At 45.0% G+C, this 70,160-nt stretch overlaps 6 protein-coding genes and 1 pseudogene across 6 annotated transcripts; 6 read left to right on the forward strand and 1 right to left on the reverse strand.

Moving 5' to 3' along the window:
- The first annotated feature begins 3,328 nt into the window (after window positions 1-3,328).
- Window positions 3,329-5,594, forward strand: LOC124697584. The gene is made up of 5 exons (XM_047230152.1): window positions 3,329-3,755; window positions 3,856-4,024; window positions 4,156-4,290; window positions 4,397-4,474; window positions 4,585-5,594. The coding sequence occupies exons 1-5, from the start codon at window positions 3,475-3,477 to the stop codon at window positions 5,578-5,580; spliced, it is 1,659 nt and encodes a 552-aa protein (XP_047086108.1). The 5' UTR covers window positions 3,329-3,474; the 3' UTR covers window positions 5,581-5,594.
- A 6,170-nt stretch (window positions 5,595-11,764) lies between these two features.
- On the forward strand, window positions 11,765-12,626 carry LOC124697585. The gene is made up of 4 exons (XM_047230153.1): window positions 11,765-11,941; window positions 12,025-12,128; window positions 12,263-12,428; window positions 12,525-12,626. The coding sequence occupies exons 1-4, from the start codon at window positions 11,765-11,767 to the stop codon at window positions 12,624-12,626; spliced, it is 549 nt and encodes a 182-aa protein (XP_047086109.1).
- A 1,343-nt stretch (window positions 12,627-13,969) lies between these two features.
- On the forward strand, window positions 13,970-15,277 carry LOC124697586. Its single transcript, XM_047230154.1, has 4 exons — window positions 13,970-14,143; window positions 14,253-14,356; window positions 14,461-14,626; window positions 14,723-15,277. Exons 1-4 carry the CDS (start codon window positions 13,970-13,972, stop codon window positions 15,104-15,106), a joined length of 828 nt encoding a protein of 275 aa, XP_047086110.1. The 3' UTR covers window positions 15,107-15,277.
- Window positions 15,278-16,711: 1,434 nt separating this feature from the next.
- LOC124697588 (LYR motif-containing protein 4-like) lies at window positions 16,712-17,257 on the reverse strand. Its single transcript, XM_047230156.1, has one exon. It carries the CDS (start codon window positions 17,255-17,257, stop codon window positions 16,982-16,984), a length of 276 nt encoding a protein of 91 aa, XP_047086112.1. The 3' UTR covers window positions 16,712-16,981.
- Window positions 17,258-17,458: 201 nt separating this feature from the next.
- On the forward strand, window positions 17,459-20,341 carry LOC124697589. The gene is made up of 5 exons (XM_047230157.1): window positions 17,459-17,675; window positions 18,141-18,214; window positions 18,330-18,409; window positions 19,837-19,988; window positions 20,265-20,341. The coding sequence occupies exons 1-5, from the start codon at window positions 17,459-17,461 to the stop codon at window positions 20,333-20,335; spliced, it is 594 nt and encodes a 197-aa protein (XP_047086113.1). The 3' UTR covers window positions 20,336-20,341.
- A 3,227-nt stretch (window positions 20,342-23,568) lies between these two features.
- On the forward strand, window positions 23,569-38,252 carry LOC124697592 (annotated as a pseudogene).
- A 4,768-nt stretch (window positions 38,253-43,020) lies between these two features.
- Window positions 43,021-48,865, forward strand: LOC124701950 (imidazole glycerol phosphate synthase hisHF, chloroplastic-like). Its single transcript, XM_047234053.1, has 17 exons — window positions 43,021-43,204; window positions 43,300-43,581; window positions 43,659-43,828; window positions 43,910-44,024; window positions 44,175-44,230; window positions 44,310-44,348; window positions 44,446-44,544; window positions 44,716-44,778; window positions 44,854-44,916; window positions 45,013-45,095; window positions 45,558-45,666; window positions 45,735-45,788; window positions 46,591-46,678; window positions 46,748-46,785; window positions 47,215-47,320; window positions 48,173-48,339; window positions 48,651-48,865. The coding sequence occupies exons 1-17, from the start codon at window positions 43,054-43,056 to the stop codon at window positions 48,711-48,713; spliced, it is 1,746 nt and encodes a 581-aa protein (XP_047090009.1). The 5' UTR covers window positions 43,021-43,053; the 3' UTR covers window positions 48,714-48,865.
- Window positions 48,866-70,160: the final 21,295 nt, after the last annotated feature.

The raw sequence follows: 70,160 nt of genomic DNA on the forward strand, positions 1-70,160 counted from the left end.
CGGCCGCCGCCGATGCCGATGCCGCTGCCGGGGCCGCCGCGTCCGCCGCCGCCATTTTGGCTTCGATGTCGTCGAGGATCCGGCCTTTGAAGAAGTTGTGCGCCGCTCGCGTCCGGGGAGACATTCCCTCCGTCGACGTTCTCGGCGAGGACATGTCGTCCCTGCGTTTCTTGAGCTCCGGCTTCTCCTCTTGCCTCTTGAGCAGCTCGGCCCACCTTTGGTCGGCCTTCTTGTCGCGGGAGATAAAGGTCGAGGAGACGTCGGCGAGGCAATTCGTGATCGACGCCTGCGTCTTCTCGAGACGACGCAGCGTCGGCCAAGGCGGCCTTGGCAGCCTTGTTGCCGATAGGACGCCCTGCCGACGTTGCCGGCGGCGCGTCCGGATCAATGGCGTCCTTCCCCTTGGACAGCGACAAGCGCGTCGGCCGCCATTTCTCATTCATTTTGAGCTTGCCATAGCAATGCATCAGCGCGAAAGACTTGTGACCTTCCGAGTACTTGGCGTACAATTCCATGGCCCGATCAAACTAACCAAAGGAAGCGGAGTCATTTCATCGAACACAATGTGGGCGCTACGGATTATGGAAGAAACGGTCGTACCGGTTGGCCGACGTCGGCGCCGCTGTCGCCTGCGGTCTCTAAGTCGTGATGGTACCCATGGAAGGAGTTCATCGACGCCCGGATGATGGCCCATCGCGTCGACATTGCCTTCTCGGCTCCTCTTCATTGTCACTTTCCGGTAGTCGCCGTTGATGAGCTTGCGCTCATCGAACTCGGCCTTGATCCTCGCCCAATACTTCCCGCCTTTTTGGTTGGCGCCGATGATGGAGTCATGGCTCACCGTCGCCCACGACTCGCACGGACATTGATCTTCCGGAGGCGTCCACTTCGGGCCTCGTGTGCCCGACGCCTTCTTCTTCTTCTTCTTCTTCGTCCTCACGCCGTCCGCGTCTACCTCCACGAGATCATCGTCACCGGCACCCTCGTCGTCCTCTTCCTCGCCGCCCTCTTCGTCCTCATCGTCGTCCTCCTCGTCGTCCTCCACCCCGTTCTCTTCCTCGTCGTCCTCCTCCTCAACCCCGTCGTCCTCCTCGGCACCGGCGCCGTCGTATTCGAGCGGACCCCCGCGGCCGGTGAAAGGGCCGCCGTCCGGACCGGGTCCCGGCTCGCGTTGCTCGTACGCCGGGGAGTAGAGGTTGTTGGGGTTGAAGCCGCCGTGCGGCGGCGCATCCGGTAGTGCGGCGACAAGTTAGGCGTCACGCACCCGGGAGTGCCGGAGGGGCCGTCGTTGTAGAAGGCGGATGACGACGGAGAGAAGACTCCCGGAACGTACGCCGGCACGTTCGTACTATATGGGCTCGCGTTGGTGGCGGCGATACACCCGGCGATTATGTGCTCGGTGCTGGCGCGCCGCCGGAGCCTTCTTCTCCGGCTCCGCCGCCCTCCGTCCTTTCCGCTCCGCCGTCGATAGCTTCCGGCGCGAGCAATCTTGCTGCCATTGATCTTCGGTCATTCCTTCGGGCTTCTTCTTCGCAGCCGGCGCCTTCCGCGGCTTCGCGAACGGCGCTTTCGCCCCTATCGTCGCATTGCCCGGCGGCTTCTTGGCCGCTTTCTTCGCCATCTTTTTGGGGGCTGTCGGCGGCGCCATGGAATGGGGAGAGGGTAGCGGCGGCGGGTGCACGGCGGGAGGGAGAAAGAAATCGGCGGGATAGGAGAAATGAATCGGCGGCGAGGATATGTTTTGGGAGGCCTGTGCGCGGCGGTATAGGCGCGATTTGGCGGGAGCGGCGGGATTTGGCGGGAGTGTGAGAGCGAATTTTCCCCGTGCCGCTGACGGGTCGGCCCCGCGTCGGTTGGCCTCGCTTTTCGTTGTGTCCGGCGTCCCCGGAGCGTCCCCTGTGGGACGGGGACGGGCTCGGGGCGCCGGACACCGTATAGGGGCGCGCCGGACAAAAAAGGGCTTTGGGGGACGCGGCTGGAACGCTTTTTTTGTCCGGCGCGCCCCAAATCCCTTTGGGGGACGGTTTGGGGGACGCGACTGGAGATGCTCTAAGCGTCTCAACTTTTTACCACTATAGGTGTATCTACAACTAAGTTGTGTCTAAACCAAATTAAGATATTTATTTTTGAACGGAGGTAGTATGTACAACCATGGTATTAACTGGCCAAGTTTATGCGATTCAGCTGCCCCTTTGTCTCTCTCCACATGAGGCGGAGGCGACACCTCTCCCGCCCCCACTCCACCCGTGTGAGGTCTGGTCCCCTCTCCATCCACTTGCTGCTCGGGCGACATGATGGAGGGGGGCCTCGCTTCTCCGTTTTTTATACTTTTTAGGGTTAGGGTTTATCTGTTGTGGTACGCTGTTAGGGTGGTGGGAGCGGTGGTTAGGCTAATAAATCTGTCTCAACTCTACTTCCACACCGGCGCCGACATTCACGGTGCGCCTCGTGGTTGATAGCTTCATGTGCTTGTAAATCCTTCAAGTCGGTGGCTTGGTCTTCTCGCCTTTCTTTAGATCCGGTGAGATGTATTTCTTGGCGTGTCGTCGGCGTTCATCGATATCTACGACGGCGCTGGGGCCGAGGCGAGGTGGTGGTTTTGTCATTATTCCTCAACTTCGTTGATGAGATGCGGCGGATCTTGGTGTAACGTAGCACGAGGACGTCCCCCTGTCGATGTGCCACAATGACATGTGCCTCGCTGCTTGCAGCAAGCCTATTCATCGACTCACAATGCCTCATTGGCGACGGTTGTCTTTTGGATATAGCAATGTTGGAGGCTCGGTGTCTCTTCCAAGGCATGTCTAGGCGGCATTGTGATGTCGGTGTGGCCGCTAGCTTCAGCCAATGCAGGAAACACTAGGTATAATTTTTTTGCAAAGCTTTTAGGAGACCTGTTTTCTCCTGATTTATATGTTGGTTTCCACATTAGTTTACTCACATAACTTTATTTTCTACTAATAAAATACATGATTTTCTTGAAAAAACGGCCAAGTTTTTTTTTTTTTTTTTTGTATAGATCTGACCGGCCAAGTTAGGCGTGTGTGTGTGGATTGACACGAATAATCGGTTGCAGTAACTTGTGAGCACGATCTTACTCGATTTTTGGGGTTCCCGGGTAACTCTTTTCATCTTTCCCGCAGTGCCTTTTGCCTCCCACATTTTCAGTTTTGCGTTTGACCAGCCACGTTCACGAGAGGTGCAGTTATTCTTCCGAGCTCGTGCTGTGCCGGCCTGGAAGTTGCACTCTTGGAGACTACCCAATTCCCAAAACAGAGTCATCGGCAGAACAGAAGCACCACAATGTTTTCCCGTCCGGTTCAGACTCCGTAGTCCACAAGCAACGATCGGCCCCTCGGATTCTTCTTCGTCTTCCTCCGACTCCGAGAGCGATATAAACAGCGGAGGGGAGCGAAAGAGACGAGCCATCAACCTCCGCCAGCCAACGAGCTACCTAGTCGGCAGCAGCCAGCCATGGGGTTCTTCACCAGGAGCACCTCCAAGCAGACCGCCAAGCTCAAGTCCCTCGTCAAGCTCGCCCTCGCGCGCCTCGCCGTCGTGCGTCGCCCGCGCGTCGGCCGCCGCTCCATCGCCCGCGGCGACGTCGCGCAGCTGCTCTCCATCGGCCACCTCGACCGCGCGCTCGTCCGGGCCGGCCAGGTCCTCGAGGAGGACGACGCGCTCGCGGCGCTCGACGTCCTCGAGCTCTACTGCAGGCTCCTCGTCGACCACGCCGCCCAGCTCGACAAGCCAAAGTACGTACTTTGCTAACGAACTCCCCTCAAAATTCCTCCTCTGGTAACTCCTTCCGCCCGTACGGCACGGCGAGAGATTCTAATCTGGTTGTCCGTCCAGGGAGTGCAGCGAGGAGATCAAGGCGGCGGCGGCGGGCCTCATCTACGCGTCGGCGCGGTGCGGCGAGCTGCCCGAGCTGCTGGACGCGCGCGCCATCCTGGCGGACAAGTTCGGCCGCGACTTCGCCGCCGCCGCCAGGGACGGCGCGCCCGGCGTCGTCGACCCCACGGTACGTTCGCTTTCCTGCTCCAGCTGTGCGCGCACGCGCCTACCGCTGCACCTGCCGCCTCGCCAACCGCTGTGCTGGACGGGAGCTGGAATTTTCATTGACGAGGGTTGGTTGGTGCCTTGGTTTTGCAGCTGGTGCAGAAGCTGTCAGGCCAGGGTGCAACCGTGGAGCAGATGCGGAGGCTGGCCAAGGAGATCGCCGCCGAGAACGGCATCCTGCTGGACTTCCCGGAGGACACCAGAGAGGTTCCTCACGCTCACGCTCAGGTTGGTTGCGACGTGCTGCACGACTTCACAACCGCTGATCATCTTCTTCATGCGATTTCTGTGATTCAGTACACGCATGTTATGACCGTACAAATGTGCAATGCAGGGGAAACAGAGTGAGCAAACCAAGAGCGTGCCGGCTGCGAAATCCGTCCAACAGACCGATGTCATGGTAGAACCTTGCGTGGTAAGTCTGGCACAGCTGTACCAGTGTTTGTGTTTGATCATCAGAAAATTCAGAATGTAGTTTGGAGTCTGATGCTGAGAAATTCCATGTGTGAATAACAGGCGCAGGACAGACAGAGGCCTGCCGATCAGAGCGTGAACCGGCCGAGCCTCACGCAGCTGAGCGCGGAGGGGAAGGTGCCGAGGGAATCCAAGCAGTACCGCGACGTCAGGATGGCGGCGGAGGCGGCCTTCGAGTCGGCATCGTTCGCGGCGATGGCAGCCCGGGCGGCCGTGGAGCTGTCCCGGACGGAGTCACAAGGGAAGGGGTGGAGAGGCGGGGGCGGCGGCCACGACAAGGTTCATCCTCTGCAGAACTCGCGCGCAACCCAGCAAGAGACGCAGGCGCCGGGGAAGCCCCAGAAGGCTCCGTCTCCATTGCCGTCCCCGTCCTGGAGCGACCACAGCACTGTTTCCTCGGTGTGGTCGGACCCGCCGCAGAAGGGCAAGACCGTCGTGTTCGACGAGAGCGACGAGGAAGACGACGACGAGGTGGCGGAGGACCTCGTCCGGATTCCGCAGCTGCGCCGGCCTCCCTACGGCAGGGCTGCCTCGACGGCGGGCGTCGCCGCGGGCCAGACAAACGGTTCACAGCGCCCGGCGTCCGGCGAGGCGGGCGCGTTCCAGGACGGCGTGTCCAACGGCTCGCAGCACCCGATGCATAGGAGGCACGCCTCGGAGCTGGCCGGCAGCAACGCGCACCACCGCGAGGAGGCCCCGGATCAGCCCGGCGTGTACAAGGGTCCTCCGCCTCCTTACAGGAGGAACCCCTCTGCGGCCAACGGCAACGGCGAGAGCGGCGCAACGCGGCGCGCGGGGGACCTCGACGGCGGCCGCGGTGGCGCATACGAGAGCTCGGCGTACGTCGCGCGCGCGCCGTACGCGAGGATCGCGTCGGCGCTGGAGGGCGGCAACGAGCACATCGCGCGGCACGAGCTGGTGCGCAGGATCGGCACCGACGCGCGTGTGCTGCAGGAGAAGCTCTACGGCCCCGCCGCGCCGGGGCCGGGACGCGCGCCGATGACGCCGGAGCGGAGGGCCATCTCGGTTCGCACGAGGAGGTGAAGACGGTTTCGGTTTGGCACGGTAGCTCGCCGTCGCCGGCGCGGTGGCGGGTTCGAGTTGATTGATTAGGAAGTGAGGGTAAGCATTGTGACACTGTCGATTGATGAAGAGCATGATATTGCCTGAGTTTATCGCATTTCAACTGGTTCATCACATTTGGCCGGAGCTCAGAGCCAAGGTGATCGGCGACGTACGGCTTGTGTTGCCGCCGATCCATCGTCCATGCACGCCGTCGTGCTGGTCACCTGGCGCCGACTCTGGACCACAGTTTACGGCTTACCAAATCTGGCTCGACAAACTGTCCTGATCTTTTTTTAGGGGAACAAACTGTTCTGACCGATCTGACAAGTGACACCCCTGGCTGCCTTGAGTTGTCCAACTGTTGCCGGTCCTTTTTTTTTTCCTGGCTAGCTGGGCCGCCCATTATTAGACCAGGACGACACATCTGGAGCCAAATCAAAGAAAAGCTTTGACGCAGTAGAATGCATGGTGATTTCAAGCACTAGCCTTGATTTTGCGTAGTAGGAGAAACGCATGAATGTGATAGGATTGCATGTGAAACTGGGTGTTTCATTAGCAAGAATAGGAAAAACACAAAACAAAAGGAGAGGTTTAAGTGGATGGTAGAATTTTTGAACCCGACAGGGGCCGGTGACTTCATTGCACTTGCACAGGGCTTGGCAGGCCCCGTTCGTAGATTAGTTTGGTTCACCTTTGCGGCCCTTAGTTGTCTCTCTGGAACATTAGGAATAAACTAACTATCAAAGGAAAACTGATTGGTAACTTGGCTGACGCTTTCTACCATATGTTGATTCACATGCAGCCATGGAGGGTTCTAGTCAGACAGAGGGGTGATCTCGACCCGCTTGCTTATTCGACCCGCTTGAGGGTTTTTTATCCTATTTGTGTGTTGCTACTACTAGGGAGCAGATTTGAGACTTCGTGTGGGTTCTTGTGTATGTTCGAGTTGTATCTTGTATGGTACTGGCCATGTATGGTGGGTGCTGCTTTACCAGGCCATGTGGCCTTCTCTTTTAAAAACCTTTTGTTCCAAACTTAAACGTTCCAAAATCGTTCATCCAAACATTGGTCCAACTTTAGGATGGTGGTGTTGCATCTCGAGGTTTTAAAAAACTTGGGAAAAAAAATCCAAGATAGCGTGAAATACAATAACCTGCAAAATTTCATCAAAATAAGTATTTCACAAAAATTTATATCTTGCACTCCATCTATTCAGTAAATATAATGTGTTATTACAACTAATATATGTATATTGGCTGTAGTAACATCTTATGTTATGCAACAGATTTAAGGGTATTTTGCCCTTGACCATTGTTTTGGTTAATGATGATACCGAAGCTAGAGATAGATTAATGTTACCTACAAGTGTTATGCCCTAGGTTTTAGTTTGTAGTTGCTGATGGAAGATGGTTGGAGACCCCCATTCATTAAAGCAGGAAAGTGTGAGAGCTTTCCATTTATGCCGCTTATATTTATGTTTGAGATAAACAGGAAACACCGTGATATTAAGAGGGGTGATCTCGATGAGCTTCATGGGGATGTTAACCAGAGCCAAAAAAACACATATCCTACCAACATATATCACCATCACACAAATATATGAGAGTTTAGCACATTGGGGAAGTAGTGGTTTGGGAAGTTCATTTGCGTGACATGTGCCGGTCTGTGTGTGTAGGTCTAACAAACCTCCACACCGATAGGATCGGTGGCTCCATTTTGCAGCAAAGGTATGGAACAACCATGCATGTCGGCCAGTCTAGGTTGCAGCACCAATACACTAACCTGACCGGTCCGTTGCCCGGTCGACTGGCCCAGGCACCGACACTGTCGGTCCTAGAGTCGATTCCACCGAGAGGGGTGCATGGAATTCTTCAAAAGGCTAGTTTTCTCCCTTGGTCTATAAAAGCTCCTTCTTCCTCCGTGAGGAGGTCAAGTCAACCATTCATATCAAAACCTTGAAGGTCTCTCGGCCCCCACTATTACTGAAACACAAAAGCTCGCACATTTCACCCAACCAAATACAAATATCTTTGGTAAAAAGCAAGAGGAAGTCCTGGACTATAATCTCACCAAGCCATATTTCGTACCCTTTATTGCATCGAGCTAACTTGTTACTCTTAGATTTATGTGAAACCCTAGGTGGCTAGGGTCTACGGCGGCTTATGGCCTGTGATTTACCCCGTGGAAAGTTCGTGAGCGTTTTGAGGCTACCTCAAAGGCCTAGCACTAGTGATTGATCTCCTACTTCGTGGAGGAGACCCACGGAGAAAAGTTGAGCCTTTGTGGTGCTTGAGAATTGTTCGTCGCACATCGGGCTTACATCTTCATCTCTAGCATGCCTCGGATATTTCTATCATAGCTCTTTACTAGTGTCGTTTAATGTATGATAGCACTCCTACTTGAAGTACGTGTATCATCATATAGGTTGGCTCACCTATTTTGCATTAGGCCACTTCATCTATTCGCATAGCCTATTTTTTTAAGATACTAAAATAAATTTTGTAGAATCAATTCACCCCCTCCTCTAGCTTACCATATCTACCCTTTCAACTAGAAACCTCTATCAAGATATTTTTTAGATCATGCATTTTAAGATAGTCAAGGAAATTGAAATAGAAGTGAAAAAACATATAGACAATTCATATAAGTGGCATAGTTTAATATTTAAATACATGCAATTTATGTTTTATATTAGAAATATTTAGATCTAGTTAAGATGATTCTGTCAAATAAATATTATTTTGCTGGAAAACAGATGTTGGATTGGTTTGATCTTATATTTAATTCTTAAGAAACAACTCACATATCCCGGATCATAGCTTAAAAATAGTACAATGAACTAATACAAATTTATATGAACATATATTTAGAAATAGAAACCAACTACTTCATCCGATCCAAAATTACTTGCAATGTATTATACAAATAACAAAAAGTGCAATATAGTGTCTTGAAAAGATAACAACTAATCCAAGATTCATTTCAAAACATAGCTTAAATTTGTTTATGTCTACTTTGAGTTACATGCCTTGGGAATGTAAATAAATAATGAAAAACAAAATATTTGTACTAAATAGTGCAAAATGTACTAGTTGAAATCATATGTAGCTAAAATGAATTATAAATAAAAATGTTTGGTATAAACAAGCTACGGCCAACATATAATTCTTTAATAGTGCATAATTCTTCAACATGATTTCAGAAAAAATCTGATATTCCCTCTTTTTTACCCTGGGGAAAATAATGTTGTGTTTTTCTACGTACCATCAAGAAATATACTTACTCCAATGTCTGTCGCATTTTCACCTAGGAAGACCTTCTTCTACGATACATTTAGAAAGATATACTTACTCCGTCACCCGCTGCACTCTTTTAACCATAGAAAATACTACAATTTCCTTGTGTAGCAACACAAGAAACAAAACTACTCCACCATCCGCTGCCTCTTTCACCTGCACTTATGAGGCACTTCAGCAAATGATATATAGTATTATTTACACAATATTTTAACCAATGATCTAGATACTAAAAACGAGGCGAACCAACGATCTAGATACCAAGGGAGTGGCCAAGGTACCTCGCCCTTCCGTGTGGAGGTAGTCATTTCCAACAGACATGTTCTGACATGTAAAATGCATGTCACAATAGGGTTTAACCTCACGTGAGGAACAACTTTTTATGTACTCGTGACTACATCCATCTATATATATGCAAGGCCACACATTAGAGTCTTCAACTCTTATTTGTTTTTTGGATAAAGAAGGGACCGAAGAGTCAAGAGCTGCATTTATTCGGTGGGTTTGCATTTTACATAGAGGACCTCAGACAGAAAAAGCAATTAAATCAAGCCCTCAACTTTTTACAAAGAGGTACTTTAAGAAAAGTTTTAAAATGTATTCAGGCCCCTTTCCACCGTGGAAGAAGATGCACTCGACATCGCGGATGCTGGTGCCGTCATATGGGACGTAACTACTTGACACTAGGCTGGCGTTGAGCACCGTGGCAGAGTGGCTAAAGGGTCTCCTTGGTGGCACGCTGGCCAAGAGGTTGAGGAACCACCCCCGTACAATCCATTTTTTTATTTGTCTTAGGGCCTATTTGGTTTGAAGAATTCCATCGGAATTTTTCCCTATAAGGAAGCCCGCCCTTTGTATCGTAAGAATGAGGTGACCATATTTCTATGCAAGTCGTTCATATTCTATGTATTCCATAGGAATCTCAATAGGAGCTTAAACATCACTTTATTTTTACCTTCGGAAGTCCAATGCACTTGCATTATATATCTCACTACTATCTCTCTCCAAATCATCTAAAGAATTTTGTATTTGTTTCTTGTGTACCATCCAAAGACACCTACAAAATACCTTCCTTTATGCCATTCTAGAAAAATAATACTATGTTTGAAATCTTGTAGGGTCCTGCGGTTTTCTTTTTCATATGCCTCTTTGATTCACAGGATTTCAAAATCGTAGGACTAGGAAAAACACAAGAATGTGATAGGATTGCATGTGCAATTTTTTTTCCGTGTCTGTCAAAATGGATGTTTTGTTAGCAAGAATAGGAAAAACACGACGATCCTAAAAGGCATATAATTAACTAAAGTATAAGCAAATGTAATGTGAGATTAGGTAATTATTATGTAGCCCTTTGTGGTGTTCTAAAAGGTCTAAGTGGATTGTGCTTTTTTTTTGTTTTCAATCTGAAAACAAAACCAAAGGAGAAGTTCATCCATATTGTATATACTCTACTGCTTGAAGTAAATGGACGAAGAAATCTTTCCTATGCTGTTCTATGGATCACTATATCTCTATTATGATTCATGAATCTAGAACTACTTGGTTCGCCTTAAACCCTCAAATCAACAGTAATAACATTTTCTTCCAAACATTGAACATTCCAAAATTATTCGTCCATACATTCGCTCAACTTAAGCACGGTGTGTTGCAGCTCGAGGTTTTAAAAACGCAGAAGAAAATCGAAGATAGCATGAAATACAATAACATACAAAAGTTCATAAAAGTAAGGAAAAGAATTATATCATGTACTCCCTCCATACAATAATATAAGATGTTATTACAACCAATATGTGTACATTGATTGCAACAACATCTTATATTATGAGACAGGCGGAGTAGAAAAAGGAAACACTCCAGTGAAGTTTTTGCAAGTTCTCATTGTAGCATTCCATGGGCACTCACATGATCGTTTTCCATACTTTTGTTTTGAAAAATTCAAATGCAAAACCACATGAAAAAATTAAAAAAACACGGACATACATATCACATAAAAACACGATGCCACAAATAGGTCGGTCAACGATACGAAAAAATTCCATGAACTAGAAAATACAAGAGAAATATGTTTAGCTTGTATTCCCTCCATTCATATGCGACGGAGGGAGTATTCAACAGTACACGTGTGGCTGTATATTTACAATTTGCAGGTTTTCATTTTTTTGGTGCCATGCTTTGTTATCTTATGTTTTGTAAACCTCTGGATGCAAAATTACCCTCCTCCGCTCACTTATGTAAACATCCCGCTTCAAGGGTCTCTTCGCAACACATAATAACTATAACATAAGTCAGAATTGATAGGATGAAACATAAATACAGACGATGTTGTAACTTGTTGAATTCCAAAAATAACTAAAATTCAAAATTTGCAAAACTCCGTTTCTGACACTTGACAACTATGTCCTCGTTCCTTTGCTCAAAAGAGCAGATGTGTTTGATGGATCAAAGTTTGCAAAGTGTTGATTTAAAAATCCTCCACTCCAAAAGTATACTTAATGTAACCATGGAACACCCTCCTGTGTAGCCGGCGGTTTACTTTTCCACGTTTTGATTACAAGAACTATTTTACACGTTTTGCTCCATATTATGTGCACGTCCATCCCTCATGTTCCAAATATAAAAGAAGTTCGTTTTTAACTGAACTGACAGCCTGTGCACTAAAATTAGACTACCAAAAACAGAAACGCACGGCCCTACAAAGCCTTTTTTTCACCCACAAAACTCACCTCCTCCTCCCCCTGCCTCCCGTCCACGCAGAAGGACCAACGATACAGCCGCCGACGGTCGTCGGCGTATCGTTGGTCCGATCAAAGGCGACGACGACGACGACAACACCTCAAGGGACACCGGCAAGAACAGACTCGCCGACCATGGGTCTGTTCTTCCGCAAGTCCTCCAAGCAGACCGGCAAGCTCAAGTCCCTTCTCAAGCTCGCCATCTCACGTGTTGCCATTGCACGCCGGCCACGCCTCGCTCGCAAGTCCATTGCCTCCGGCGACGTCTGCCAGCTCCTTGCCCTCGGCCACATCGACCGTGCTATCCACCGGGTGCGTACATATGAAACGAACTTCCAGAAACGAGCTAGACATGGCTAGCAGTGTTGCTAACGCTAGCGTGTTTCTCTGCGCAGGCAGAGCAGGTGATAAAGGAGGACAACATGTTGGAGGCGTTGGGCACCGTAGAGGCCTACTGCAAGTGCCTCACCCAGAAATCTGCGCAGCTTGACAAGCCCCAGTACGTAACTGATCACCTGACCTGACATTTGCTCCCATTTTTGGCTACAGATTTCTAGCCTAGCTCCGATAGGATGGCTTGTATGTGTTAATGTAAATGTCCAGGTCAAGAAAACTAATGTGTTTAGTGCGCAGGGAGTGTAGCGAGGAGATCAGGGAAGCGGCCGCCGGCGTCATTTTTGCTGCCAAGTGGTGCAGCGACCTGCCGGAGCTGCAGCTTACCCGCGACATCCTCGCAGACAAGTTCGGCAACGATTTCGCCGCGCAGGCCAAAGAGGGCACCGCCTTTGTCGATCCTACGGTAATGATTCCTATTCTTCATCTCTGGAGGTCCGTTGATTTAGATGTTGTAAAGAGGAAAGGCGACACTGACATGCTTGTTTTGTGTCGATTGCAGCTGGTGTTGAAGCTGTCCGGAGACACGATGAACATGGAGCTGAAGAAGAAGGTGACCAAAGCAATCGCCGTGGAGAACAACATCTCGGTGGACTTCTCCTAGACATGTAAACAATGGAGGATGTCAACAGCGACGTTGTACATAGTCAGGTGCTTGTCAATCTAGGACTTCATCCGTGGAAGTTCAGAGCAAGACATGACTACCATCCTCGCTCAGACAGGGCGAACGGCTTCGGCTGAAGGATGTGAATGCGTGTGGCATTTCCAACTTTGATCGATCAGCGGATAAGCTGAAGATGACGACATCTTCGGTGTGCACAAGAAGATGAAGTACTTCCTTGTACATTTTTTGCTCAAAATGTAGCAATTTGGATGCCATTTGTACGTTCAAAATTAGCATCGGGAGAGGGTCGTGCAGAACGAAGGCTCCTCGTACAAGAGACTGAAAGACAGCTGTTTTTTTTTTTGAAGTGTAAGACAGTTGCATTTCACTCTTACACTTAACAATGGAATGTGAAAGTTTTTTCTAGCATATAATTGAGTTTCCTAAGGTGCATATAGTTGGAGGTAAATCTACATGGGTCAAGGAGACGAGGATGTCAATGTTTTAGAGCCTATCCATCCGTTTGATTGAGTAAATAGGGTGAACAAGTGCAGGAAGAAGGGACTAAAACAATACTGTACTCCCATTTCACAAAGATCCTGGATAGAAAGTGGCAGTTCGACTGCCCGTTCCTCAAAAAAAAAAAAAAAAACTGGATGAAGAAACCAAGCCAAACTGATCGGAGGAGGGTTGCTGCATGAAGAGATATAAGGGCATGTACAGTCGGGCGCTTAGGTTGGGGCGCCAGGGATTAAATCCTGGCAGTTTTGGCCAATTCCCGGTTGTTTTCCTTGCGTCAACGCAAAGCTAAGAGGCTGACGCTAGCGAAACTAGTACAAAATTTAGCAACCAAGCGCCGACGCTTACCTACATGTACTAACTGACTAATTAAGCACCCGTTAAGAAGGCCATACCAAATTAATCAGACGAGGTTGCTCACGTCGGCTGCCTCTTCAGCCTTCAGGTGACCACCATCGACAACTACGCATTTCTGTCCCAATTTCATACTCGCTCCTCCGTATCAGAAAAATTACTATGGGCATCTCCTAAAATGAGTTAGTGTTTAACTAACTGCAAGTATACTTAACAAGGTTTTAAAACGGAACCATACCAGTTTTAATTAACAGGCACTAAAACTATACTGCCTAGAACAGAACCATGGGCCTATATATTCTTGCCCCTCCAAGCCAGACTTCCGCATTGAGTCCACAAGCAACTCAGCTGATCGTCTCCCACCTTCTGCAACCTCCTGTCCACGCAAAGGACCAGCAATACAACCAAGATAGGCCTTCATATAACCGAGCATCAAAGCCAACACCACCGAAACACCATAAGGTCCAGCCATGGGATTGCTCCGCAAGACTTCAAAGCAGACAGCGAAACTCAAGTCCCTTCTCGAGCTCGCTGTCACCCGGATCGCTGTTGCCCGCCGGCCTCGCGCTGCTCGCAAGTCCATCGCCTCCAGCGATGTCAGCCAGCTCCTTGCTCTCGGCCACCTCGACCGTGCTCTCAGCCGCGTGCGTACCGGTCACCTTCACCGCTTCACGCATGCCAACATGAAACAAGATGTGGTATACTCTGATTAATTCGATGTAGTCTTACAAATGCCAGTGTTTCTCTTCCCAGACAGAGCAGGTTATCCAGGAAGACAACATGTTGGAGGCGTTCGGCATCATAGAGCTCTACTGCAATCAGCTCATCGAGCAGGCTGCGCAGTTGGACAAGCCACAGTATGTTAGGCTTCATCACACCTGACGTGATCTTTGTTCTCATATTTGGCCCTCTATGGTCCCATGAACGGTTGCATGGCATGGCTATTCTGTTTGGGCTGTAGGGAGTGCAATGAGGAGTTAAGGGAAGCGGCAGCCAGCATCATGTTTGCTGCCGGCTGGTGTGGCGACCTGCCGGAGCTGCTGTTTGCCCGTACCATCCTTGCTGACAAGTTCGGCAATGACTTTGCTGTGGCAGCCAAGGAGGGCACCGACATCGTCGATCCCATCGTAAGAATACTTATTCATTTGATCATTTCTAGTATGTCCCACTGATTCGCAGAGGAAAGAGGGACTGCAGAGTTAACCTTTTTGTGGCCATTGCAGCTGGTGTGGAAGTTGTCAGGAAACACAACGAACATGGAACTGAAGAAGAAAGTGACCAAAGAGATTGCCGCAGAGAACAATATCTTGGTGGACTTCTCTGGGATCCCAGAAGAAACAGAGGATATCTTGGTGGACTTCTCTGAGCTTCAGGAAGTAACTGATGATGGCAATAGCAACGTTCAGGAGCTCATCGATGAAATGTCCTGCCAGGACGACATTGATGGAAGTTCAGAGTTAGAAGACGACCATCAACACTCACACAGAACAAATACCTCCGGTCTGGAGAGCGACGAGAATGTACAAGTCATTGCCAACTCTGATGGATCAGATGATGAGATCAAAGGCCAGCGGAGCCGAAAATGGTGGCACCTTGGGTGCACATAAAAGGATAATATTTCTCTGCATCCGGCCAAACATGTAGTGATCTGGGTGGGGCAATGCCATATGCGCATCCCAAAACCACCAAACTGTGAATAGTGTGCTAAGGGTATACTTTCAAACTATGTAACAGTATGTCAATATTAAACTAGTTCAACTGTATCATCAAAAAAATAAACCCCATGGGCAAAACCGGGTTGCTAATGCTACAACAAAACCACGTTGCTTACAGCCTTGGACCAGATGGTAACCTGTCCACTGCTTGATCACCGCCCTTCAGTACCTTGATGATATTGCTCTACACTAATACTTCCTCCGTTCCAAATTAATTGACCCAATTGTCTAGATACGCATGTATCTAGACATGTTTTACTGTTGAGATACATGCGTATGTAGACAAAGCTGAGTCAATTAATTTAGAACAGACGGAGTAACAATCATATCACTACGTTATCGAACCTACTACATTTGACTTTATGCTGTTGCAAGTATTTTGTAAACATTATTATGTGGACATCTGTTTGTAAAAAAAAGGAGACCAGGGACTAGACCTTGGTGGCATAATTATTATAGAAGAAACCACTTGAGCAACCTGGCGGAGTCCAAGACTCGAACCCGGGTGCACCAGGGTGGGCTGCACACATCTGTTTGTAAACCCCAACCTCCTTAGTTTTGTATAATGGGCAGACTAGTGAACGCCATCAATCAGAAAAATTGAAAGATATCTTGTGTGCTGACAACATACCAAGTATAACTACTAGAGAACCAAGAAATATTAAGCAAACCATATCAGCAAGAAAATTAGAGATGGAGAAAATTGGCCCGAGCGGCAAACAAGATATGGAAGGGGAAATAAGACATGGTGAAGGTGCCCTGCAAAGATCATCACAATAAAAGGGCACCACCCAACACGCAGGCCAGGGGATATCCGTCAGGCACGCTGTGATGATCCCTATGTCTATCTAGAACCCTGAGCTTCAGCTACCGAACATCTAGTTACCATACCAACATGGATGGCAGCACAATAAGAAGCATCTCATGCATGGTTGTTTAGTTAGTAATAAGGAAATTAAAGATGGTAAAACGTGGTCAAACAAAAACTCATAGGGGCAAACAAGATATGGAGGGGCAAGTAAGACACAGTGAAGGTTCCCTGCAAAGATCATCTCAAGAAGTCCCTGCAAACATGTGGGTTAGGGGATAGCAATTCACGCTGTGATGCTCTTCTATGTCAAAGCATAACCCTGATCTTCAGCTACCAAACAGCATCCACTTACCATACCGACACGGCAACATGAAAAGAAACATCTCAGGAATTATTGTTTCAGTCTATCTCCATGTTACACAGGGACAGGGCTACAAGGGGTTTGGTGTGATTTCTCTAAATCTGGTAGGCACTACTAGGCGCAGAGCCAATCTATTGCTTTTCTCACGACAACTTATTCCATGCGCACACTAATCTGGTTTTGGATTTGTAACCGAGGATACACCATTTCAGCAATTCAACAAACAGCTTATGGGTCACCTAATTGACTTCAACACGAACTTAACAATTCAACACTCTAGTCAGCACCGCAAGTATGCAGTACCGAGAAAATGCAAGTGGGATGGACCAATAGTACCAGTGCAATGATATTAGAAAACCTTAAGCCGCAACCAGATAGTTTTACATGTAAAATTCGTATGTGAAACATACAATATCATGATCGTCAATCTGCAAATTTATTAAACAAAAGAAACAATATCATGGCAATTATCCAGCAGCGAACATGATAATATCAGCAGACCTATAATAGCGTCAAATCACCATAGCCCTACTACATAACAGAGCACAGACCCGAAAGGGGAAAGGAGGAGCCTGAAACCTCTCTCCCGTGTCGATCACTGAATCTTCATCTCGACGACGCTCTTGGCCTTGGGTGCGTAGAGAGAGTACACCAGCACCTGCCGCTTCGCCACCTCCAGCTGCTGCTTCCCGTCCGCGAAGGCCGCCGCCGCGGCCGGCGCGTCGGCGAGGGCGCGGTTGTCGCGGAAGGCGTCCGCCGCGCGGCGGACCGTGTACTCGCGGATGTTGTAGTCGGAGAACTTCCGGCCCGTGCGGAGGAAGGCCCGGAAGAGGGACAGCACCTGCGCCTTCGATGGAGCCGCCGCCGCCATGGTTGCCTTTCCTGTGAGAGAAGAAAATCGACCGATTTCTGAGGGCTTCTTCAGGGATTTGGGGGAGAGCTACCCAAGTCGATATTTGCCTTGATAAAACAGCAAATACGCACTATGTCCAGGGTCATATGCGCAAAACTGCACAACATTCCGCTTTCGCTTATAGGCGGCGTAGTCGGCTATTCGGCGCGGTGTTGGACGATGGGCTCTCTGTCGGACTCGCAGTCGAATGGCGACCTTCCGCCGCCGCCGTCAGAGGCGGAGCCGGAGCCGGAGGACCCTGGGGCCCAGGCCGATGAGGGAGATGCCGGAGAGAAGATGGAGGGCGTCGCGTCCATCGCGCTGCTGCCCTCTGGCGCCATCTCCGGGCACTTCATCCGCCTCCCGGACTCCGTCTGCTACGGCCTCCAGGGCACCCGTAAATTTCTCTCCCCATTCACCCTTATAGTACTGACCTTCCAATTTCCTGATGCGAGCATTGTATCAGTGGCTGCAACTGCTTCTAGCTTGAATCGTTTGAGTTGTCACCAAAACCCCCCATTTTTTTCAGCACAAGTGACAGTGTGAGGTTGATATCTAATTAGGGTTTATTTCTATAGAAGTTTAACTTTATTTCGAAGCATTGTTTGTGCATACTTCCTACAATGCTACATTTCTTATGATATGCTATAACCTATTGCATTCTGAAGCCATACTTGTTTCCTTATGCTATCTGAAGAAAGAATGATGGATATTGATATTACTATGTTCTTACTTATACAAGTGAATTTCTGTGCTTCTACTCTGGGCCCTTTGCAGTTGTACGCCACCTTTGGTTTTTTTTCTTTAACAGAAGATAACTTTAGCTTATAGCGCTGTGTCCTTTTCCTTTTCTATCATATAGCAATACCATGCGAGAGGGAGTGTAGCCGAGGAGATGACTACCGCCTTATAAAGCTCTCCATCATTAATTTTAAGGTCAGACATGTCTTATTTTCTTCTCCACCAAGCATGTATTCTACCAACTGATTGTCTTCGGCTTATCTTGGATCTATGCTCATGTGACAGAGGTTAACATGTGCTCATGTGACAGAGGAAGACAGAGAAGGTGGTTGTGGTGGAATGCAGGGGACATGATGCTGCTCGATTACAACATATTGACCATTTGCACGGGTAAGGTCTTCTCTCATGGGCGGGTTTCATCAAAACTAAATTTTATTTTGTTGAATTTACTATTTGCAAAAACAATGTGGTGTGATGTGCTGATGCTTATGCCCAGAATTTTAGCTGCAAGTGTTGAACTTTTCATACACGTGGGGGCATATGAAATCTGAATAGGGATGCATCTTTCTTTCATTGGTCTAGATGTCCTTCATATCTTTTTCTAGATGCCCTTCATATCTTTTTCCAGGCTATATCAGAGCGCTGTAACTTAACGGTGTTTTCTAAAGCATGATACTGATAGAACTTGTTGTAATGAAGTATGTTTTCAAGAAGTGTACTTATTAAATATATTTTAACAATAGTGATCCTATGAAGCAAGGTATATTGGGTTGTTGGTTCTTGTGCCAGGCTCACCGCTTTGTATACTTCTACTCTCAAGTAATTAACTAACACCAAGACAGCATTTAACTTATCATTGTCTCATTTTGTGATTTTGGAGTTATTTCTTACTAGCATGTTAATTAAACAACCTACAAGTTAATCATACTTGAAAATTACCTTTCCTCACTGGCACGTAGTTGCGTACCTCCATCCCTGTTAATCCTACTTATGAGGTGCGCGTGGATCAAACTGTGGACTGAAATACCCCTAAAACCAACAGTGTGTGTGGATTGAACAGAAATTTGCATCCGTATCGAGTGGGATTAACTGCCCTTGTTAAGATTACTCTGGAGTATTTCAGTCTAAAGTTGCTATCCGGTGCTTCCTCTCTGCTCTCCATGAAAAAATTCTGGTGCTGATTAAAACATGGAAGGATGCTTTTTTTGTGTGTGTGTGGAAAGGCCGACTTATGAGGTGTTCACTTTTGGGTGTTCTTTTTTTACAAAATATAGGCTGCTAGCTATGATGTTTCATAGTGTTAGTGATTTTGATGGTCAACTCTCTACTGTATTGTTATGAACTAGGTTTTTGGGGAGGGGTTGTCGCCCGGGAGGCAATGTAGAACTATTCTCCTGTCGCCGCAGGGAGTACATGATAGCCCTATTATACAGGACGGCTTGATCGACAAGCCGGAACTAGATTTGAACTCTAGATCGGTCGATCCTACCATAGCTGGTCTCTTGCTAGTTTAAATGATAAACTAGTAATTGCTGGATTCTTCCTAGTTTAATGGACAAAATTGTGCGGATCCTCTTCCTAACTTGGTGCTGCGTGGGCCATGTACAATACATACATAACACATATGGTTGGAATTTGATTCCATATTGTGTATCGTGTAGTGTTTGCTGCATTGCTTAATAAAAGGTGACTTGCACTACTGTCTAAAGTTTGATGCTGTTCTTTTTATGCCAAGGTGTGATGCCGTTAAGTAAGTCTCAGTTATTGTTAAGAATTTTGTTTGTGCAACTTTCCTTATGCAATAATCTGTTGTGCAGATGGGAAGATGACATTGTTGGGTTGGTTCAGAAGAAACATGGCAACAAAAAGGTGTTGGTCTCCTTCGAATGCGAGACGCTAAAGGCCGATAAAGCCGCCGAAGAACATATCAGCAGATACATGCCGAATCTCTGTGGACTGGATGCAGTTGGTAAGCATGGAGCACCAAACTCTCTGCATAATAAACAGCAAAAGCCTTGATCACGAAAAAACTACTAGTAATTCCACATCGACAGGACATGAATGTGCATTGCAGAATCTACGGTAGTTGACAGCACTAGTAGGCATGGATCACGAGTTACTGAGCACGCGGCATGTCCGCTCCCAGCTGGCTCAGCATTTCCATGTTATAGCCCTGTCTTACAACTGTGTGCAGATTCCTGATGCCTGTCCTATTAACTCGTTTCTTTCTTACCTCGCGTTGCAGTAAATACAGGAAAGATGAGTATCTCCGGCATCAACCTTGATGAGGACGACCAACCAAGCGGCGACGACTGAGAGCAGCGCATTCAGTAACGGTTTGTTAACAGCGACGACAAAACAGGACCGTGTGTGTTGTTTGTGCACTTAAAATGGTAGCAGCAAGTCCTCTAGTCTAATGGAATCCGTGTTGCTGCTGCTGCATGTGGTACTAATCCCGATGAGTGATTGTACACCTGGGTGGTTTGGAGGGCCACGAGAGAGAAAGCATTGCAAATCGTGGTCCGTGCCTGCACTATTTTGTCTATTTCGTTCACGCCTGTACGGGTGGATATATCGCTTCGTTGCCTGTTTTCCCACGGGTGGACCGTCTGTATATGGGTCTTGACTCTTGGGTGAGTACTGTTGCGCGCGTGAAGGGATTCGGGTTCTTACCACATGGCTCGTATGAAACTATGAAGACACCAGGAGTTAAACTAAGGACTACTCCCTCCAGCCTCGAAAGAGTGTACGTTTAGGTTTTTCAAAGCATATTAAGAATTTTGGGTTGGAAAAGTGTCACTCACCATCTCTCACCTCGTTATTTTTACCACATCCAATGAGCTATGAGCATGTAGAAAAGGAGGCCATGTGCTAAATGTTAATGGTCTCGATTCTCGTGTGATAAAAGAGAAAGCATTTTAGAGTATATTGAAAAGAGAGACCATTAACATTTTATGTTCTGCGTATGCTAAACTACTAATCAATTTGCCTATTGGAGTTATGGGCCGAAACAAACACGTCCATCTACTAGGCTGGACCAGCCCACTTTGGCGTTAAATCCTGGTTGACCAGCGCCACATGAGTAAACACACGCGCAAACGAGCAGATCGCGACATTTGGCCGGGATTGACCGGGATTAGAAAGGTCAGGGTCGTGTTTTCAGGGATTAGAAGGTTGGGGTTCATCTTAGACCTCCACTATGAAGTGAAGGTTTGTTTCAGACTTTACTCTTACCTAAACGTCCACCTATTTAAGGACGGAGGGAATACATGATTCTGCCATTACTTGAAATCTACACAGTACCGTGCCTATTGTGCTAGTGATATGGATATCTAGGGTGAAAACATAATGGAAATTTTCTAACTTTTCCGTTGAAAAACGGAAATGAAATGTAAATATGGAAATGGAAACCAAACAGCATTTTACATCAGATTATATGTGGAATGAAATTTTTATTTTCGACTAATATAGATTTTTCGTTTTAGGGTTGATGTGCATGATCCGATCCAACATGCCCATGGCATGACATTTTAATCCGAGCTTCCAAACCCGCTCATTTTGAAACTCGACCAGTCATGATAGAGTTAGGTTACGATTTCTTGGTTTGTTTGAGATTTTTTTTGCATGATCCACGAAAAGTGTTTTTAGCTCCCGAGCTCCAGTGCTCTCGCTATGTTAAGAAAATTTTAAAAATATGTTTACAAGTTATAAAAATCATGAAAATAATTTTGAAGACTCTCATTGATATATTCCACAATCATGCAAAATCCTAATCCGAAATTCTTTTTATTTTGAGCTAGATAAAAATGACAAAATCTGATATGTTTTGAAGATTTAAAAATGACTACTCAGATCTACAATTTTGTCATTTTTGTGTAGCTCAAAATATTAAGTATTTGAAATTGATTTTTTGCACGTTTGTAGGATACATCATTGACTATGTGCAGATCTTTTTCCAGAATTTTTTTAAACTTAAAAATATGACTTTTGATTTTTTTTAAACGAGATCACTGGTGCCCATGTGCACCAAATCTCTGTCCCATGATCCAAGACATCTTTAGTTTTCTGCGAACACTTGGATCCCTCTCCGTGGCCTCACCGTATTCGATCCGTCTCTGTCTTCGACAATATTTGCTTTTGTAATTATTTCCGAAGGCTTTTTGCGTTTTTTTTTTTGCTTCCACTCGGTTTCGTGTATTTTGGTTCATATCTGTATATCCAAGGCCATAGAAGACCATCAATTTATAATCTGAAGCTGAGAGAGCAATAATAGTACGCTCAGCTGGCTCGCTAGTTTCAGACGAATGATCGTGCACTCTGCACTGTAAAATTATTGGAGGATTATCATAAGAGGTCGATGATTACCCAACGGTCCATGACATCCGAAGACACGTGAGCACACAGAAGGAAGTGTGGGCCCGAGAGAGATAGTAAAACTGCAAAAGGAACAAGAATCCAAAATCTGGAGACGCAGGCAGGAGAGCCCACAGCTGCTAGATACTGTCCGTGGGCCCCGCGCCAGAACCTGTCCTCCCCTTAACGACATGCTTCCCACCACTACTACGCCCGCACGCAGAAGGTCCCGCGATCCTCCGCCACGTGTCCGAACGGACGGCGGGGATCGCTTGACCCCGTCCGCGCGCCCGTGTTTCGCTCGGGATGGGATCGGGACCCCGCTCTGACACGTGGGCCCCACGACGCAGCGACACGTTGGTGTCAGCTATTTTCGCCGGGCTCCAAAACAAGTTGCCGAAGAAAGTGCGGGCGAGAGGGAGGAGGAGACGGGAGAAAATAGAACGGGAGGGAGGAAGAGAGACAGAGAGATAGGGGCGAGATAAGGGTGGGGGGATCCATGGCGCGCCCGCTCCTCTGAGATTTTCCCGATCGCGTTCCGGTCGCAGGTGAGCCGCATTGCCGCCGCCTCCGTCCCCTGCTCATCGGTGCATTTACTTGTTTTGGGGGGCGATTGCGGTTTGTTGTTGTCGTTTTCGGGATGGAGGAGCCCTCGTTGCCTCCCCGATTCCCCACCCCACCCCCATTTTACACCCACCTAGATCTGTCGCCGCCCGTTTGGTTTCTGAACCTCGCCGTGCTAGATGATTCATGTCATTCAGATGTCTGACTTGTGGAAATGCTTAAATCGAATCGGCTAATCCGTGTTTTAGGATACAGTATTTCATTTCAGAATCAATTTTCCTGCTTCGTTGCCTAACGAAGGCGTGGACATTGGCGGATTATGTCTGGCTGGAGCCTTTTTTTCCTCAAAGCCGCCGTGCGCTTCTGATGCTCGACTCTCTGTCTAATCTAGAAGCATAAAGGAGATGTGCATTTTGTTTACATGGGCATCACGTAGCTAACACCACCGAAACAAAATTCCAAATTATTTGCGGATCATAGTTTTGGAACTCCAGCTCCATGCCAACAGCTCCTCATATTAATATTTTATCATTGTCTCCATAATAAATTGATTTTTTTTTTGCAGGTATTAATAAATTGAATTTTACTTATCTCTTTTGTGATTTTGCTTCTGCTGTGTAATGCCCCAGGTCCAGCTAATGGCTTAACGATTCTAGGCTGATACTTATGGTACGTGGATGAGGAAACCAACTCTGTCGGCGCACCGGAGCTATTTCATGAGAAATTAAGAGTTTTACATGCTTCACTTTCTTCTGGTACATCCTTATTCTGACGAATTTTATGGATTGTCCATTTTATGGCTTAAACATAAACTGAACTAGTATGTAAGGAAGAGATTGGCAATGTAATCAGTGCCTTACAAGTTACACCCCCTCCAAAAATACAAATGCTCTTTTAGCTACTATTTTCTTTAACTAATTATGGATAAACCTAAAGCTTAATAGGGAAGTTTCTAAGCTTGGCACCCCCATCGATTTCATCCTGGATTCGCCACCGAATGTAATGGTTCATGCTATTCCAGTTTTAGTGTTTACAGTCAGAATCCATTTAACTGTATTTATGAATACAGAGAAGTCTTTACCCAAAACCTCAACAAATTACTGATGCTTCACAAATATGGTGATATTTATCTGTTATTTATTTTTTAGTTATGAAGGGAAAAAACCCACGATTTATTATCACTAATAACACTGCACAATGCATCAGTCGATTCCGAACATCAACTCGTTGACGGGACAGATCATCCTCAGGTGTTCATAAGCCAACCATTTAGCCAAGACAATGTCAGCTTCAGAGTTCAGGATTCCTTACCAGCCAGTAAGATCATCATATGCTCCAATCTTAACGTTTTTCTTTCAGTTTCTTCTCCATGTTCTTTATCCGATTTGCCCAATTAGTCGCTTTAAGTTTCAGTTGATTTAAGTTTATTTCTGAAGAAAGATACAACCGCAATGTAATTTATTTACAATAAGAGTGAGATGAAGAGCTCAGTTTGGTTGATCAATGTGTGAGTGTCTGCTTTGTTTATCAAGTAGTTTAAATGTGACTGTTCTGTGTTGTGTTGAGGCTATAGTTGACTAAAATGGATTTTTGCTCTACAAATACCAGTTTCAATGAATATTCCAGCAGTGATTTTTCAGTTATGCAATTGGAGCACGAAAGTATGCTGGAATATCCATACTGAAGGAACAAATGCCAAATGAAATAAAATCAGGTGGCTCATGATATTTGGGTAACAAATAAAATAAGTAGTCTTACCGCATTTTAAAACTTCTTTTTACTTCTTAGCCTTTGTTTATTGGCAATATTGCAAAAATCATTTGTGATTTTTTTTGTAGTTCTGCGTTGCCGTGTTTCTAATCCGTAAATCCTATGGTTAATTTCCACTCTGTTGTTCAAATCACCTGATCGTTTATACGCATAATCGTCGTTGTTTATAGAGACAAAATGTGTTGTTTGAGTTCCAGAAAGCAAGTCAAGCCTTATCTTGTGTTTTTAATGAAAATTTATGTAGGGCCTCCCTCTGGCTCTCTAAAAAAAAGCATGTGTTGTTCTCTTCTAAAATAAAATAATTACTTGCATGCCATTTCGACAAGATGGTGCCTGGCTAGCTTGCGTGTGATTTCCTTAAGGCTAACTGTTTTAAAGAAAAATATTTTAATACAAGATGAGACAACAAAGTCAAGAAAAGATAAGCTAGACTTCTTAATTTTATTAAGGAATGTTAATCATCATACGAGAATATAATTTCTTATGTAGCACCTTTATCAATAACAAGAACCTAATATTCTATTGTTAAGATCCTTTACTGTTGATTAGAGTGATACTATGTGCACATAAATCTGCTTGTGTAAAAAATTATCCTTTTCTTTTCTTTTTAGTTAAACTCAAGTTCTACCTGTCTTGTTACCACTTCTGTGTTGCTGTATGCTAAAGTATTCTTTTCATAGGTATCATCTTCGCAGCCTTCGGAGAATACAGGCCAGTTCAAGATATGCCGATGTGGGGAGGGAGACCCAAACTCCCAGAGTAGTGAAACGGGTGATAGCCCGCCAGCTGCATGTCCTAACTGCCAGGTTTTTCTGATCGTCTTGCACTCAAAGTTTATTTCACAAAGTTATCCAAATGACCTTAAGCTTAATTAGCAGAATGCGTGTCTATAGATGTTTACATAAGCTGTGTCACTGCTATTTATAGTGGCAGGTTTACTATTCTTAAGTCTCAGTTTTCCTTGAATGAGCATGATCACCATGGGAGTCTTTAAACTGCTATTGCGAAATCATGCTATTAATTCAGAATCATGTTCAGTGGCAATTTTTTATGTATATTTGGTTCTGCAATTTTTATGTATATTTGGTTTCTTTGTCCTTCTCTTATGTGCATGATAAGTTCCATGACCAAATTAAATGTTTTTCAAGTGCAGGTTCTTAAGAGTGGACATTTGCTGCTTTCATCTAAAGGTATGTTTGGATGACCATTGTATTTTAGCATGGCTAGATGTATATTTATCCCTCTTTTGTACCTGCTATTTGTTACATCTAAACCAGATGTTTGTTGTAAGGACTGATGTCAGAAAGCCTCCAGGTCATATATCTATGAATCAGGATACATTGTCATTCCAGTGAGATAACATAATTAATGGAACTTCAAGCACAAAAGAAAAGCAAAACATGTCGGCCTGAACTCACTACAATTGTGACAATGTTAATCATACCATGTATGATGGAGATTTTACGAACATGATGACTGTAACTTGTACTGTTGTATCATAGTTTAGTAGTTAGGATATTAGCCAGTTTGGTAGGTATATAATCATTTTGACTGACACATTAAGTTGGAACTGGCCATGACCTTGTCAGTTCGAATGAGAGGAAAGTGTTGAGAAAAAGACACCTGTAGCTAGAGATGTTTCAGTTAATATTCCTACCTATTGTCTAGATATACCAAGAGAGATATACTGTCTAATGAGGCTACTATGAAATACTTACTCATGGGATAGTTCATTTTAGTTGCTCTTGTACTGAATACTAAAGTCCAGCAACATACCATATCTGTTTATTCTCTGATAGCCTGCACATAGAGTAACATGCAGTTTTAGCAAATGTTACATCTATAGGCTAATGTAAATATCTAATTCCTTCACAATCTCAGCCCAATGAAGAACAGAGTCACGCGAACAAACATGCTTGATGTTTTTTACTGAAATTGTCAAGGAACTTATGTTTCGGATCAAAATGTTTTTTATTCATCGCGAAAAAAAGAATCCATATTTTACTTGTAATTTTTTTTCAGCCATTTCTTAAATTCGATCAATTTTAAGATTGGAAATTCTAAATATTTGTCGCAACACTATTCTTCCTATTTGATTATTTGTGGTACATAGCAGGGATTGGTTGGACAACATGGAAAAGCGCTGGTTCATTCTTACAAGGGCATCATTAGTGTTCTTCAGAAGTGACCCGGTAAGAGGCATTAAAGTACTTTGCTAAACTTATTTGCATCATCTATTCACTCGTAAAGCTCCTGTGATTGAACTACTTTGTTCTCCAAGCTTAAACAAACTTTATTTGTGAACAGAGCACACTAATGGTATGCACACCATTAGATTGTAAATTAAAAAAAAACTTTAAAATGCCAAACTGCTAGTTGATTGCTCAGTCCGATATCTAATTATTGTAGCAAATACACTCCCAAATCTTGATAGCATTTTCACGCATGAGCTACTGCTTAGACCCATCTTTCTGCAAGCCTTGTATCACTTTACTAGTCATTGCTGTGTGACTACTCGGCGCAAAGTGTTTTCCAGCTCTACTAAGGTGTTAATTTGCATCCTCTGGGTATGGATGGTACTTTTTTCCATTTGATTAAAAGAATACTCTTTTAAATGTTCACTGACTGCGATGCATAGTCAGACAGTAAACTGCAACTCTCTGGTATGGTCTTTGTCCCGTTTTCTATTCCCAGTCCATTTTTTTTCTGACTTGGACCTTATTTCTAAAATTAAATTACTACTACCATGATTACGCTGTGGGAAATTCCCTATACGTGCCACATGGTCCAAGAAGGACAACAACTGGTGCTGCTCCAGCCAGTGCAACCAAAGAACAACAAGTTCCCGGTAGTATCTACTACCTCTGTACGTGTTTAATCGACACGGGCGTCAGTACGTATTGAACTACTACCTGTGCACTCTCGCGTCAATTAAATCAGTCCAGAGGGAATAGATTGGAGTTGGGCTATCTCTTTATATAGAGGGCCCATTGTGTTATAATAATTATTAAGCAATTAAGCAGTCTCACATCGCTTTCTCCCACTCCCTTCTCCTAGTTGACCGCTACATTACCGGGTTCCCACAGTTACTGGCCTAAAACCACTATTTTCCACAGTTACTACCTCCAATGTTATGATACCAAGTTCCCAACAATGATCGAGAATAATGTGTCAAGCATACTTGTTTTTGTACAACACCACTTATAATTTATAGATATTCAAATATACTTTTGATATATTCAGAAATAGGATACTAGGTGACAAAACATCTTTAAATGAGAATTTGGCAACTTTTGATCTATACCATCTGATAAGCAATACCAACCACTGGAATATTTGACCGTGGAATGCATGCAGCTCTGGGGAAGCTAGTAATCTGTCATTCCTTTCTGCTGGATGTGGTCCCACATACTGATCAATGGCACATGCTAGTCCTGGATAATTCTTTTCTGCGCTGATGTTGTATTAGTACTGTACACTGTAATCTAGTATACTTCTGTAAATTTATTTTAGGGATGTACATGAATGCAGCTAAAGAGAACTGCACATATAACCTGAATTCGTTAACAAAATGTTTCGAGCAAAGAATCAGAAGTCTAGATACTGAATCAGTTTGTATACCTTGTTACTCAATCTGCTTGCTGTGGTTGAGTAGGGGCATAATTAAAACAATAGGATTACACTGTAGGGACCTCCCGTACGGCATTGCAGTAAAAATAAAAAATACGCCAGTCGAAACAAATTAAACTTAGTGAAAGGCAAGTTATGTCAGCTAATGGCATCTCATTGCTCAGTTATCCCAACAAATTAGTGGCTGCTTTGGTCTAGGCCATAATCCTAAACAAATAACGATGCAACTTAGGAATTCAAGCTTTATTGTGAAACAGAGTATATAATTTTTCTTTTCATACTACTACTAACTGAATACCGGAAGTGACAGAAAGCAAATAGCAAAGGTAGGATATTATTGACTGTTACCAAGTACTACTACTGATGCATAGTATGTGACATTTGTGAGAAAATATAAAGGTATTAGGTTACCTCTAAACATGACAGTTGCTTCCATGTTCTGCTTTACTTTCAGAATCAACCTCCCAGAGGAAATGAACCAGTTGTTACACTTGGTGGAATTGACTTGAATAACTCCGGAAGGTATGCATTGAGAATTGAAATTTTCATGAAAGGGAAAAGTTCATGTTATCCGATAAACATATAATTTTGATCAATGTTTCAGTGTTGTAGTCAAAGAAGACAGAAAACTTTTAACGGTGTTATTTCCTGATGGCCGTGACGGGCGTACTTTTACTCTGAAGGTTGGTTGTACATCTTGTAAAATTTCTTGCATACTGTTTTTTGCATCCTTGTTGAGAGGATTGGCATTGTTTCATAGTTGTTCTGCCGGCTGTGAGGATCAGTGAATAGTGGGGCAACATGGGTGGCTGTGGGACTGTAGCAATGGAACGTGTCAACCCTGTTGTGATGGGGACGGGCATTTCTCTATTATTATTTAATATACAATTTATCGTACCCGTGTGGTATTGTTGTAGGAATTTAATGGTGCTTTTTTCCTCCAAGCAGGCAGAAACTACGGAAGAACTCAATGAGTGGAGAAGTGCATTAGAGAGTGCTTTAGCGCAGGCACCAAGTGTAGCGAATACAGTGGGGCAAAATCCAATATTCAGCACTGATGGAACAGAACCTTCTGAAGCTCCAACTGAACAGTGTAAGCTATGTTAGCTTTCACTAGCTTCTTACTAGTTAGATGCTACACTATTTCTAGAAGCCTACATGATGTATTACAAGTTGTAATTATGAGCTTTTGCTCGCAACCTAGCTGTTGTGGTATTTTTTGTTTTAGCAAAAGATCCAACTTTATTGATTAACTAAACAAGTTATATTGGACTGAAGAACTGAAACAAACACACAAAGATCCCTGATAAAACCGAAAGTTACATCAAGGCCCTTTGAAGTCATTTTTCACATTTTGCATCTCAATTTTCCTCCAAGCCTATGGCGAAGAAACCATAGAAAGATCAAACCTGCACATGATGGTTTAACCTCTTAGCTATTACAGTATTTTGGGTTAAGTGTATATGGGTTTTAATATAAATAATGGACAAGCCACAGGTTTTGCTGTATTGATCAAATTCTGTATGTCAGTTTTTTTTAGACTTTATTTATATTTTTCTATGAGAACGGAACTGTTTGTCATTTCATTTCAAATATCTGGTAAAGGAATGGAAAAGCCTGTTCAAGACTTCCATTTTGGTATTCAACTTCATTGTTTACTATTAAAAAATCTTCATAAATCTGTTGATGATTGGGAAATTTTGGGCCACTGAAAAACTGAAGTTTTTAAGAAAAAAAAAATGCAGTTTGAATGTCATGCCTGTTGACCTATTGTCCTATGCTAACATAAGCTTATACACATCCACTTGATCAGGGCATGGACAATCATTTTCTGTGCAGATCCTTCTGTTGTTCATTAATACAGCTGCATTTTGCTCTTATAGAAACTGCATTATGCAGATCTGAGTAAATTCATTTTTGTGTGCCAGTGACAGATGCAATTTGCGTATGTCCTAAAATCAGGGGCAATAATCCCTGAGTTGAGATTCTGTATGGCATTGTGATTTACTTTGTAGTCAAATGTATACTGTCTAATTTATTTTTCTTTCCCGTGTGTGTGCGAGTTCGGATGAAATCCTTATGTTGCACCGAAATAAGCAATTTTCTTGTTTCATTTGCAGCGGAGGATAAATCGTCTGTCATTGGCAGACCTGCACAGTTTTCACTTGTAGATCCTGATGGTAGTCCATCTTTCCTGGAGAAGGCCTTGAGGTTCATTGAAGATTATGGTAAGTGTTTTTCCTTGGTGTCATTGATCAGTACATTATCTAGACTGACTTTGCACTAAGTTTAAATTCATGTCATATTGTCCTGGTGCACATTAAAAGAAACCATGCAGAAGCATGACATTTTAAAATCTCGCAGTTCAGTAATGAGCGGAACACACTCTGTTTGTAGGTGTCAAGGTAGAAGGAATCCTCCGTCAGTCTGCTGATGTTGAAGAAGTCAAACGCAGATTTCGGGATTATGAAAAGGGTGATTTCTCTTGGTCTATTTTTAAATTTTATTTAAGATGTTTATCCTCTGACAATTGTGTGCTGGGCTAGTTCACTTGTGTTGGCATATGTATACTGTTTAAAGCTGCATCTTCAATTTTATTTTATTGTGTAGGAAAGAACGAGTTCTCCGCAGAAGATGATGGACATGTTATTGGTGACTGTATTAAGGTGTTTATTTTTCAACACCGACTTTGATGTCTCGAGGAATATACTATGTTCATATATTTTCTGTAACATTTGTTCCGCTCCAATTTACTACAGTGTATCCTTCGGGAGATGCCAGCATCCCCAATTCCTGCATCATGTTGCACCGCGCTGGTTACAGCTTATCGTAAGAGTGTCTCAGAACTTTATTTACTTATTCACTAATAATAATACATTTCACAGCTTAAGAAAACTGATGCATAATCGCAATGACTACCTTCCATGGAGTATTGTACCAAAAAATCAGCAAACAATATGCCCTTATCCACAACATTTTGATTTGTTTGGAACATAATAAACTGATAAGACAAATGATGGTGCAGGAGCTGACAAGACAAGAAGACTTGATGCTATAAATAAAGTGGTATATGAAGTTTTCCCAGAACCAAATCGACAATTACTCCAGAGGTATTTACCTAGGATGCTTTTTGGTTTAAAAATTTATCAACAAAATTTCATGTCTTGGATTGTCATTCTGTAAGAATACATCGTCATATGTTTACATTATTCTAATGGTTTTATGATGAGTCAAATGTAACCTGTATAGCAATAACAATATCGAATTCCACCAACGGACACCAAACTCATCATCTTTCTTATAGGATTCTTAAGATGATGATGGTCGTTGGATCACACAAAGCTGTGAACAGGATGTCTAATTCTGCTTTGGCGGCTTGCATGGCACCACTCCTTCTTCGACCTCTTCTTCTTGGTGAATGTGAAATTGATAGTGACTTTAGTATGGCTGGGGACGGTTCATTCCAGCTGCTTCAAGCTGCCGCAGCCGCCAACCATGCTCAAGCTATTATTATCATTATGCTTGAGGAATATGATCAGATATTTGATGTATGATCTTTTTCCGTTGTCATGTTCCTTTTTCTGTAGTTAAGCTGCTTGAAGTTATGATTACTAATTCAACAGTTACCTATGTAGGATTTGGAAGAAGGTTCATGTTCTTCAGACGCTTATACTGAATCTGACGATGGTGATGTTGACAAGGAATATTCCACGGATAACGAAAACCATGATGACGATGGTTCTTATGATTCTGGTGAAGATGACATTGAAGAAGACTTGGATGATAATTCTGAACACTCTTCTGGCGGCAGTGAATGTGATGCCAATAGCAGAATTGATGCCAAACGTGACAAGGTACGCTAATTGACAGCAATGGTATCAGTTTCAAACGTTATTGGTGTCAAAAGGTCCTGCAAAGAGCATGTTTCGTTACAAAAAGTAGTAACCCTGCTTCTATTCAACGAAAGAGACTATGGAAGATCTTCTCTTGGAAATGGTGATACTTGATCTTATCAAAATTAACTGCACTGTTTTCAGTCAAATGCTATGGTCAAATCGTATGTTCAACATGTTTGTTCATTGGGTAGTGTCTTCCCGATGTGCAACTTGTCACTTTTTTTGTAAATCTGGTAAAAGAGTATTCTGTTGAAATGCTAGTATTTTGTTGGTCAAACAAATTAGATTATGCTTTCATATTCAACTTGCCCATGAGTTCATCATGTGCGCTGATAAAAAGTCAACAGTTGATTTGACGTTTTCATCATAGCTTAAAACCGATGTGCTAATCTCTTACAGGGTACTTATTATTATATATTTCAAATATCTTCTTGAAGCTTGTAATTTCATGCTTGCATGAAAAAACCTTGGTTGCACTCTCAGTAGCTCAATGGTCTGGGACATGATATAGGAGACTACTGTTTCTAATACAAACGACATACATCTAGGTGTGTGTTTGAGGAAGCCTTGAATAGCTAACTCGTGTTCTTCAAACATACAGATTGTCCACAACTATAGCTTTGTGTCTCTGACTTGATGCGCTTGCGAACTTCTTTGTCTCCCTTACACTTCCTCTTGTTCCATATGTTAAGACCAATATCTCATGCACTGCATGTAATGGCAATGATCAGATTGGCCAACCTCCTGCAAAAGCGGCAAGAACAGAACATGGTGCGGAGAAAGAATCAAATGCATCCACAGATAATATTTCAAAATCCCGTTCAGCATCTTCGAGAGCAAAACTTCTGAAGTCAAGCAGCTCAGCTAATAGGAGCAAAAGAACCTTATGGGGCCGTACTTCAGTAAGTGCAATTGTTATTTGCATAGTTCTGCTTGCCAATGCTACTAGAATAATCATATAGTTTGACTAGAGTACTACTTTATTTACAGGCAAGAAAGGACCTGTCAACAGAGGAGGTTGAGTGTTGCAGTGATGATGAGTAAGTGGCCTGCTATTCACTCCTGAGATGCACATATAATTGTGCTGTTTATTGGAGAGATAAATTAATTGCAAAGAGCAACCGGTAGTATAAAAAATGAAAAATCACAGATGTATGACATGCTACAACAAGTTTGCAAACGTTAGTGCAAAACACAGCCATTTATGAACTGTACAAAAAACATCTGTACATATTGCTGTCGTATCCGTCCTTCATGTCTTATATATTTATACAGTTTAAAAAATAATAATATAGCTCATAGATGGTCATATGTGTGCATGATTTTTTTCAAGTGCACAGATTATAGCACATGTTGTACATCCGTGGATTTTAAATATGTCTCTTCAAAGCACACAAGTATATGTGAACAACTGCACAAAATGTAGCATGATGATTGCAGATTTTGCACAACGGGTTGCACACGTAACTCTATTTGAAAACATGTAATTGTGCATTTCAAAAGTATGTGAACAATCGATGATACACAGCATGCTGAATGTGTGCACATGAAAAAGGTCATTCACAAACATGGCCATTTGTGAACTGCAAAAGCAGATAGACAATTTCCATTTTAAGTCCTGGACTTTTTGGTCTTTCCATTGCTAGGTGAATAAATTTTGTTGTTTGCATCTGCAAGATTTGTACCTTCTATAAACTTGACATACAGATTGAGGGTTACAAAATGTGTGGATTTTTTTCTTATATTGGTAAGAATCCACGTGGTTTGAATTGCATATTTGCACATTAAGAATGATTCCCAAAGTCTGCAGATGTTGTAGGATGCACCTGTAATGATCAAATGGGCATTGTACAATTAAGGCACAAGTTCTGCAAAATACAAAAGAAAAGCTTCATGTTTTGTCTTTGCACAATGCACATTTAATCATGTTTTGTCTTCTTTGCACAATGCACATTTAATCATATTTTGGACAACTTTATTCATGTTGCTACCATTCCTTTTTAGATTCTTCTGAGATAACGAGTACTTTGTGGAATGTTATGTACTCACAAGAACAACATTGTTTTTTCCACGATATTTACCATTAAGACTGTTGATATCTTTTGCGTTATTATTTTCTAATTTATTTTCTGTATTAGGGCTCTTATTGAGAAGCTTGAGAACAACAAAGCTGATCTCCAATCTAAAGTTTCAAAGGAGGTACATCCTTTTCCCCTAGAATCATACATAAGTTTGATATCGAAATTTTTTATATGACATGATGTCGTGTATTTTACAGGTCAAAGAAAATGCAAACCTTCGGGCAAGTCTAGAAAAGCGAAAAGAATCATTACATGAACGCCGTATAGCACTTGAAAAAGAAGTAAGGTCTTAAACTCAAGGTTTTTATTTATTTTTCTACAAAGAGAACACCTTGGTCACTTGTTTCAATAAGGGATCATGACACCACCGATGAAAGCAAACTTACAATATATGTGAAAAACATCAGAAACTATAGGGGGAGGAACATTCTGCTACAATTTATAAGCACAGATACTATCCGAACATCTGAACTAAAGCAATGTGACCACAGAACTAAAGTAATGTGACCACAGAGCAATTTCACCATTATAATCACAAATACTATCCAAATATCCAAACATCTGTAATCTGCCTCCTAGGAGGATTGTAACAAACTCTATCTTTCCAATGAAATGAAACGCAAAAATCTTTTGCGTTTTCTTGAAAAAATGTGACCACAGAATAAATTTAGATTATGGTCTTCACATTTTGTAACCAACCACTTAGAAGGACTTTAAACCAACTCCTATCTCTTCAATGAAATGAAATGAAACACAAAGGTCCTTTGCGTTTCTCAAAAAGAAATATTTTGGTGTCAACAAATGGATTCTCTGCATTTTACTCAAGGTTTGATTATGTCATTCCTTAAGATGAGCCATTATTCACGATGCCGAGGGAATTTACCCCAAACATCTGACTGCCTTGTCAGTTGAAATGGAAAACTACTACTGAAATTGCATTGTACATCCAGAAAAATTCTCAGGAAACATGATCCCAGGCAGATAATACAGTATTATATCAAACTAATCATTCCATCACTTCTTCCCCTTTTAATGCCTGATTAGCTGCATAGAAAGCAGCATTTTCTTGCTGCTCATACTCCTCCCAGACATGATATTTAGTAATAGGACAGCATCCTACATCATAGCAAAAACAACCAAGCTAACAGTTCTGGCGCAGTATGATGTTTTTATCCAAACATGCGAGTCTTTGCTGTATTTTTGAAAATTATATTTGACTGGATGTATCTAAAAACTTAGTAGCTCGCTGTGAGCTAACAGCACATGCTCAGACAGCCCCATTTGGCCACGTGATTTTCATAATTGACTCAGGCCACAATCTGAACCATGAGCCACCATGAAGCACAATTGATGTGACAATACACATGATTTCTATTAAGTTTCATGCACCCACCAGTAGAACCAAAAATCCGAGCTAATGGAGAATGTTGGGAAATCCGCATATACTTCAACAACCTACCTCACGTGTGGCTCAATAAGGCCAAACGTGGACGAAAAGAGGGTGAGCATTTTTTTTCTTTATAAATTGCGAAAGCCAAGCTGATACCATACCAAGTTTCATGCACCAACTAGTAGAACCAGAAGTCCAAGCTAATGGAGAAGGTGGGCAATACTTTAACAATTTCCACTTCTCGCCTCCTTTCAAATACTGTCAATGTTTCTTGCAATCATGGTAATGCTGAGTACTTATCTTTCTTGGTACTATGATATATTATGGCCTGGACTCCACTGGCTATGGTTATAATGCTACTAAAACCTTTAAATGCGACTTTATCATTGCCATTTTCATCATAAATCAGACAATACAATTTACTATACATTTCTGACACTATGGGGACTTAAAGGTGAATCCTCTTGTTCCATCATTTTAAACTACTTTCAGTTGATGGAGACTAGCAACCCCTCCTGATAGACAATTGTTTGGCACTACAAATTATAACTCACTACTATAGTGTACTTTCGATCTCCTGGAGTTGTTTTGGTATACTTTCCAGGGTAAGTTTTGCAATTACTGTTCAATAATAATATTTTGTGCATTCAACAGGTGGAAAATTTGCGAGACCAGCTGCAGAAGGAAAGAAGTTTGAGGACCTCATTGGAGTCTGGGCTGATGAATATGCGAAGAGGGCAGGTGTCCTTCCCGTCATCAATAGACAGCAAGGTACTCTTTAGAAGCTGTGTTTATGTTTCGTTAAAGCTAAAATTCTTTCCACCATTTGAAATTTTCTTCTTGTAAAAAAAAGACTAAGGCTGATCTTGAGGAAGTTGCTGCTGCTGAAGCTGATATTTTGAACTTGAAGCAAAAGGCTTGTGATCTCCGTGGACAACTCAGCAGCCAGGCCCCGCTGGGCTCCAGCTCGCTATGCGAATCATGCAATAAAAGACTCATAAGTAGTGAAAACCCACTCGAGTAAGGCTTTCTTGCTAGAGCATTTCATAGCATTTTTTCTATCTATTTAGAGTTCTAAGTTATGGAGAGGAACATACTTTTAAAAGACTTATACCAAAGTAAGCTACTTTTCTCCAGGGAAAAACAAGAGATTAGCTCCTCAGCCGAAGCATCATCAATCGCTGGGTTCAGTTCTGTACCTCGTTTGGTACCCGGTACTGGTGGCATGGTAAGACCATAAGAGGCTTTTCCTTCCATTTTGCCAGAAATGGACTGTCTGAACTGCTACTCTGCTGTAACGTCCCTATGAATGGTCTAATATTATTCCTAATATCTGGAATGGAAAATGTAGACTGTATAAGCAAGTTAGTCATGGATTTGTCCAGATATTTACAGATAAACAAGAAGAACCTGATATGCCTGAAGTGTCCAGTAAAAACTATACCAAAAGAACTAAATGTCCTTGTTGTCTTGCATGATTCGAAACTGTAGACACCAAAGAAAAGATATAGATTACGTAGCAAAGAATCCAGGCTCATTGAAGTTAAGGATGACAGGACGAAAATATAACCTGGTTGTGCTTTTAGTTCTTCGGTTGCTCAGTTCCATTATTCTCATTTCAGGCGGAGCTTGTCGAACAATTAAGGAGGCAAGCTACACAGCATTCATCTTCAACAGGTAAGCCAGCTCACCAGCTGCAACTGAGTACTAACTTTTTAACACAACAAATGTTGAGGTGGTAATATCTATAACCATACTTCTTGATCTTCATTTAGAACAATTGTGCCCAAAAAAGAAAAAGTTAATAGAAATGATTCTAGTACTAGTAGTTTAAAATGCTTGATTTTTCTCAGGCGCTCAAAGATTGGCAAGGCAAAACTCAAATAGCCCACATCTAAACAGGCTTCAAGGACCGAATGCGTATTCAAGTATTAGAACGGAGGTAATCTCTATGCCTTACTAAAGTTTGTCGGTGCTTCTGCTGCTGCTGCTGCCAGTTTATGGACTGAATTTAAGCAACTACATATACATTCAGGAACCTGGGGGCGGACCACCAAATGCATTAGCTAAGCTGACAAACCGGCTCAACTTCTTGAAAGAAAGAAGGGCACTGCTTGCAAGCGAGATGCAAAACTTAGATATGGCTCGCCCACCAGCGGCACCACCTACTGCTCCAGCTCCAAATAAAGACTCAACATGAGGATTGGGAATAAGATACTGCATCATCTTTAAGCTAGAAAATCAAATAGTGAAGGGGTGCACATACGACAACATCAGAGGGACTACTGTGAGGCGGAGATGCACATGGTGATCTTACCATGAGCTGGACCCAGTTCAAGATGCGTGCTCGTGTATTTTCACTGGAAAAGGAGCATCTCTGCTAGTGTTCACCAACATCACTGATCGCATGAACTGCCAGGTTTTAGAGTACTGTAATTAATTAACCACTCAGGTTTACTGTGTCTTCATAATGATATGTTAAAGTATTGTAGCAAGATTGACTGCCGATCTGCTTTGCATTGTGGCTTGTATAAAGATATCTTTATAAACTGAACCACAGCCAGAGTGCTCTTCCAAATACAGTTTACCGGCAGTTTTTTTGGAGTTCTTGGTAGCTTTAGGGAGTTTCACTCTGTCTTTGCTGCATTTTGGATGGCCGTTCCTCTGCCACAACTCAGAAAGGGATGGCAGTTCCTGTGCCACAACCCAGAAAGGTGATCAATATTTCTCGTTTAAAGCTATTACTCCCTCCGATTCATATTAATTGACTTCAATATAGATGTATTTAGAACTAAAATGTGTCTAGATACATCCATATTAGAGTCAATTAATATGAATCGGAGGGAGTATGTGTTTTTCGTTGATGTTTAACGGTTTCACAGTCGATGGCTGAAGCATAGCCTCGTTTAAGACTTTAGTCATCGATATGCCTAGAACATCTAAGATGCACTTTGTGAGGTATGTCGGTGCGGGTTGCCGCTTTTTAGGGACGCCTCTGCCCAGCAACGTCCCCCAAATGGCTTTTAAACAAACCCGCAATTTGACATAAATTTAAATTTTCATTCAAATTTATTATATATTACAAGTTTAGATAAAAACAATTAAATTTAACACTAGACAACTGCCCTACTCGCTGTCGGTTGGTGGGCGCGATGGCCTAGCTTCGTCATCGTTCTTCGTCCGTGTCCTCCTCTCGTTCTCTCGCGTCTGCCTCTATCTGATCTGTTGTCATACGCTCACGCCTCTGTCTCTCCATTGTAAGTGTTGCATGATGGTGAACTCCGTATTCTGGTCAAGCTGCTCAGTTTGCGACGGTTTTCTTCGGCGAGTGTACAAGCGTTTGGCTCAAGAATCCTATGTGGCTCGGCTTTTTTTTTTGAAGCTTTAACAATAGGAAAGGCTCCTATTGCTTTTGTATATTAATTAATAGATCCCACTTGGGGCAAAGTCCACAAAGATTACGTTGTACAGGATGGACTCAAAAAGAAAAGAAAAGAGAGATTATTTGCAAAACTTGAAATAAAGGGATGCAGGTCTTCCTTAGTCCTATGAATTAGTAGGGAGAAGTCCCGAATGAACCTTCTCTTCCAGGATTCCAATTCTGGTGTGATGTTGTTGAATAAGAAGTTATTCCTTTCTTTCCGGATACTCCAGGCTCCTACTATGAAAATTTCCATGAACATGGGTCTTGCCCATTGTGGTTTAGCTTGCTCAATGATCTGGAGTCTATTGCCATATTTCTGCCAGGAGATGTTTAATGTTGTCCAACATTCCTGGCTAAAGGGGCAGTGAAAAATAAGACGCTCAATAGTTTCCTCTGGAGGTATGGTACACATCAGGCAGTGGTACCCTGAATCAAGGGTGTAGTGCCTCCTTCTAAGCATGTATTTGGTATTAAGTCTATCCATTAAAATAAGCCAGCAGAAGAACTTCATCTTTGGGATGCATTTTGATTTCTAGAGCCAGGAGATGGAAACATGAGAGTGTATCTCCCTGAAGCAAAATTTAAAGAATAAGGCAGATGAATATTTATCTGTACCCCAATTATAGGTCCATTGATCAAGAGCTTCAGGAGAAAGAGGAAGGAAAAAAAATTATCAGCCAGATGGCCAGCTGTGAGAAACTCTTGCACAGAAACGTCCTCCGAGTTGGAGAGGGAAAAGGCTCTAGGAAATTCTTCAGATAAAATTGAATGGGGCCAGTTATCATTCCAGAAAAGTGTAGAATTACCATCCAACACCTTGACGGTCCGTAAACTAGTATGAGTTTAAATATGTCTTCACCAAAAGGAGCCACAAGGATTCATGATCTGAGGAATTTGGCTAGTGTAATAGGTATTCCAAATAAGTTTCACCTGGGAGTATCATCTCTGTTATAGAATTTATGCAGGTATTTGTGTAACAGCCCTTGATTTTGTATCTTCAAATTTATGATACCCAACCCTCCTATTTTCTTCGGTTTACAAACCATATCCCAAGATGCAAGAGAGTTGCATTTCTCCATCTTCTGTTTTCTTGTTCCAAAGATAGTGTCTCCTAATTTTCTCCACATGTTCCAAATTTTTTGGATTAATTTGAATAGAGCACATTGTGAAAGTAGCAATGGAGGTCAAGAGAGAATTAACCACAGTTACTCTTCCACTATAGGACATCATTAGGAAGGTAGCAGAAACTCTTCTTTCAATTCTATCCACAAGGGCATCAGGGTTGAGCTGGCCAGCCTCCTCCGTAGGCAGCCGTTCACGGAAGACGGCCATGACGCGTTGGAGGAGTTGTTGGTTAGCCTCCTCTAGGGCGTGGGCAGCGTTCCTCTAGAGGCGCCATGAATTTGGTCCTAGCAAATCAAAAATTGTTTCGATCGATCCTGGTCAATAGGCGTCATGCGATTAGTTGTAATTTGTCTTGCCGCACAAAAATCAGACCAAATTTCATTGGAACAACAAGCGCCTCAAACTGGAGGCCCTCCATTGGAGCCAGGGACTCCTCTCCCGGACGCTATGATTAATTTCCCTTTTATCCTTCGCTTGAGAGTTTAAACGCTCAACATTGCACATGCCCTGATCTCCTTTTAGGTTTTCATAAAGATCTGATTGGGCAGGTTCAGAGTTTCCATCAAGCGTAGCCCCAGTAATTGGAGCATCGAAGGTAGCTCTAGCTGATTTTGGCTTGAGAATTCCTAGTCTATTTTTTTACCACAATTCCACATTTCGATTTGATATGAGTATATGAATTCCAAATTGCTTTTGTTTGAGAGTAGTGATAGCTGTATTTTTTCGTATGTAACACCATCATCTCCGTTGAAGAGGTGATGCACACATACCCTCTCCCGTGCCGCACCCGAGGGTGGCACCAGGAGGGGGGCTAACCCTAGCGTCGCCAGAACCGAAGAACCATCGGTCGCCGCTGCCACGTGGACCTTACCACGGTGGGGGCTCCCAATCTGCCATAGGCGACTTGGGGGAGGAAGGCAGCAATGAACTGAGGCGGGGCTCGGGCGTCTACGTCCAGTCATCGGAGCACCGAAGCCGGGGCGGTGCCCTCATGCTATGGTGCGGGGTTTGGGCAGCGTCGACCCTCGGGCGAGGGTTGGAGCTTTAGTTGGTCTGCATCGGTGCAGCTCCTCCGACTCCATGTCTTGGGGCATCGACCTTGTCACCCTTCATGATTGGTGGATGGTCAGTGGAGAGGTACCTCTCTCGTGCCGTCCCCTTCCAAAATAAAGGAGGTAGGGGTGGCGGCCCTAAAGGTCCTTTTTCCATCCAAGTCGTCGTTCTGTTGTTGCTGCGCTTGCCTCCAATCAGGCTACAAACAAGTACTTGATTTCTCCACCGACGGTCTTCACTGATTGGTGAAGTGCCCCGGACCCTAGATTGAAGGGGATACGGTCGTGCGCGTCCACAAACATCACCCCGTGGGGCTTCAAGGGAGCATGTTGCGAGGATCCGCTTTCAGCTGACATCACCGGACATGTCGAAGTTGTGATTTTCATGGTGTTGACAGAGGCGGGAAATGTAAAGACAACTATGATTCGAAGACCAGAAGGTAACGACGGAGGCGGCATCCCAGATGCGATGGAGACTTTGCTTCATGTGATCCTGGGCGGGCTTGGCTTTGGGACTCTTCCTGTCCAAACCGCGCACGTGGTGCCCGCAAGTCTCATGATTGGTGATTTGTAGCAGCGGCCTCGGAAATTGGGGGTGGCAGCATGGGGGAGTTCAGTTTTGGTAGTGCTTGTCGAGTACCGTAGTCAAGATTTTCAGGGTGAAAATCCAATGTTTGCCCTTTATTGGTTGGACGTGGCAATGACCTTGTTGAAGACATTATTTTGGGAACTCGGACATCCTTCAGGTTGAAAAATTAAGATCTTAGGTCGGGCAATGGCAATGTTTGTGCATTATTTTTTTCTTGGAGGGGTTGCTTTTTGGAGAATCTCTTTTGTAGTTCCGGTGTTGCCTTTGGTGATGGTTAGAGTGTTGAGGGTGCGAGTAATTAATCACCATGGTGGGGTATTTTTTTTGGCTGTGTGTATCATTTATATCTTTGGTGCAGAATAAAGACCAATGTTGATGCTGGATGGGACTCGGTGTCGAAGCACGCTGGACTTGGGATCATCATTCGTGATTAGCTGGGGCAAGTGATATATATTAACGGAATGGAAATTTATTCCTTTTTGCAACAACGCCGAGGAAGCGGAAGTGCTGGCTTGTCTTGAAGGAATTCGACACTTGATCAATCTACGACGGTGGCCAGCGATCTTGGAGTATGATTGTCTCCGTGCTGTGATGGCGATATCGTCTGAGTCCGTGGAACAATCTCCAAGCTGGGCACTCATTCTAGAGGCACGGGAACTTCTGAAGATCTTTCGTGACATCGTCGTCTCAAAGGTGGACCGTGTGTGCAATGGCGTTGCTCATGTCTTGGCGCAAGTAGGAAAATCAGGTGTTAGTGCTATTTTATGTGACTCTGTTCCCGACTACGTTCGGGACCTGATTTTTCTAGATTGTAAGAACACTCTGTAATCATTGGGCAGCAGGTTTCTTTCGCACTCTTTTCCTCACCAGGGTACCTAAGGGGACTGGAAGGTTTTTAATGAGGCGGCCTGCTGCATCTTATAATATATGTGTTCTTATGTAAAAAAAAAGAATTGCAGATGCCTGGTGTAATTTGCTATTTGCTCGATATTAAAATATCTCTTTTATAAATAATGTAATAATGTAATACTAACAGGGGCCCGTTAATCTGTTAATCGAGGCCGAGCGCAAGTGGGCTCATTTGGGCCTAAGTTGATTGAATTTTCCATTTGCCCGTGTGGCTCTCGGGAGTAGGGAGAGCCAACAACCAAAAGAGACAAATGCTGCCGCCGCCGCCGCCGCCGCCGCAGGGGGCAATGGCCACCGGCGCCGCCAACCACGCCATACCCTGCTCTGCCGGTCGTCCGACGAAGAGGAACCAGCGGCGCAACCCTGCTTCCCTCTCCGTGCGCGCGTCCAGCGACGCCAACAGTAAGGACCACTCTGATTATCCCCACCCCCTCCCTCTCCAGAATTTGTCCCGTCCATGGCTTCACGGCTGCGTCTCCTTCTGTCGATGGCCGCAGCGGTGACGCTGCTTGACTATGGCGCGGGCAACGTCCGCAGCGTGCGCAACGCCATCCGCCACCTCGGCTTCAACATCCGCGACGTGCGGAGCCCCGAGGACATCCTCTCCGCCGACCGCCTCGTATTCCCCGGGGTCGGAGCTTTCGGCTCCGCCATGGATGTTCTCACCCGCACAGGCATGGCCGACGCGCTTCGCGAGTACATCCGCAGGGACCGCCCCTTCCTTGGCATCTGCCTCGGCCTTCAGCTGCTATTCGACTCCAGCGAGGAAAATGGCCCGGGTAAGGCAGATAAGAGCATTCTACTTGCTTGAGAACATGTTACTGAGCATGAGCTGATAGTGCACTCGCTACTGCAGTAAGCGGCCTTGGTGTGATACCTGGAGTTGTCAGGCGATTCGACTCTTCCGAGGGTCTCATAGTGCCTCACATTGGATGGAACGCCCTCCAGATTAACAAGGATACACAGCTGCTGCAAGGAGTTGATGGCCACCATGTGTACTTTGTTCACTCCTATTACGCTCCACCTGTAAGGAGCAACTCCATTTAGATGTTTCCTCTTGTTGTGGTCTCGGAAATTTGAGTTGTGTCTTTCTTTCTATGTGCTTAGTCGGATGCGAACAGAGACTGGATTTCGTCCACATGCAACTATGGCCAGAGCTTCATATCATCTATCTCGATGGGCAACATTCAGGCAGTTCAGTTTCACCCAGAGAAGAGTGGAGGTAAAATATGTAGTTTAATAGTGAATATACATGACAAATAGTGTTCTGATAGCTTGACTTGCCTGAATCTTTTAAAGTCCCTACTGGAAAGTAATGTATATATTCTATGATTTCCAGCGTACATTTACTATATTCTTTTGTTTCGTGCAGCTACTGGACTTTCCATTTTTGAAAAGTTTCTCAGTCCCAACTCTTCAGGGGCAAAGGTAATCATCATGTGGGGATTTACTTTTTGCAGTTCATTTTTCATTTTTTAGCATATATTCACAAATATCTGCAATGCAGGTCCCATCTCATAAAAAAGCATCAAAACTTGCAAAGAGAGTAAGCTCTTTATTCCCAAGTGTTTCATCACAGTTTCCATTGCCATCTCGAACACAGGTTTACTTTCTGATCATACTTGTTGCCTTGAAATTTGCAGGTGATAGCATGCCTTGATGTTCGGTCAAATGATAATGGGGATCTTGTGGTGACAAAAGGTGACCAGTATGATGTAAGAGATCATAGTAGTAGCAAAGAGGTACCAAACTTTATCGCTGATCCTAAGAGTATCAAAACTTTCTAAGTTGGCAGCTTAGGGCTAGTTCTTATTAACTTTTTAGGGATAGTTAGTTGAAATGGTTTGGAAAATATTTTATTGTTCTACAAAAACATAAGCATTATGTACTTGAATATCTTTGTATGCTTATAGGTGAGAAACCTTGGCAAGCCAGTGGAATTAGCAAGTCAATACTACATAGATGGGGCTGATGAGGTACTTTTCTACATACCGTCATATTTTATTTTAATGAATATATTATCTGACACCATTAATACATATTCCCTTTAGGTCAGCTTCTTGAATATAACTGGTTTCCGTGCCTTTCCATTGGGTGATTTGCCAATGCTAGAGGTTTGTTTTTGTTTGGTAACAATTGATTATTTCAATTAACTTGCTTTTATCTGGTAAAGTGACATGTTTGTACAACGTTGGTGGGGGTATTGGTAGGTACTACGTTGTGCATCTGAAAAAGTTTTTGTGCCACTTACAGTTGGTGGGGGTATAAGAGACTTCACAGATGCAAGTGGAAGGTTAGCTCCTCTCCAATTTTTAGTCAACGGTGCTACTGCTATACATACATCTTTCTTTTTTCATACGATTGAACTATGATGGAGGTCATCACATGAAGGTCAGCATGTATGGCCCAGCCCACATGGTAGATATCATCATGTGTGGAGTCATTACCTTTTTGAGCTATTGTTGATCCCTGTCAGATTAACAATATAAATTCCTGTTGACTTGATGAGATAATTTTTATATCAGTACCCAGAGTTCCCTGATTTTATTCCTTTATGTTCCAATCTCTGGTTGGTGTTAGTCCGTTTACTATCTTATTTGTTGGTACTACGGCCTACTTACTACTCTCCATGTATCATATTTTTTATGTTCCTCCTGTCCAACTGCACCCCCACATTTTCTGGGGTGATATTGATGCTAGTCAATACCAATAAATCAGCTATGACGAATAATGATGTCAATTTATCTCTTCCCAGATACTATTCAAGCTTGGAAGTGGCATCAGAATATTTTAGGTCTGGCGCTGACAAGATCTCAATTGGAAGTGATGCTGTTTTTGCTGCTGAAGCCTATTTACAGACTGGTGTATGTATTCTTATTTCCCCCACAATGTGCAGCTAATTCCCCATAGCATAATTCCTTCCTGTTATCAGGTAAAGACAGGGAAAAGCAGCTTGGAGCAGATTTCTAGAGTATATGGAAATCAGGTTTATTTTTATTTATCTCCACAAGTCCCTTTTGTGCTTGTGTTTATACTAGCATTTCATTCTCATGGAAATTAATATTGTGAACAATTGAATAACGTCATAAACAAGTTCTCATTCCGCCAACCATATTCCAAGAAACCTGAATCGAACTCCAGCGATCTTTTTTTAAAACCAAAATCCAGCTATCTTTCCCTAACCGACGAAATTATGCATTGATGATCGATCCTCTTCAACATTTTCATTGCAAAGGAAAGTATGTTTGGAATAATTTTATAATTAGTCCCCATTATTAGTTTTTTCACGTAACATCATAAAATTATTATGTGCCTGAGCCTAATTTGTTTACGCTTACCATATTTCAATATAGGGAAACCATCTTAATCTTTTTTTAAGACCAAACTCCAGCTATCTTTCCTTAACCGACAAAATTATGCACCGATGATCGATCGTCTTCTACATTTTCATTGCACAGGGAATGACGCTTGGAATTATTTTCATAAGTAGTCCCCATTATTAATTTTTCCATGTAACATCATAAAATTATTATGTGCCTGAGCCTTTGTTTCCACTATGCACATTCGGTCCTTCCCTGTGGTTAACAACTGGGACCCTTAGCTCCATCAATTTTTATTTTGTAGAATTCTGATTTGAATTGTTTTCAATTAATGAACTCTGATTTGAAACTCATGAAGTGTGTTTATCTCTATTTCAGATGAAGGAACTGTTTTTTTTTTCAATAATTTGTAGAATAGCTAGATAACCTGTTAGTCACTCATGGTAACGAAGCTTCTTCTCATCTCAGGCTGTAGTTGTAAGTATTGATCCCCGAAGAGTATATGTCAAAAGTCCAGATGAGGTGCAATTTAAAACTGTGAAAGTGTCCAGTAAAGGTATGCTCGCATATATCCCTTGAAATCAACATTCACCTTTTAAATGTTCTCACATTTCCTGTACTTCAGGTCCATTAGGTGAAGAATATGCATGGTACCAGTGCACGGTGAGTCCCTTTAACTGCTTTAACTGTTTTGATTTATCATCATATGCCATTCATGCATTTGGGTATCATCATACAAAGATTTATTTAGTACCCATCTCAATGCTTATGAAAAAGATTTAGACCAGTCTGTTCAAAAAAGGGGATCCCTGCAGGTATTTCGTAGTACAATCTTCTCAGGTACAGGCAGTATGTGTGCAACGTGTTCATGTCTCATATCTAGTACTAACTCTGGTCCAGAATATAAGATGGTTTGATAGGCTATTTTAGCCTACCAAAACATCTTATATTTGGGAACGGAGGTAGTAGCAATTAAGATACTAGATCTTTCTTAGTAGAATTTTGGTGTCTCTGTTTTTTGCATGATATACCTTTACTGTCTTTGTTTTGTTCTTATCTACCAGTATAATCGTCTATCTATTTTTGTTCCAGGTAAGCGGTGGGCGTGATAGCCGGCCTATAGGAGCATATGAGCTAGCACAAGCTGTGGAAGAATTGGGCGCGGGAGAAATACTGCTGAACTGCATTGATTGTGATGGTATGCTGAATATTGTTTTTATGCCAGTACAACAAAGCTTGGATACAGTATGTTTCATCTTGTTATGCCCTGCATAATAACTGGTTGGAACTTCTTAATCTCTTGCTCAAGCCTCTGAAGCGGTATCAAGAATCTTGTAATTAATTTGTCAGTACTTTTCATCAAGCTGGCTTATGCTTTTACCAAACATTCATAGAGATACATTTTTTTAATTAGAAACACATAAGTGGAACATTCTTAATAAACAGGGTGTACCTATCACAAAATAGAGTTATGGCATACCCCTTTTATAGTCAATGGAGGACTATGGAGGCTAAAGGCTGATAACACGCCTGGTCCATGCTTTGGTTATTGGTTGCTCTGGTTGGTCAGAGTCTGTTGAATGGAACGAGAACTCATTAAATTGTACTTCTGGGATAGTTATGTGCGAGAGTGAAGGACTTGCGGTGCTGTGAAGCACTTTTGAAAGTGTAGTTTTGTGGTACTGTAGTTTAGTCAAAGTGTGTAGTTGCATGAAATTTGCTATATGGTTTTCTTTTGGCAATCTCGATGTTCTATTTTGGAGTTTATTTATGGTTTCATGTGTGATTGGGTACTTAATGTTGATTTTACTGTATTTCTTGTATATATCATCTGAAGTCTACAAGTCAACCTATCGTCATCAGTACATCAACATTGTTTATATAAGTTATGCACAACTACTGTTTTGGATTACCATTGGACTTTGTAGATATAGTGTATAACTTGTACGGAGCAGCATATAATTTTCTTACATTGCATGTACCTTGTGAATTTGTTGCTTGTGCTTTAGTGTTGTAAAGCCATTTTGTATTATGTCATTTTATCTTGCAGGTCAGGGATGTGGATTTGACATTGATTTGATCAAAATGGTATCGGATGCTGTGACAATTCCTGTCATCGCAAGCAGTGGTGCTGGTTCCGTGGAACATTTTTCTGAAGTCTTTGAGAAAACAAATGCTTCGGCTGCTCTTGCTGCTGGCATTTTCCATCGGAAAGAGGTATTGTTTCTTTTGAACAAATCATGCCATCTTCTCCTAATAGTGTATACATCACTATCCATTATCTCAGTGTTGTTAATATGTTGCGCGTTCCACAAAGGCCATGAGGTTGTATTCATTCATATCCACAGTATGTTAAAAATCCTTGCCCATCCTGAATTCTAAAATGGCTGATTTCTTCCAACAACTGCACTTTTCTTTGGGTCCTAATTGTTCTTTCAATCAGCTTAGTGAACACATTCTCGATGGTGTAGAATCAGCACCTGTTATTGGGTTTGAATTTGACACCTCAAACTCTTGCTTTGATACAGGTTCCTATCCTAGCAGTGAAAGAGCACCTGGAAGATGCTGGTGTGGAGGTCAGAATGCAGTAATCTAAGATGGACTAGTGTAACATAACGCGGAAAACCTCTCATTTGTTGGAACTTTTTGTCAGATGTTGTAACAGTTGTATATCGGGAGCATGTGTGGCACAGTGGCAGTGCATAGAATGCGGACTTGAAATGTTATTTCGGAATAAATCAATAAGATGGTACTCCCTCCGTTCCTTTCTATAGTGCCTATTCTTTTTTGGCACGGAAATTAGCGCAAGCAGTTGTTTTAACACAAAACCCCCTACCGATGTGAGAGAGAAAAAAGGAAAACAAATCAGATCCGAGGTTGCCATAACCGTTCGCGTGGAGGATCGTATCTCCCTTTATTCTCGCTGGCGAAATCCTCTCGATCTAACTGATCGCGTGAAGGCCTCCCTCTCCCCCGCTATTCTTCTTTCTCTGGCGCTTTTTTTCTCTGTCTCTCCCGCGCGCACACACAGGCCTAGACTCAAGCCGAGGAGATCGAGAGATCGGCCAGCTAATACTCCAGCCGAGGAGTCTACGTGAGATCAGCCAGCGGAGGAATACGTGAGATTGGCTAGATTCGTTGAGATCATGCGACTACAGAGGGGGCGTGCGGACGGAGTAATATAGAGAGGAGACGTGCGAGCATAGATTGGCTCCACGTTTTCAGCACCTAACATATCGGTTACCTTATGTTATGCATGGAAACAAATTCGTTTGCAGATCTCGTGGACCAGAACAGAACGGTGGGAGGGCTTCTTTGCAAAAAAACAAAGCTTTACTCTTATATTTTGAAACAAAAGTGAAAAAACAATAGGCACTATAGAAAGGAACGGAGGGAGTACTTGAGAACTCCAGTCTTGCCTTTTCCTGTTCATTCCAACTTAACCCTTCCCTCTCGGCGGTTGCCCTGCATGCGGATGTCGCCAGAACTTGATTTTTTTCTAAGGAACAAGGACAGACATGGCCCAGCAAAAACCGGCCCGTTGTAAGAGGTTCGCGTTGTGGCCCAACCGGTTCTCAAAGCACCTCTGGGACAGCCCTGGAGGAACGGCGAAACGACAGTTTCCATCGGGCTTGTCCCGTTGTCGTGCCATTTTGCACGCCCGCGTGCAACGGTTGCACACGTGGAGAAGCGTGGGAGATACCGTGAGCCACCGCCCTGTCGCATCAACAGCCGCCATGGCCTCCTCCGCCGCCTTCCTCTCCAGCGCCGACGGATCCAGCCGTCCGGTCGACGGCCACGAGGTCCAGCAAGACGCTCATGCGCCTCGTCCGTTAGTACGAGGCCGGAGGCCACAACTCGGCGGCGCAGATCGATGCCGGTGTTGAATCGGTCGTCGCCGTTCGCGAGCACGAGGCCGGCCGGCGTGGCAACTCGCAGCGCCGCCGTCCTCGCTCTTCGAGCCGCCGGGATTCGACCGGCGGATCCCTCGACAATAGGGGTCTTTTTACCCCCTCCCCACTAGGGTTTTCCGACGACGAGGGCAGCTGCAATGGTGGCAGGTGCACCGGGCTCCAGCAGGGAGATGGAGCCCCCATCGGGGTTCGCGTCGACCCCGATGCACGCCCAATGCCATGGGGCATGCCACGTCCGGCTGCACCCAATGGCGCGTCGCGCGTCGCGCCGCCGCCGGGGTTCAGCCGACCTCGTGCTCGTCGGCAACCGACAACACCATCGGCGTCCCGCTTCCCGACCGCGGCACCGGCGCCCTACCATAGGACCTACGCTCCGGCTCCGCCTCCTCCTCCACCCGGATTTGGAGTGCGACCTCCTCGAGGACCTACCGGCGCCTGTGCGCGTCCTCTTCCTCCTCAGACTGGGCCGCTCTCGCTCCACCCAATCGTAAGTACCCTGAATAGACTCCTCCTCCGCTTGTTTAGATCGATTAGGTGACATTGTAGATCACATATAGTTGTCCGGCCGCTCAGATCGATGTGAATGTAGATATGATTCATGGTAATGTGCATGCGTGTTCTTGATAGTGGTTCTGCTTGCCATGCCAAGCTCAAACACCATGATGGACTTGACATTGTCAAGTCCATGACAGTGTTTGTGAGCTTGGCATTGGCATTGTCCATGACATTGCTTGTGCTTGGCAATGTCAGACTCAAGCACCATGATTGGCTTGACGGTGCTTGTACTTGTGATTGGCATTGGCATTGTCATTGTCCATGATAGTGCTTGTGCTTGGCTTGGCATTGTCATTGTCCATGACAGTCCTTGTGCTTTGCATTGCTATTGTCCATGATTGTGCTTGTGCTTGACAATGCTAAGCTCAAGCACCATGATGAACTTCATAGTGCTTGTGCTTGTGCTTGGACTTGATCTTGTCATTGCTAACTCTTTGCATTGTCATTGCATCTGTAGAACCGGACCTTCCTGGAAATGTTCTCGGAAGGGCCCATACTAGACGCAAGGGACATGGCCGTCCGGGTGCAGCTTCTTGACCCCAACGTAGCGTTCATGGAAGCCCACCGCCAGATCACAGCGCCAATGGTTCACGTCGGCCGTCCTGGTGACCTGGGGCACGCTGCCAGGCAGCGTCTGCCGGCGTTCTTCGTGCAGGTGGAGAGCCACGACCTCCTTGCCCTCACCATGCCGCCCTACATGGAGCAGCTCCTGATCACTAAGTACAAGCTGAAGAACAATGGCCCCCCGGTGAAGGTGTGCTTGTACATGGGCCACCGTTGCGAGTGGAAGCTGCAACTGAAGTGGACGGGCCAACACGTCGGCTTCATCAAGGGATGGAGCGAGTTCGCCACCAGGCTTCTACTCCGCGTCGACGACACGATCGTCTTCACCCCTCTGGATGATGGCTTCAAGGTCGACGTCTTCAGGAAGGAGACATCCTGCTCGAGCATCTTCAGCTGCAAGAGGCACCGCGAGGGCCCTTATGCTGATCCTCGCCCTTAAGGTGCTGCTGCTTGATCGTTGTCTCTGTTTATGTCTGATCCTCGCCCTCAGTAGTTGTGCTGGCCTCTAGGAGGCTGTTAAACACTTGCTTTTGTGCTATGTGACTGTCATGTTGGCCTGTAGAGGCTGTTGAACAATGCTTTTGACCTGGGTAGTCTGCCCCCAGGTTTAGGTACGCGTCTTACCATTCTGATGCTAGATTAGAAACTAAGTACTCTGTTCGTTGTGTATAACCGTGTGATGTGCTTATGATCGTGTTTGAGCTCCTGTGTGCCATTATGTGATGGTAAGGTCACCATATATTACACTGTCATGTTGCCAAAAATGGCAACCAAACACATGTGCTGTGGCTGAACAGAGATGGAGCGTTGCATCCAGGCATCCAAACAATCTGCACCTGTGTTCGGACTGATGCAGCACAGACTGCCAAACGATGAGCCAAAAATGATCTATGGTCCGTTCGCGATGCGCAGGGACGTCCGTCTCGCTACGTCGTGGTGCAGGATTCAGGCTTAGCCTACCAAACGCGCCCCATGTTATGCCTGGAGAAGCGGGCATGCCAAGAACCGAACAATCAGTAGAACGGTTTATGCGGACGAGGCGTTTCTAGTCCCGAGCTCATCTGAGCTCGTTTTCTGGACCATACGTTTTGGCTGGGACATATGCCACCTAGATTTTTTTTAGGACTGACAGGCCTGCATAAATCAGGAAACATACGAATACGTGTGTATGCTACAGGGTGCTAAGGCGGAGCGCCGCGCCGTACTTGCAGGTCATCAGACACTAGGGGAAGAGCAGAATTGAGGGTACCGCTGCAGGATGTGGCCGTGGCGCTGAGGGAGGAGACGGCTTTCACGACGAGGAGGACTCGCGCGCGGGGCGGGTGAGCTGTCGGGGTGGGTCGACGAACATGAGGGAGGGAGCGGCAGGGGAGGGGAAGAAGCCCACGTCGAGGGGAGCAACTAATTCAGCGGCGTCCACCTCCACGGCGAGCGCGGGCACGGCGTCCCTCAACGTGGCCACGAGGAGCTCCGCCCGCCGCGGGAGCGTCGCTATTCGGGAGCGCCGCGAGGAGATCCGCCCGCCGCGGGAGCGTCGCGATGCGCGGCCTCGAAGTGGACGATGGCGGCTCTCGTCCTGGCAGCCGGCGACGCCCTCCGATGGTTTTTGGTGGAGGCAGCGGGGGAGTGCAAAGGGAGGAGGCCAGGAGGGCGTGGCACTCATCGGCGAGGAACATCCGGCGGCGAATGGATACATGAGCAGGGCCTGTACGGGAGCCAGGGGCAATTTCGGAGACTGAAATAAATACGTCTACCAACGTGGGCCACGAAGCTGCAGGGCAAATGAATGGTCCAGAAAAAGGGAGTATTTGTGCCCGGGTTCAGATATGCTTTTCCGGGTTTATGCCACACTGATAGACTGGCGCACTGCTGGTACCAGAAACAGTGCGCACAGTTGCTCGTGGTTTACTTCCGTACTTACATGCCACATCAGATTAGATATGGCGTTCTATTGGTAGAAAGTCTGTTGGCTATTGGTTGAAATGTTTTGAGCTGGAATCCGATTGAGAGAAGTCCACTTTACCTTCTTAAATTTGTCTCAAAGTTCAGTTTGCAACTAAGTTTAATTTGGTTTAAGTTTCAACTTTAAATTTTAGAAACCGGTCAGAGTACATCCCTTTCACTGTTTTTGCAAGCTCTGCGTTTTTTTTCATGTACGACAAATCAATGCTGGCCTGAGTCAAAATATAACCGTATATGTATGTACCTTCTCGTACATGCATGCTAGGGCTGGTATACCAAAATCAACGAATGCACATTTGTATGTTCTCAGTCAACAAGCGCATAATCTTTTCTCTTGTCTCACATGTGAGATCTCAATACATGTACGAGTATATTTAGTTAAAATACTGGAGAAACCTGACTGATGTGTCTAACTTGGCTTAAACTAGTTAAACAGTGAAAGGAGTGTATTCCAAACGGTTTTTAAAGTTTAGGGATGAAATTAGAACCAAGTAAGAGTTGAGGGCTGTAAACTGAACTTTACAACAAATTTAGGGGGGGAGATTGGACTTTTACAACAAATTTAGGGGGGAAATTGGACTTCTCTCAATCCGATTCTTAGGATTCCCAAAACACATAATTGGAGTGGCACATACTTTTAAGTCCATATAGGATTAGAAAACTACATAAATTTGGATCAAGAAGTGTTTGATACCACAGAAAAACAATGAATTCTAACAAGAGCTGCGAGTGTAGCACAAATGATCCTCGATGAGAAACCCTATGGATTTCGATCACGTGTATCCAAGAATCATCATCGGAAAAAGTCACAAGGATCCAAATTCTCCAAAAAACAAATGTAATTCCTTTGAATGAAAGGAAACCCAAGAAGGAAAGGAAAGAAGTTTGTTACAGAACTTGCGGCAACAAGCACAAAAACAGAAGAAAAGAAAGATATGAAAGGAGGAAGAAAGTACTAATCAGGCGTAGAAATACACGCTGGACAAAACGAAGCTACAGTGGCAGTCTTCTTGAGCGAGGATCCACAAGTTCAAAGTTTTTATAGGGTATATACTTTTCCATACCACCACTAAGCGCAATGGTCCAGAGTACTATGTTCCAAGACTTCAAAAGCCCTTCTTGACGAGAAAGTGCAGAGTTCAGATCTAACAAGTGTAAAGTTTCTGAAGAAAATGCACAATGATAGAGGGATAACTGTTTATCAATCTACAATCTCTGACGTACAGGCGGTTCTTTTCGGCAAAATAAATAAACATACTACGAAAATATAATCCAATTTCTTCAGATATTGTAATGAGGCAAGACTATGCTGTAATCAGGGTCAAACTATGTTGTAATGCAGGCAACACAATGCTCCACCTCCATCAGCAACGTACCAACCATTACCGATGCAGATCACCAAGCAGGTTCGTCTTCGTCGTGCTCCCTCAAGTACATGAGCACGATCACCGAGCCGCAGACGACATTGATGGGTTCCCCGCCCGCGTCCCCCTGCCGCCATCCCTGCAGCTTGACCCTCTCCTGGAACACCCGCGTCCCCTTCGCCACATTAAACTTCTCCTCGAGCGTCATCTTCTTCTTCTTCTTTTTCTTCTCCGCCGCCTCCACATCCTCCTCGCCGCCGTCATCTTCCTTCTCGCCGCCGTCATCTTCCTTCTCGCCGCCGTCATCTTTGTCCTCGCCGCCCTTATCTTCGTCCTTTCTGTCATCATCTTCGTCCCCGAGCAACAGCGCGTCCAGCAGCGGCACCATCGCCGCCCCGATCACCGCAGTGTGGCCCGAGGTGTGCGGCTCGTCGGCGCGGAACACGAACACGCGGCGCGTGTGCTTGTCCACGCCGCAGTCCTCGCGCACGACCTCTAGGCAGAGGCAGAGCCACGGCCATTCCGAGCCCATGCGGAACTCGAAGTTCCTCCGCCACCTCTCCACGTCGTCGCCCCAGAGGGGGAGCTTCAGCGAGGCTACCTTGTAGCCGTCGAGGTACACGTGGAGGGTGCTGAACGTCTTCCACGTCGGGCCCTCGTAGTCGTGGCCGCTCATCGCCGGGCGCGCGAACATGAGATGCAGCACCCGGCGGCAGCCGGGCACACCGAGCTCTTCCTTGAGGCGAAGCTGCTGCCCCGCAGGCTGCTCCTCCTCCTCCATCTCGGCAGGCTGTTCCCCCTCCATCTCCGCAGGCATCAAACGAGTTTTTTCTCCATATATTTTACAGATAAATGTACGTGCGATGGGATAGAATCCGTTTAAATAAAGGAAAGATATGGAAGTATGCGGTCGAATTGAAACAAGATGGAGTCTCTCACCCATGTACGACACCTTTTTCTCTTCTTTTTCGAACAAGGTGGAGCGTTAATCCGTTCCGTGCATATTCAAAACAGTTATAGCAAATTCATTTTTTTCATTCACCGTGGATTATTACAAATATCTCTAAGAGTTATCGGAAATACTAATATCGGTACAACATTAGCAAATTCATTTTTGTCATTTTTTGAATTCGGGCTAGTTTTCCTTACAAAGATGTCAATGTATTCTTCGAAGAAAAACACTCTAGGAGTTGATTTGGTTTAGGGCTTAGGGTTTTCCTAGGAAGGGTGATCATTGGCTAGAGTGAGATTTAATTACGGTTTTGCTAGTTCTTGGTCGATCGAGAATTAATCTAGAGCTTGATCCACTTAGGGTGCATTGGGTGCACATCATGATTTGTGTACCCTGGAGAGTTGCAAGTGGGTTTCAACCGAGAAAAAAAATTCACGCAATAAAAGAATGTTCACATGGGGGAGTTGATGAGGAGGAGTTAATAAGGATTGCGAATATGTTTAACTCTAACATGGGGGTGTTCCCATTGAAATATTTGGGGTTACCTGTAAGTTGTAACAAATTGTTAACAAAAGATTTAACGTTTGTGGCTGAAAAAATTGAGAGTAGGTTGGAAAATGGCTTTAATGCGATGGCCTCTTCTGGTGCAAGATCGATATTGATTGATTCTTGCCTGGACAGTATACCAACGTATGCTATGGGGTTTTTTCTGCTTAATGAGGGGGTTCATGTTAAGATCGATATGCCGCGTGCCCGTTTCTTTTGGGAAGAGGTCGGTGAGAGTAAGAAGTATCATATGGTTAAATGGGAAAAGATGTGTAGACCTAAAGAGTTTGGTGGAATGGGTTTTGCGGACACAAGAGTGAGAAATATTTGTCTCTTGAGCAAATGGAACTATAAATTGGAGAGTGGGTCTAATGATCTTAGTTGCCAAATTCACAGGAGTAAATATATGGGTGGTGGTGGCTTTTACCATTCCTCGGGAACTAGTGGATCTCAGTTTTGGAAAAGCCTACACAAAATAAAACATTAGTTTAAGATGGGATCTATTTATATGGTGGGTAATGGTAGGAAAACATCCTTTTGGGATGATGTTTGGCTGGGAGACTGTCCTTTGAGGATTGTGTTTCCTCAAATTTATGGTTGCTGCGAGCAGCAGAATGGTTTAGTTGCTGAAGTGGTCCTAGCAAATGGGTTGGACTTGACCTTTTGCAGATCTTTCGGCCCTGTAGAAGTCCGGGAATGGAGTGAGTTGGGGAATATGATGAATGGCCTTGTTCTTAATGAAGAAGAAGATAAAGTGAAGTGGGCCTTTGAAGCTAGTGGTAAATTTTCAACTAAATCAATGTATCGGTTTATCCTTAATCCGGGTGTGAGAGATGTTAGGATGATGGATATGTGGAGTGTGAATTGTCCATTAAAACAAAAAAAACTTCTTGTGGCTTTGCTTTAGAGGGCACATTCAAACATCTGTACAATTAGTTGGCAGGGGTTGGCCTGGGTCAGACCTCTGTGTGGTCTGCGGGGAAAAAGAGGATGTAGATCATATTCTTTTCAATTGTGTATTCGCGAGATATTTGTGGTGTGTGATTGCGCCTTTGTTTAATGTTAGAGTGTTGTCCAGATCTAGGGATGAGTTTACTGAGCTCTTCCTCAAAAAACAGGGTGCGGAAGATAACAAAATTACCTTGTTTTGGTTTGCCGCGTTTGCCTGGACGATTTGGCTTACCAGAAATGAGCGAGTATTTCAACATAAAGTGTTGTTTAAACCCAGTTCACCGCTTTATAGAGCTTTCTCTCTTATGCTGCAGTGGAAGCCACTGGTGGTTGCTAAGAGGCTGACGACGACGAAGGTCATCATCTCCAGGTTTGACGACAAACTCCGCGAGCTGGGCAGGGAGGAGCGTGACCATGCTGGAGTTGGGTAGCTATCTTCTGCTCATAACAGCTGTGGTGCCATGTTGTTGTCTCACTAGATATGGTGTTGTGTGGTCTGTTAAGCTTTGGTAGATGTAGTCTTATCTCTACCAGTGTAGGGAGAGGATTGATGTTACGGCCTTAGAGGCTGAATTTGCTGGGTACCTCCATTGTGGGGCTGATGTCCTAAGATTATGTTTAAGCTTTCAATATAAAGCTAGGCCTGAGGGTCTTGTTTAAAAAAAAAAGAACGTTCACATACTACAAATAGTATTATGACGTCATGTGACCTATAATTAAGTTAGAAAGCGTGTGTTTTTCGAAGATATATTTTGACAACAAAATGGTATCTTTTGATTCATACCGAACATATTTTCTAATGATATGAATTTCCCGTCAAATATAATCATCTATGCTTCTAATTCTTGATCGAAGATAAATCTTAGAAACCGTAGTGTGTGTCTTGTTCATAGGAACGGAGGGAGTACCATGCATGATAAAAGTATTGATATCAACTTCTAAAAGTAACACAACTAATTGCTCAAACCCTAGAAAATGACATTCTCCCTTTTTACCAAAATATAGTGCATCTTAGTTTTTTCAAAAGTTAACATTATTAGTCATCATAAAATATACTTTTATATTATATTAATTTGGTGTCGTGGATGTTGAATTCATCTACAAACTTTACATCATTTGAATTTTGAAAAAACATATATGCTCTACATTTTGGTGAGGGAGTATACATAGAGTGTCATGAGAAAATACGTTGCAAAATGTGAACCAAAACCAAAAAATATATACACCAAAAGAAAAGGAAAAAAATCATTGGTGTTAAATTTTCTTTGATTTTGGATTTTAAACATATTTTGACTTATTTTGTTCTCACGGTGCAGATTGAAAATTGTTGTGAAATTTTAAGACATAGTAGATCCATTAGTGATTTAGTGTGGTTGGTTAAAGGAAATCTAGAATCTGGACTGCACAGAATCGGGTTTCGCAAAAAAATAGAGACTGCACCGGATCGGCAATCTAAACTGCACGACACCGCACCCTAGGGTCTGGGGATACACCGTGAGCGCATCCAACTGTAATTCCTATTCGTTAACCACATCCAATTGTATCATACACGTACACCCTAACCCTATTCTCGTTAACCCCATCGAAGTGTAATTCCTAGGTTGATACTATCCAACACTGCACAATGGAAGAATGTGAATGCCTATAAATATTGAATTTCTAACCCATAGTAGTATACTGAAATGTATGAACTACAAACAGGCTAATAGAAATACTCGAAGCAATTAGCTCGTTTTGCAAGAGAAAATAAACAAGAGTACAATCTAAGTTCTTCTTATTCCTATGTTGCAACTGCGGCAGATGATGTTCCACGTCCATCAGGCAGAGTGCAGCACCCAAAACCTGCACATCATCGGCCGGCGCCGTCGTGCTCAGGCATCAGTCATGTACATGTGCACGTCCACCGTGCCGCAGACAACATTGGTCAGCTCTCTGCCCGCTTCCCACCGCCAACTCTGCAGAACGACCCTCTCATCGAATTCCCGCGTACCCTCGGACAGCTTCTTCTCCTCCTCCTCTTCCTCTTCCTCTTCCTCTTCCTCGTCGCGGCGCCTTTTCTTGTTCTTGTTCTTTTTCTTGTTCTTTTTCTTTTTCTTTTTCTTGCTCTCCTCATCCTCGTCGTCCTCATCTCCGAGTACTAGTGCGTCCAGCAGCGGCACCCGGGCCGCCCCGATCACCGCGGTTTGGCCGGAGGTGTGCGGCTCCTCCGTACGGAACACCACCACGCGGCCCGTGAGCTTGTGGATGATGATGTCCCTGCGCACGGCCTCGATGCCGACGAACAAGCGCCGCCAGCCCAAGTCCATGGTGTATGTCATGGTTTGCTTCCACGTCTTTACGTCCTTGAATTTGACGGGAAGCCTCAGCGATTGCACCTGCTCGTCGCCGAGGTAGACGTAAAGGAAGCAGGATCGCATCCAGGCTGGGCCCTCGTAGTCGCGGCCGCTCCTCTGCGGCAGCTCCAAGGTGAGATGCAGCACCTGGCGCCGGCGGGGAGCATGAAGCTCTCTCGTGAGGGGAGGAAGCTGCCGTTCGTCCTGGTCCTCCTCCATGGCGGTCGGATGCCGATGCCGCTGCCTCATGGATCAACCGGCCGGAACAGATTTGCTGGGCGTGGACCGTGGAGTCACACGACGAGATTTAGAGATTCTCTCTTTTAAATCAGAAAAGAAGGATATGGAAACCTACGGGTATGCGAACTGAAATAGAAGGATATAAAATATGGAGTCCCACACACATACGGTTAAGAAGGTAGTGCTTTACCTTACGTGTTAAAATTTTAAAGGGAAAAGCTTCAGATCACCCGGGGGATCCCGCGTTTATTCCTCCGGCTCGTACACGCGACGCGTGTCCTCCTCGATGGTGACAGCGATGGGACCCACCACAACCTTATCCCCTCACAACCGCTCCTCCTCCATTCATCCTCACGGTCAAAGCGGCCATGACCGCGCCCCACGCAAGGCCGCCGCGTGACCTCACAGCGCTGCCGCCGCGCACGCCCCCACGAAGCGCCGCCGCTCGCCCCACCGTGGCTCCAAATACCTACGTCCTTCGCCCCCATGGGAAAGCCAGGGAAGGTCGCCGGCCGGCGTGGACTCCCTCTTTTCCGCCTCCATCCCGAGCGCCGCCGGGGTCTCGTCACCTTCTCGCGCTCCGGTCGGGTGAACCCTGCCATGGCGCGCATCGCCGCTACACCCTAGCAGCCCCGGCGCAGGCTGCGCTCCCCTACATCGACCACCGGAGCGGCTGCTTGCCGGCGTCCCAAAACCACGTCCGCCCTCATGCTTCCCCTCTGCTACAATCGGCCGGTGGCGCTGCTACAATCGACGAACGTCGATGCTACAAGCAGTCAGCGGCGCTGCTACAATCGAGAGCGTCGATGCTACAAGCAGTCGGCTGCTATAGTCGCAAGAGGCGCTACTACTTGCCCCAAGGCGCTGCTACAATTGAAGAGCGTCGCTGCTACACGCAGCCGGCGGCGCTAGCGCTGCTACAAGCGGCCGTCGAAGCTGCTACATGCCCCCGGCGGCGCTGCTACAAGCGACAGGTTTCGCTGCTACAAGCCCTAGGCAGAGCTGCTACAAGCCCCAGGCGACGACTTAGCTACAAGCCCCCGGCGACGGCGCTGCTACAATCGGCCGCCGGCGCTGCTACAATCGCGAGGCGGTGTTGCTACTAGCGGCGAGCGGAGATCACGGCTGCTGCCGGAGCTCCCCGGCGTTGCTACCGAGGCACGGCGCGACTGCTCCGAAGGTGCATCGGCCCTGCTACAATGGAGCACCGGGCGTTGCTGCTCCACCATGCTGTTGCTGTTGCATCGATGATGCACTTAGGCTTCTCCGGCAGCGGCCGCGGCAGACGGAGGAGCAACACTAGCTAGCGAGCACTGATGGGGGAGGTGGAGGAGTGAGGAGGGCTGCAGCATCAACGCCGCCACGCCGTGCTTCTCCGGCGACGCGGGCGACGCCACGGCAGGCTTCTCCGGTGACGCCACAATGGAACGACGGGCGGCGGCGGTGCTGCCGATTCGGGAGATAGAAGTATCGGGAGGATGACGCCTCATGGGTGCCTTTTGTTTTATTTTTTGGTCCTTTCTGAAACGTTGACCCGAACGGACTGAGTGAGCGGTTCGATCGCGTTAATCGTGCGGCTGGCGACCCGGGGGATCGGGGGATTAAATCCCCCGGGGGACGCTCAGCACGCCCCAATTTTAAAACAGACCGAGGTCTGGAGGAACAGATTTACAAAGACCGAGGTTGGGGGTAGTAGATCTTTGTGTCATTGTGTGCTTAATTAATGATGAACTTTCAAGAAACAGATTCGACAAATTTGATCGTGAATAGTATCAGTGAGATACTATTCACTCCAGATTTCGATGATTTTTTGTCAAAAAGGACCACCTGGCCCACTGAAATGTCAAAAAAGATCACCTGTGAATGGAATTGTCAAAAGTGCCGTGGCGGCAGCACGGCCAGTCGACGCGTGGCGCCTGCCGCCGCAGCCGGTGGCGGCAGGGCCTGCCGCCGCCAGGCGTGGCGGCATGTCGGCCTCCCTCAGCCGGCCGTCAACGGGGCGTCGCGGACATTGCCCTGCCGCCCTAGCCGGTGGCGGCACGTCGACGTGGCGGGCCTGCCGCCACCACCGGTGGTGGCATGTGCTGCTGGCCGACAGACCTTGACCACGCTGACGGCGCTGATTTCGACGCTGACGGCGCTGATTCCCACGCAGACTGTCTCAGATTCACCCTGTCTGTGATTCTGAGGCTATTTGGTCCGGTTTGAGTCTATTTGGCACTAGTTTTTGCACTTTCAGCTATGTTAGAGACTGTGTAGTTGTACAGAAAATTGATTGTATGATTTTCCGACATGAGACGACGTCCGCCGCGGGTACAGGAACGTGACCACCGAAAGTGGTTGTTTCACGTCCTTTAAAAGGAGCAACTGGCCAGGCCATTCTTCTCATACGTGCGCATGCTATTCTCATCTTTCGCGTACGAGAGCTCACAGAAGACAAGCTCGAAGCACTACAGCCAGACCATTGTTCTTTAGTGATTGATTAGCTGATTGAGTCACTGATTGAGCCACTAATTGAGTGCACGAAGCAGTAGAAGAAGAAAATTAAGGTGAGTTCTTGTAGATCGCTAATTTTATTCGTACATGCATAAGTTAGCTGTCATTTGTAGTGTAGTGTAGTATATTTTACTCTACTAATTAGGCAAACAACATTGTATTAGCATATTATGTAGAGCGAGTGAGATTTTACGAAGGATGTAATTTAATTTGAAATAGAACAACACGTAGTGCAGCGTACTATTATTGCATGTATGGCTGAAAATTAAAGAGATGGGCAATTTGTTGAACTAATAACCGTATGTTAGGAGCATGCTTTAACTATATTTTTTAATGTGTATTTTAAGTGGATTGAAGTATGCACATGCTCTCTCACTGTTATTACTTGGATTATTGTGGCGCGTAAATTATTATTTGGAAGAATATCTATCTGCAAATTAAGGTATATATATGATGTCTTTTAATATTTTGTCTTGTGTAATTTTTTGCCGTATTATTTAGAAAATGAAGGATTAATTATTTTCGTAAAGTCTTACCGCCATGTTAGAATATGAGTTGTAATGAAATTATTAAAACCGTAATATGATTTAAGGTAGGATGTTACTAATATTATTTTAAAAACCTGGTTGTGCGGTAGGTACGATGGAAAATTTGGTAGGCCTGCGACGTCGACGTGCCGCCACCGGCTATGGCGGCAGGGCGACATCTGCGACGCCCCGTCGACGGCCGGCTGAGGGAGGCCGACGTGCCGCCACGCCTGACGGCGGCAGGCCCTGCCGCCACCGGCTGCGGCGGCAGGCGCCACGCGTTGGCTGGCCGTGCTGCCGCCACGGCACTTTTGACAATTCCATTCAGAGGTGGTCCTTTTTAACATTTCAGTGGGGCAGGTGGTCCTTTTTGACAAAATTTCGATTTTGATTTGATACTATCCATAATCTGATTTTCCTTTGTTTCTTACTCCTTCCTTTCACAATTATCTCGTGTTGTCAAAATTTGTAAAATTTGACCGAGAATAGAAGAAAAATATCAATGTTCATAATATCAAATGCTAAATTTGAAAATATACTTTATGAAGATTATAGTACAATAGGTTTTATAATCTTATATACTGCTCCCTCCGGTCCTTTTTAATTGACTCGAACTTAGTATAAAGTTGTACTAAATCTGAGTCAATTAAAAGAGACCGGAGGGAGTAATAGATATTAATATTGTTTTCTAGATATTTAAATTTTAACTTTGACTAAACCTAGAATACGAGGTAATTGTGAATGGAGGGAGTGGTTGTAAGAAGAATATGAATGTGAATTTTCCATACATGATAGATGTGTATATTACGTCCATGTACGTCCTCTCTTAGTTTCAGATTTTTTTGCGTCCTTTTATGTGTTTTTCTGCGACTTAACGTACTAGCACACCTAAATGTACTAGCTGTTGGTGGGTACGCCGGTGAGTCCCTCCGAAAGATGCCCAATGGGGTCGGGGCGCTCATTCCTTTCTCCTCCACTAGTAACACTAGTAGAAATAAGGGCTTTGGTTTTTTGTCCCAGATGGCTTTTGCACCGGATTTGGCACGAACCGGTGCTAAAAGGGGTCATTAGCACCGGTTCGTGTTACGAACCGGTGCAAATGAGCTATCTTTTGCACCGGTTCGTAACACGAACCGGTGCAAAAGGTTCGTCGTCAGGCACGTGTCAGCCGAGGAACCTTTAGCACCGGTTCGCCGGTTCGTAACACGAACCGGTGCTAAAGGTCCCGAGCCCTATTTCAGCTCATGAGGTGTGTGTGTTGAGTGCTAACTTGCCCCACTCACTTCATTTTTGCTAGGAGAAGGTGTGTGTGTTGAGTGCTAACTTGCTTCTCTTTGGCATGCACATAAGGTGCTCGATGAAATGTGTCTGAGGGAGTGATGCCGCTTGATTTTACACACAATAAAAATGAGATGAGGTGCCGGAGCGACACTTAAGCTTTCTCCTCTTTCTTTCCTCCTCGATCAAGGTTAAGCAACAACTTTACCCTTTCATTTGTACGGTGCTAATTTCCACTATTTATAAATATTATGATGTTTTGTAATAGTTTATTGATAAACTTAATTAATTATTTGATGTAGATGAACCGGCGGCAATGGATGTACGGTGACCGACGTCTACCCGAGTTCAGATCGGGCCTAGAAGAATTTATCCGTGTGGCTCAGGAAAACCCACAGGCGGATGGTTTGATGTGTTGTCCATGTGTTGATTGCCATAACTTGAAGCAATACCCTGAATGGAAAGTCATTCACTCCCACCTGCTTTGGAAAGGTTTCATGCCCAGCTATAATTGTTGGACCAAGCATGGAGAAAGAGGGGTTATGATGGAAGACGACGAAGAAGAAGAAGAAGAAGAGGATGATGATATGTACCCTAACTACGGTGATACTGCAACAGGCCATGATGAAGATGAAGATGCAGGAGGAGGTGATCAAGATGAAGAGGCATCAGATGAGCCCGTTGATGATGATCTTCGTCGGGCCATCGCTGATGCACACAGAGATGCAAAAACAAAAAACGAGAAGCGAAAGTTAAAGGGCATGTTAGATGATCACAAAAAGAAGTTATACCCAAATTGCGAAGATGGCAACACAAAGCTCGGTGCCACTCTGGAGTTGCTGCAATGGAAGGCAGAGGCTGGTATATGTGACAAGCCATTTGAGAAGTTACTGAAAATAATGAAAAGGAGGTTTCCAAAGAATAACGAATTGCCTCGACAAGTACGTACGAAGCAAAGAAGGTTCTCTCGCCCTCTAGGATTAGAGGTGCTCGAAGATACATGCATGCATTAATGATCGCATCCTCTACCGCGCTGAGTATGAAAATTTGGAAAAATGTCCGGTATGCACCGCACTTCGGTATAAGATCAGGCGAGATGACCCCGGTGATGTTGAGGGCGAGCCCCTAGGAAGAGGGTTCCCGCCAAGGTTATGTGGTATGCTCCTATAATACCACGGTTGAAACGTCTCTTCGAAATAAAGAGCATGCCAGAGTTGTTGCGATGGCACAAAGAAGACCGTAAGAAAGACGAGATGCTCGAGACACCCCGCTGATGGGTCGCAGTGGAGGACAATCGATAGAGAGTTCCCGGATTTTGCAGTATGATGCGAGGAACTTAAGGTTTGGCCTAAGTACAGATGGAATGAATCCTTTTGGGGAGCAGAGCTGTAGTCATAGCACTTGGCCCGTAACTCTATGTATCTATAACCTTCCGCCTTGGTTGTGCATGAAGCGGAAGTTCATTATGATGCCAGTGCTCATCCAAGGCCCAAAGCAACCCGGCAACGACATTGATGTGTACCTACAGCCATTATTTGAAGAACTCTTACAGGTTGTGGAGCAAACCAGGTGTACATGCATGGGATGAGTACAAACGAGAGTCATTTAACCTACGAGCGTTGCTTTTCGTGACCATCAATGATTGGCCTGCTCTTAGTAACCTTTCAGGACGAGACAAACAAGGGATACAATGCATGCACGCACCGTTTAGATGAGACCGAAGGTGCCTATTTGCATAAATGTAAGAAGGTTGTGTACCCGGGGCATCGTCGATTTCTTCCAAAGAGGCACCCCGTCAGAAAGAAAGGCAATCATTTCAGAGGTGAGGCAGATCACCGGGTGAAGCCTGAACTCCGTACCGGTGATGCTTTACTTGATATGGTCAAGGACATAAAAGTAATCTTTCGAAAGGGTCATGGCGGTCAATCTGTTCCGAATGACGTCGTTACCGGACACGCACCCATGTGGAAGAAAAAATCTATATTTTGGGATCTACCCTATTGGAAAGTCCTAGAGGTCCGCTCTTCAATCGACGTGATGCACGTGACGAAGAATCTTTGCGTGAACCTGCTAGGCTTCTTAGGCGTGTATGGGAAGACAAAAGATACACCAGAAGCACGGGAGGACCAGTATCGTATGAAAGTCCCAAAAGACAAGCAAGAACAGAATTACAAGGATATAGGGAGTCGCTTAAGTCCTGGCAGCTACGCTCTTACCAAAGCAAAGAAGGAAATCTTTTTTGAAGTCCTTTACAGTATCAAGGTGCCGTCTGGATTCTCATCAAATATAAAGGGAATTTTAAATATGGCGGAGAAAAAATTCCAAAACCTGAAGTCGCATGATCGCCACATTATTATGACGCAGCTTGCTTCGGTTGCACCGAGGGGCTTCGTCGGAAAATGTTCGAATACCCATTGTGAAGCTATGTGCATTCCTTAATGCGATATCTCGGAAGGTAATCGATCCAGCTAGTCTTCCAAGGTTACGAAGGATGTGGTGCAATGTCTTGTTAGCTTTGAGTTGGTGTTTCCACCATCTTTCTTCAATATTATGACACATCTCCTGGTTCACCTTGTCGAAGAGATTGCCATCCTCGGTCCTGTCTTACCGCTCAAGGCGGCGATCGGCTATGTCTTACCGCCAGTACCTGATCAAAGATACCACTTCAATCCGGTTCCACCTGGATACGCTGTTGCCGGGGTGGATCAAGTTATGGATGAGTATGGGCCGCTGAGGCTTGACCACCCTGCCGGTGAAGGGGATTTGCTAGAGCTGGGAGAAGCGAAGAACACTACGCGTTCTATGGCGAAAGGAATTCATTGTGATTCCGGGTTGGAAGGCGCCAACAAGGTCTCCACCGAGCCAGCATTCTCCACCGATGCAGCCGTCTCCAGTGCGTGAGCCTTCCCCGCCGGCGCGTGAGCCATCTCCGCCGCCGCGTGAGCCTTCTCCGCCGCCCAAGTCTAAGGGGAAAATTAGACGGACCGCTACGACACAGCTGAGTCGTAACAAATCACCGAGACGCAAACAAGAGCCCCTCCCAAGAGTGCCTAAGGTTGCTCCCAAGAGACCTTATGACTATACGGCTTGAGGAAAATGCCAAGATCGTAGCTGAACAACACAAGCAACAAATGTTGAAACTGAAAAAGCTCCAGCCTTGAGCCGGAGCCAGCTATATCTCCGGAAAAGAAGTTGAAACTGCCGAAGAACCTTCATCAACCTGAGCCAAGTCTTTCATCGAACTATGACCGGTCTATTCGCAAGTCAAATGTGTTAGCAAGAGAGCGGTGGGAAAAAGTAAGGTAGAAGGGAAACCGGTTCCCCAGCTTGGAGCCCGAGAAAAACTCGTGCCCCCCGCTCCAAGTGTATCCCGATGTCCTAGCGTGCCTTGATCCGACGATGGTAAAACTATACAAAGATGAGGCGAAGCGGCCGGTATGAGTATTCCCGAGTACTTAAGCCGCATCGATGCGGAATTCCTGTTCAAGGGTGATGATGTCCAAATAGCATACCAAGTACAAGTACGGGCAACCTCTTGTCGAGCCGAGGAGTTGCCTAATCTATCAACACAACTGCGAAGACTGCATAATTGGTACATGGATGCATGTAAGGATGGTAAGAACTGGATCATGGTGGCAATCACGAGATGACCACTACGGGCGAAATGACGTGATGAACATCGAATTTTGTGAATTATTTCAGTTATTCAACCAAGACGCCCTCGAAAAATCTCTCGCTGAGTGCATACCGTCTGTAAGTATTATTTATGTAATTAAGTCTCTACCGCGGCTCGTCCATTATTGCATGCATATAACCATACTCTCACTGTATTATGCAGAATGAAGATCCGCGAATGCCGCAAGGGGCAAATCTATGATCTTAGGTTCGTTGACCCATATACCGTGAATGGGTATACTTGTCGACAACTCTCCCAAGGACACGGAGAATAACTTGGTATATGTCTTAAGGAAAAACTCATACAAAAGGGCAATACTATTTCCTTACAACTTCGCGTGAGTGTTACTCGTCTTCACACATTAAATCTTTTTCGCTTACTCCATGTGTTAAGTGTAATTGATGAGTTATGCATATATATATATATGTGTGTCCGCAGAGTTTCACTATATCCTGCTAGTCATTGAACCCGACACCGGGATAGTAGAAGTCATGGACTCGAAGAGTAAACCCCTTGAGGCGTGGGGGGACATGGCTGATATCCTCCACAAGACTTGGAAACGGTTCACCAACAAAGCTCCGGGTTTAAAGAATAAAGAACTTCGAATAAAACATGTACCGGTAAGTACTACTGGCTAGGCCGCGCATCTCTTTGATTCTAGTTTCAATACCATTATTATCATCCTTGATTATATATATATTATTTTGATTGAACTTTGTTCTCGTAAAGTGCTTGAGGCAAGAGGACGGGAATAATTTATGCGGGTTCTACATTTGCGAGTTCATCCGCCGAATACCCACCATGTGAGGGACATTTTGGAACAACTTGATGTAAGTAAACAACATTCATGGCTTTATTTTATCACCTTGTGTTTCATTCACATACACACACATATATATATATATATATATTGACCACCATACCTTCTTCAAATTATTAGATCCAACGGTTGCGGAACGGTCTTCTAGCAACCGAGCGTGTACGAGCAATTCAAGAAGAGCTGGCGGGATTCTTACTTGAGCAAGTCATAGCTCCAGACGGAGAACACTATGTGGCCGACATCCAATATCAAAGTTGATGTAGACATATATATATATATATATATATAGGGTAACACTATTCTGAAACCGGTGCTCAGAATATTATTCTGAGCATCTTTCCCTGTATATAGGGCAGCGCTCGGGTGGAATAAAGAGAAGAAGGCCGAATTAGTATCTTCCCTGATGGAAACCGTCGCCCGCCGGCATGCCCCCCACGTTGCTCCTCCTTTCTCGCCGCCGGCAGGGCCCTCGTCGCGCCTCGCATTCTCAGCCGCCGGAAGGGGCCCGCGCCGCCTCTCCTTCACACGAGCAGGCTCTCTCCCCGCCCCTCCTTCGCCTATGCCGGCAGGATCCCGCGCCGCCCCTCCTTGCCCGCCGCCGGTAGGCCGAGCTCCGGCGCTGACTACCTCCCTCAATCTCCTGCTCCGACGAGTATCCGCCGCGCCCACCTTCTCCTCGAATCAGGCCTGCAATTTCGTGCTCCACTCCTTGATGGCGGGGATCGGCTCCTACCCCAGCCCTCCACTCGTGGCCGCAGGTGACCGCCGCAGCCGCGTCAGCCCCGCGTGTGCGACGCGCCTCCACCTAGAGGGCACCTGCGCTGCAGGCTAGAAATTCGCCCAACCCCATTGCCGCCGGACTCCTATGCTCCGCCCGCCCGCACTATTCCTGCTCTCCACCGACTAGACAGAGCCATAGAGGGGTGAGGCCGCTGGGACGATCGCGAATGACCGCCGGTGGCCTACGATGATGAGTATACCTCGAACTCCATGGTAGCCGACCGAGGCCAGCACCTCAGGCGCCGCCTCACTCCCTGACCTGTTGCTGCTCTGCATATTCTTCTCGCTGTTTCTCTCGACAACAGTACAAGCTTGCTGACAGAGGCAGTGCAGTTGATGGTTACCAGAAGCGCAAATAGTTTTTAATCTCTGAACTTGGAGCTAGCAGTTACTAGGATGAGCGCTGGTCCATGCCGTCTTCTACTTGGAGCTAGCACTACAGCATCGTCTCCAATTCCGTTGTGCAAAATATTATCCGCGTCATGGGTTTATGATTTATTCACATTTCTGAATCTCTGAACTTTTAAAACGGGAGACCTGAAGTTCCCGTCACTATATATGTATTTGTCCTCCATTTTAGGATCTCTCACTGCAGTTTTTTGGAGATGATGTTTGACTGTGAAATGGTATAGTTGCATACTAGTCTAAGTACAAGCACACTGGATTGTGCAGTACATATACTTTAGAGGAATCCAATACTATTTCGCAAAAAAAAAAAAGAGGAATCCAATACCGCTGCTAACAACAATCTATGAATTAATTAATCAACTGCCGGGAGCAGCTAGTTTACAATGCAAACAAAGCTTTGGTCTTCTAGCAGAATCAGTAGCATGCGACCTGAGGTTTGTCGTTCAGTTAGCTTACAATGCAAACAAAGCTTTGGTCTTTCTAGCAGAATCAGTAGCATGCGACCTGAGGTTTGTCGTTCAGTAGCATGCGACCGGAAGCAGTTCGATCGGTTTTCTCGTGCTCTGCCTGTAAATGGTGCGCACAAGATGTATGTTGTTATGCTCGCATGAATACTGGGCAAGAGAAAAAGCTCTGTACTTCTTTCTGTTGTGTCTTGATCTGCTAAATCTT

The sequence above is a fragment of the Lolium rigidum genome, chromosome 3 (assembly GCF_022539505.1).
Source record: "Lolium rigidum isolate FL_2022 chromosome 3, APGP_CSIRO_Lrig_0.1, whole genome shotgun sequence".
Lineage (NCBI taxonomy): Eukaryota > Viridiplantae > Streptophyta > Magnoliopsida > Poales > Poaceae > Lolium > Lolium rigidum.

Excerpts from the sequence above, each read along its gene's own strand:
- LOC124697588 (XM_047230156.1), bottom strand. The coding sequence starts at position 17,257 with ATGGCGGCGGCGGCTCCATCGAAGGCGCAGGTGCTGTCCCTCTTCCGG.
- LOC124701950 (XM_047234053.1), top strand. The coding sequence starts at position 43,054 with ATGCTGCCGCCGCCGCCGCCGCCGCCGCAGGGGGCAATGGCCACCGGC. Across the intron at positions 44,349-44,445 it reads CATCAAAACTTGCAAAGAGA|GTGATAGCATGCCTTGATGT; the intron begins GTAAGCTCTTTA and ends TGAAATTTGCAG. Across the intron at positions 45,667-45,734 it reads AAGCCTATTTACAGACTGGT|GTAAAGACAGGGAAAAGCAG; the intron begins GTATGTATTCTT and ends TCCTGTTATCAG.
- LOC124697586 (XM_047230154.1), top strand. The coding sequence starts at position 13,970 with ATGGGATTGCTCCGCAAGACTTCAAAGCAGACAGCGAAACTCAAGTCC. Across the intron at positions 14,144-14,252 it reads TCGACCGTGCTCTCAGCCGC|ACAGAGCAGGTTATCCAGGA; the intron begins GTGCGTACCGGT and ends TTCTCTTCCCAG. Across the intron at positions 14,627-14,722 it reads CCGACATCGTCGATCCCATC|CTGGTGTGGAAGTTGTCAGG; the intron begins GTAAGAATACTT and ends TGGCCATTGCAG.
- LOC124697589 (XM_047230157.1), top strand. The coding sequence starts at position 17,459 with ATGGGCTCTCTGTCGGACTCGCAGTCGAATGGCGACCTTCCGCCGCCG. Across the intron at positions 17,676-18,140 it reads CTACGGCCTCCAGGGCACCC|CAATACCATGCGAGAGGGAG; the intron begins GTAAATTTCTCT and ends TCTATCATATAG. Across the intron at positions 18,215-18,329 it reads TCTCCATCATTAATTTTAAG|AGGAAGACAGAGAAGGTGGT; the intron begins GTCAGACATGTC and ends CTCATGTGACAG.
- LOC124697585 (XM_047230153.1), top strand. The coding sequence starts at position 11,765 with ATGGGTCTGTTCTTCCGCAAGTCCTCCAAGCAGACCGGCAAGCTCAAG. Across the intron at positions 12,129-12,262 it reads GCGCAGCTTGACAAGCCCCA|GGAGTGTAGCGAGGAGATCA; the intron begins GTACGTAACTGA and ends TTTAGTGCGCAG. Across the intron at positions 12,429-12,524 it reads CCGCCTTTGTCGATCCTACG|CTGGTGTTGAAGCTGTCCGG; the intron begins GTAATGATTCCT and ends TGTCGATTGCAG.
- LOC124697584 (XM_047230152.1), top strand. The coding sequence starts at position 3,475 with ATGGGGTTCTTCACCAGGAGCACCTCCAAGCAGACCGCCAAGCTCAAG. Across the intron at positions 3,756-3,855 it reads GCCCAGCTCGACAAGCCAAA|GGAGTGCAGCGAGGAGATCA; the intron begins GTACGTACTTTG and ends TTGTCCGTCCAG. Across the intron at positions 4,291-4,396 it reads TTCCTCACGCTCACGCTCAG|GGGAAACAGAGTGAGCAAAC; the intron begins GTTGGTTGCGAC and ends TGTGCAATGCAG.